This window comes from Elgaria multicarinata, chromosome 3 (genome assembly GCF_023053635.1).
Source record: "Elgaria multicarinata webbii isolate HBS135686 ecotype San Diego chromosome 3, rElgMul1.1.pri, whole genome shotgun sequence".
Taxonomy (NCBI): Eukaryota; Metazoa; Chordata; class Lepidosauria; order Squamata; family Anguidae; genus Elgaria; species Elgaria multicarinata.
The window spans coordinates 37,177,198-37,243,560 of record NC_086173.1 but is presented as its reverse complement, the minus strand read 5'-3'; the positions used below and the strand labels follow the sequence as shown (position 1 = coordinate 37,243,560).

At 45.6% G+C, this 66,363-nt stretch overlaps 2 protein-coding genes across 3 annotated transcripts; both read right to left on the bottom strand.

Moving 5' to 3' along the window:
- Positions 1-6,703: 6,703 nt before the first annotated feature.
- On the bottom strand, positions 6,704-35,603 carry LOC134394463 (tubulin alpha-1B chain). 2 transcript variants are annotated; one of them, XM_063119944.1, is made up of 4 exons: positions 35,524-35,603; positions 12,403-12,625; positions 12,151-12,299; positions 6,704-7,909 (listed from the first exon to the last, which is right to left on the bottom strand). In XM_063119944.1, the coding sequence occupies exons 1-4, from the start codon at positions 35,524-35,526 to the stop codon at positions 6,929-6,931; spliced, it is 1,356 nt and encodes a 451-aa protein (XP_062976014.1). In that variant the 5' UTR covers positions 35,527-35,603; the 3' UTR covers positions 6,704-6,928. The 2 variants fall into 2 exon arrangements, with proteins under 2 accessions (XP_062976014.1, XP_062976013.1); XM_063119943.1 differs by lacking the exon at positions 35,524-35,603 and adding an exon at positions 17,227-17,384.
- TUBA1A (tubulin alpha 1a) lies at positions 29,990-35,594 on the bottom strand. The gene is made up of 4 exons (XM_063119942.1): positions 35,524-35,594; positions 32,288-32,510; positions 31,658-31,806; positions 29,990-31,188 (listed from the first exon to the last, which is right to left on the bottom strand). Exons 1-4 carry the CDS (start codon positions 35,524-35,526, stop codon positions 30,208-30,210), a joined length of 1,356 nt encoding a protein of 451 aa, XP_062976012.1. The 5' UTR covers positions 35,527-35,594; the 3' UTR covers positions 29,990-30,207.
- Positions 35,604-66,363: the final 30,760 nt, after the last annotated feature.

Here is a 66,363-nt window from a genome sequence, read left to right as displayed (position 1 = left end):
TTATGTATTTTATCATTTATTGTTGTTCCGCGCCTCGATCAGAATGGAGAGGTGGGCAAGAAATAAATTTATTTTTTAAAAAAACCACTTCAGAATATTTGATGCTATCTTGGGGGAGGGGGGAGAGTAAACAAACACCGCTGAATTCATCCTATAATAAAGCCCTCACGATTCAGTTCTCGGTTCAATTCTTTCTGTGTGACACTAGAATAACACAAGTTGTTATCTGTTGACAAAATAGGAAAGGACTCACAGAGTAGTAGTCCTACTTCGAGTAGACCCATTGAAATGAATGGGACCTAGCTTAGTCATAAACCTAAGTCCCAGTCATTTCAATGGGTCTACTCAAAGTAGGACTAAAATTGGATACTACTCATAGTCCAAGGGTGCCAAGGATTGTGGACAAGGATCTGTCAACCCATCAAGAGTACATTCGTTTGCTTGCTTGCTTGCTTGCTTGCTTGCTTGCATACATACGCACACTAACACCTAAGGGGCTTACTTTAGGCATCTTCCAAAGGTTTGACAAGTCCGCATGCCAAGCCGGATTAGATTACTCAGTCTTGAATGAATGCTGGTACCAGCCAAGAGGACACCATTGTTCCTCAATGTAGGCAAGCTATCTAAACTAGATAAGACTGCATACTCCTGTTTATTTGCTATGAGATAGCTTCCTTGCTCAAAAGCACCCAAGAGGACATGTAACATTAAAACATAGTTTCAGTTAAATTAGAATACTAAAATTCACATAAAAATCTAATCAGTAAGCAATAGCACAGGCTTCTCTACTGGCATTGCCCTAAGGAACGAAGAGATATCACTTTCGTTCAGGGGCCTCGGCAAGGAGGCCTCCACCAACTTCGGCAGTCTGGACGGCACTTTTCTCGGCTGATAAATTGGCCATGGTTTCGCTGGAAATAGACTGGTTTTGCAGTACGACCACTCATCACGCCGTGGCCTTGGCAGAGGTGTTTCTCCCATGGTCATTCCTCTCTCCTGAGGGATCCGGGGCAGTCTAAAATCCTCTCTGGATTCTGCTGGGAAGAAGACACATCAGTTTATGCAAGCGTTCTGTGTGTAATTCATCCTACACTATATATACAATCTATAGCCGGTGCCAGACTACTTTGCGCCCTAGGCAAGGTGAGCTACTTGCACTCCCCCCCCCCAAATGGCCAACTTTGATTTTTAAGAACAGATGTTTTGTAGAAAAAATAAAAAGCACAAAACTTGAACTTATTCTGTTTTTTCTTAAAACAGCTAATTTGTATAAAACAGTGACCTTTAAAGGGCAGTACGGCGCCCCTCTGAGGTCTGTGCCCTAGGCGGCTGCCTAGTGGGCCTAATGGTAGCACTAGCACCGGCCCTGCTTATCCCAATACGTTGACCATTTCTTGCACGCCTTTGTGGCTCAAATGCCTTCATATTTAAAGGAGACCTCTGATTTCATCTATAAAATAGAGGGTAAATATATTCCGCCCGATGCCATTATGGCAATTTTGGACGTCAATTCCCTCGATACTATCCCCCATATTGAGGCACGCAATGCTGTTGAATGGTATCTCAATAAACGGGATAATCTTTCTCCACCTACCTATGTCCTATTAGAACTTACTGAGATCATATTAGAAAAAAACTATTTTAGGTTTGATGAAAAAAAAATCCTACAGATTCGAGGCGTTGCCATGGGAAGCCCTTTTGCCCCTAGTGTGGCCAATTTAATCATGGCATGGCTGGAAGAGGATTTTATCTCTCATCCAGCTCAAAACCCCTTCTATAAGGAAATACTATTCTATAAACGATACATAGACAATATTTTTTTAATTTTTGCAAATCCACATTGATTCATTGACTTTTTAACCTGGATCAATACTATAGCAACATCAAATTTTCCTCTCATCAAGATGGTTTTAATTTTTGTGAACCGCCCAGAGAGCTCTGGCTATTGGGCGGTATAGAAATGTAATAAATAAATAAATAAATAAATAAATAGAAATGAGACTGCATTTTTGGATATGTGGGTTTACTGCCATTATGATCACTTATATCTAAAAAAGTTTATAAAACCAACAGACAGAAATTCTTTCTTACATTATTCCTCATTCCATCTTCCACATCTAAGAAAAAAATTCTTACCTGCCATGATGCTGAAAAGGCCACAACTCTGGAAATTTTCCAAATGCTGGAGAGTCACGCAGCTGCAGTCCTTACCGTCCCAAAGTCCGGTAAGGAATAGGCCACACACTTGCAATGATGTAAAACTGTTTATTGCTGTTCCCATGGTAACCTGGGATTTGTGAGGTGGGCTCAAGGAAAATATTCAAAGTGGGATATGGTGATGAAAGACGGTGTCATAGCAGAAGGTAGGTGACCATATGGAAAGGAGGCCAGGGCTCCTGTATCTTCAACAGTTTTAGAGAAAAGGGAATTTCCCTTTTTATCTCAACAGTGAAAGCTGCAGGAGCTATACTAGAGTGACCAGATACAAAAGAGGGCAGAGCTCCTGCAGGTTGAACTTTTTGATGACAAGGGAATTCCATCAGGTACTCCATGCATACAAATGACACCTGCTGAAATTCCTTTTCCTCTACAATTTTTACAGAAGCCCTGTCCTTCCTTTTCATATAGTCACCCTACAGAAGGCAGAAGAGCAGACCAAGGGCTAAGAATTCAGCTAGGCAGGGAAGAGAGTTAGTGGTTCACAGACTCCCTGTATCTGTCTGTCGAAGAGTCAGTGATCTCCATCTTGACCTCTAGAGAGCAAGGCCTAGTCTGAGATGGCTGAGATATTTCAAACAGAATCACTTGAAACCCCTTTTGTTTGAATGGAAGACTAACATGTTATGCCTTCAGGTTTCCAGAGTGCCATAGTAGTGAAGGGTCCTTTTAGTTACCCTGGCACTATTTCCTACCTAGCCCAGGCCTATTACCAGCTTTGCCTGGCCCTGCCAATTCTTACTACAGCAGGATTTATCTGGACTAATGTTGGAGCATGGATCACGGTTTATGATGTCCTTGACTGTTCATTTTCACTTCAGTTGTGATATTGCAGCCTTTTTCTGAAGCCTGCTGTTGTTCTTTTTTCTTGCAGGATTGTGCATATGTTTCATGATTATATAGAGAGGTCTTGCATAACATTTGTTAGAGCAAAGAAATAATTTGCTTGAATTTTCATGCATTTGAAGACTTGGGTAGAATAAGTGATTCTTGTTTTTACCTGCCCTTTGTAAGATTCAAGGCCTGTTCTCTTCCTCACTCCCAGAAAAAAATATGTGTACAGTGCCATCTAGAGGCCTTGCATGAAATAGGGGGGGGCACACACCAGAGGATTCTTGGCTGACAGAAGGCATAACGTTTGTCAGGAAGCTCACATCCCCTCAAAAGACTTTTGGTTTCTACAGCTTAGAGTTTAAATTTGAGTGCTCAGCTTCAGAAGTTGTTTTGAATTCAAAGGGTCAACCTTAAAACTGGTTTGAGCAGATTATTTCCTTCAACCCTGAATAATTACAGCTGGCTACCACAAATTGGAGGGTCATTATAGATCAGGGGAGAATGGCTTTCCAGTATACTTGATCCCTGGGCATCTCTTCTTTCAGAAACTAACCACTGGCTTTAATTTAAAGTATCAATTTAGCTCAAGCTGAACACCCAAAATGACCTGGGCTGGCTGGAGAATACTGGAGTACATGGAGTCCAATGCGACTGAATGCAACATCCTCCCTTTTTTCTTCTATTGAATGACATTTTATGGACAGGGTTCAGCTGGCTTGGGCATGTACATGGCTACTGATCCTCATTCTGTTATCTTTACTTAGCATATATATTATCTTTTTCTACAACAAAATGTACTGTCAATTTAATTCCTGTCATCCTGATGGATATCATGATTTGTGAGTTTAAGATGTGGAACAGTACATGAGTATTTCTTTAAAATTACTTTTTATCATCAATGTTTGCTTGCTTGCTATAAGATATTAGGAATGTAGAAGCAGTTGTTAAGCATGGAATGGCACTGGGGGGGGGGAGAGAAGATACATGTTAATTATGTGCTTTGAAACTGGAGATGCCACATGGCCATCTAAAGGGTTGTTGTTGTTGTTAGACCATTAAATCCAGGGTCTAAAATTCCCTATCTGCACCATGGAGCTCAAGCCTGCACAATGTGTGATGCACCAAGCAGAACACAACCAATGTGCTGTGGCTAGCTGGGAACTTGATCCTAACCTGTCTCAACACACACACACACACACACACCACCTAAATTCTGTGTAAACTAGTTAAAAATCTCTCTGCTTGAATATACCACATCTATGCTATGAAGGAATGACTAAATGAGAATTCAAAAAGCAATTCTTTCTATATCATTGTATTTTAAATGTAATTTTTAAAAAAATATTTTAGGGATTTTATTACATTTAGTGGTATACAACTATCACAAATAAATATCCAGTCAGAGATTATGCTAAAAATAAACATGCCTAGGGAACTACTGTAGTTTCCGGGTAGGTGAATTTCTTTTGTGAATGAAGATCACAAATACTTCTTTGCTTGAGGTTGTAATCCTATATGCACTTAGCTGGAGTGCGGAGGCTGTGGCAGTAGACCAAGGGTACCAGGTGCTGACACCGTGCTTGAGCACAATGCACAGGCAAATGTGTGTAATCTCCAACAACATGCATACAGTGAGCACATCACTAAAAGCATGCACTTTAGTGGTATAATGTTATATTGTTGTAGATTGTAACACATGTAGATTTTTTTTTTACAATGGAGAGCCAGTGTGGTGTAGTGGCTAAGGTGTCTGGGAGTCAGGAGATCTGGGTTCTAGTCCCCACTCGGCCAAAGAAACCCACTGGGTAACTTTGGGCCAGTCACAGACTCTCAGCCCAACCTACCTCACAGGGTTGTTGTTGTGAGGATAACATGGAGAGGATTATGTACGCTGCCTTGCATTCCTTGGAGGAAAAAAGGTGGGATATAGATGTAATAAATAATAATAAAAAAAGATTTGCACCACTACGCATGGCATGGTAGAAGGCAACCTCATAAGCACAGGTAAACCCACGGTGCTGGGAGAGTTAAGTAAATACACAAATCCATCCTAACTTAGTTTAAAAAGGCAAGGTTTAAGGCAAGGTTTTTCAATCATTGTCACAAGCCTTTCTAAGGAGGAATACACAAATGAAAACTGAGCCTGGCCATGGGGCAGGTCTCATGCACATTACAGCTGGACACTCAATGAAATAGCGATTCGATAGCTCTGCCAGGTGGCCAGATTATTTTTTTAACCATTGCATATACAATGAAGCTTTGTCACACTACCACCTCCAGTAACGTGCACAGAATTCACCATGTAGTCAGGGCCAATTCTGTTGTCCAAGTCAGCTCCAAAGCAGGCATACCAGCCCCCATTTGCCCACTGTATCATCAGCATTTATACCGTACATGGATACTTGCAGACCACTGCTTGGAAAAGAGTTGGGTCATGTGGATCCACGTTGTGCTTTGAAACATCCCCACACGACCAAGGCTAATCAGAAAGAGGTGTCCTAATTGGTCACTAGTACCATGAAATCCTTGCAAAGAAAAGGGGAGGATGTGGGGACATACTACTGGTACTGCTTTCAGTTAGGGGCTGTACCTGTACAAACCCAATTGTAATTTCATTTGGGAATTTACCAGCCTCAGGCAAATGATCCACTTTAGTAAACCATTGGGACAGATTAAAAATACACACCAAGTTCTTGCCAAGTTTACCTCTATAATTCTATCAATGGATGATTACAAATCCAGTTTAATTTGAATAATAAACTTGAGTCTTTTAAAGTGCCATCACACTCATTTCACCTTCCTACAGCAAGGAATCAATGAACAAATCATTCTGGTTTCTTTTTTAATAAACAAATAATTAAGATTTCTTTTTTATTCAGTGATGCAAAAATAACTTTTGTCCCAGGAGTTAGAATTGTCCCACTGCTTCCAAGACATGCCAGCAAGTGGACCATGTACTTTAAACACAAACTCAGGGGCAAGTGTGCAGTTTTAGACTTGTACCTCTCAGCCTCAACCCCAATCCCAATCTGCACTACAGGGAAAACTCTGGCCTAACTTTGAGGGTTATGTTAAGAAGCACAAGTAATGTAAAGTGCTATATCTTGTTTTATAAATTCGAGAGGAGTAGCTCTGTTAGTCTGTTATAGGTAAATTGTGGGATGTTACAGTAAATTATGGGCTGTTACAGTAGAGATGAAGTAAGAAATGTTATGCTAAGCACTTCCATAGTTCCTTTGAAAATGATACCAGGTTTCCAAAAGTGATGTTAACATATGGCCCATTAGCTTAAAAGCCTGAGTTCAGACATCAAATCCAAAGAAAACAGTAAATGAACTAAGTAAAACTTTTAAGGGTGCAATCCTATGCATCTTTAGACATAAAAAAGTCCTACAGCTCCCAGAATTCCCCAGGCAGCCATACTGGAAGTTGTAGGACTTTTTTCTGTTTAAACATGCATAGGATTGTGCCTTAAGTAAACTCTTTCACAGGTTCAAAGAATTAGATAAGAGGTTCTCTCTCCTGGCACTACTGAATACATCCAGAAAGCAACGTCAGCATCAGTGTAGCTGGCAAGAACTAGCATTTTGGTGCCTTGGGCAAAGACATTGCAGAACGACCCTCCATGTTAAAAGAATATTTTGAGTGACACATACGCAGGATGTAGTTTTTAGAGCCTTTTATTTCACAGACATGATACGTTTACAAAGACATGGAAAATTGACATGATCACATAGTAGAATGGCAAGACATCCTAGTAAAGGCTGCTGCACTCCTTCATAGTAACACTGCCCCAGTTAACAAGTAAGCTAAGTGTGTCAAGCTGAAAAAAACCATGGAGATGCGCCATGCAGCAAAGAAATGCAGGGAAGCAGGTTTAATATTCCTCTCCTTCCTCCTCCCCTTCTCCTTCAACAGAATCCACACCCACTTCTTCATAATCCTTCTCTAGAGCAGCCATGTCCTCCCGGGCCTCTGAGAACTCGCCTTCCTCCATCCCCTCCCCAACGTACCAGTGGACAAAGGCACGCTTGGCATACATCAGGTCAAACTTGTGGTCCAGGCGAGCCCAGGCCTCAGCAATGGCGGTGGTGTTGCTCAGCATGCAGACGGCCCGCTGCACTTTGGCCAGGTCACCCCCAGGGACCACGGTGGGGGGCTGGTAGTTGATACCAACCTTGAAACCAGTGGGGCACCAGTCCACAAACTGGATGCTACGCTTGGTCTTGATGGTGGCAATAGCAGCATTGACATCTTTGGGAACGACGTCACCACGGTACAACAGGCAGCAGGCCATGTATTTACCGTGACGAGGGTCGCATTTCACCATCTGGTTGGCTGGCTCAAAGCAAGCATTGGTGATCTCTGCTACAGAAAGCTGTTCATGGTAAGCTTTCTCAGCAGAGATGACAGGGGCATAGGTGGCCAGAGGGAAATGGATACGGGGATAGGGCACCAAGTTGGTCTGGAATTCTGTCAGATCTACATTCAGGGCACCATCAAAACGTAGGGAGGCTGTGATGGAGGACACAATCTGGCTGATCAGGCGGTTGAGGTTGGTGTAGGTGGGGCGCTCGATGTCCAGGTTCCTGCGGCAAATGTCATAGATGGCTTCATTGTCTACCATGAAAGCGCAGTCGGAGTGCTCCAGGGTGGTGTGGGTGGTGAGGATGGAGTTGTAGGGCTCGACTACAGCGGTGGAGACTTGGGGAGCTGGGTAGATGGAGAACTCCAGCTTGGACTTCTTGCCATAGTCAACAGACAGGCGCTCCATCAGCAAGGAAGTAAAACCAGAACCGGTGCCACCACCAAAGCTGTGGAAGACCAGAAAGCCCTGGAGACCTGTGCACTGGTCGGCCTGTTGAAAAGAGGGACAGGTGTTTAGTGCAGACTGGAAAAAGATTCTGAAACTCTCATCTCATGAACAGGTTTTGCATGTTTTTTTGAAAATCTTTTATCACTATTAACAGAGGACATGCATTTAACCAATGAAATGACAAATGGCCCTAGGATACTGGTGTCTTTTCAACAAGGTTGGTAAAACTCTTTCTGCCCATGGGCCAAATTCCTAAGCCTTAGGAGAGGAATTTCAATTTTTCAAAAAGGGGGAAAACTTCACAAAAACTGGGAAACTACTAAATTATTGATCAAAAGGGGATGGGGCCAGGGGAATGGGGATGGCATCTGGGGAACCCCAGAGGGCCAGAATGGGACCCAAAGAAGGCCAAATTTCAGTTTTCAAGGAGGACTCTAGATCCTAGTGCTTAAGTAAGGCCCTGTTCAGAAGGCACCTTAAATCACAGCTTTAACCATGGTGAATTCAACGTGGTTAAAGCTGTGGCTTAAGGTGTCCTCTGAACAGGGCCTAAGACTCCAATTTCTTTAGTGTCTCCAGGCACATTATGCCATTGCAGGTAACACCAGTATTGATAAGATACTGATTTTTTAAAAAATGATTAAAACTAAGAATGCAATCCTATGATGTCTAGATAGAAAAAAGTCCCACAACTCCTAACGTGTCCCATGGGACATACTGGGAGTTGTAGGACGTTTCTGTCTAAACATGTATAGGATTGTGCCTGTTTTAAACAAAAAACTAAAAATATTCAAATCTCAATCAAGGACTTGTTTACATAAAGGCTGTTTTATTGGAAAACTGCATAATTATTTGTGTGTGTAGCTACCAAAGGGTTCCTGCTACATTTGCAAGGGGTCTAACTGCTTATCAAATTGTTAATATTTACATTGAGTTTTTGTTTTTAATTTCTCTAAAGACAAATACAGCCCTAACAAAAAGTGGAATCAAAGCAGAACAAAAAGGAGTGTGTGTGTGCGCGCACGCGCATGTGTAACATGGCGGGGGTCAGCACTCATAGGTGCTGACCCCCACCATACTGGGAGCTTTCAGTTTATGGAGGGTTCTGCTATTTTTCCTGGCAAGACTTCCAAAACTGATTCAAGCCATTTGCACTCTGGTCTGGGGATTTTACTTGACTTTTCCTTTATTTCATTCACACCTGCCCTGAACTGGGAAAAGGGGTCTTCTTTGCCTATAGATGGCTATTACTTCGCAGAGGTCATAGTTTATTAAGGTGCTGGATTGAAGGGAGCATGTGGTGCCCCAGAAAAGGAGTGGTGAATGGTCCCAGGTACAAAGCTATTAGTCTTCTACAAATGAATTTGTCTCTGTCTACAAGTGAATTTGTCTTCTGTTTTTGCTAACATGGAATCTGCATGTCAAAGCTGTTGATGATGTCTCTCTGCCCTGCTGTTCCTCCCCATTCATCCAAACAACAAACTGGGGAGGACTCTGGACTGCTGCTACTTCTGATGATTGCAAACTACTGAGCTCAACACTACAAGCATCCTACTGTGTCCAGCCATAAGATGGGAAGGAGAATACAGCTTGCCCAGCCCATGACTTGATTAGGTAAAGGTCACCAGAGCTCAACAAGTTTTGACTGCTTTTGCCAACTAAGAATGTAGTTATTGCTAGGACCCCACCCCCAAGGGTCAGAGTTTTGTCGGTGACCTTGTGCTGTACCTCTGAAACACAACTTGCTCTTTTTTCAGCTCAAAGCTTGGAAGGGGGATTATGCCCAATGTGAGAACAACCTACCCTCACCTGCCCAACAACTCAGAGCTGGGCTGGAAGGAGAAAAGAAGCTTGCTTGGCTGTGCACTTGCCAGGCATCCAGAGTACCTATCAGACACAGATGCAGTTTGTATGACCACAGCCCACACCGAAATATGTGCGGGGCATGTGTGCAGCTGCCATTTTGCACATCCAACTCCACTTGGGGTTCCTTGTGTCCTGCAAACCTGGCAAGTGGGAGTTATGCAACATGTCAGTGGGTTTGCATGACACAACAACCCCCTTGGGGAAACTGAATCAAGAAATTGCCACCCGCAGGCTCCGTGAGTCTTGTGGCTTTGCTGCACAATGTCATGCAAACCAGGTCACAGACAGACCCACGTTCCCCCTACACAACTCAAATTTGGAGACGGAAAGTGGGGGGCTTGTTATAGCTCTGCACCTACACCTAGCCAAGTGCAGATCCAAAGCAAATCAGCCTTCAAACACTGGGGAGGGGGCAGCGCTCATCTCCTCTCCCTTGTAGCTCTGGAGTTCAGATTAAGCCTGGCTGATCTCTCACCAACGTGAAGGGGTTGAGCAGGATTGTCAAACCCTGAGGGTAACACATATGGGTCTGTGTCTGAATATTCTATGCAAACACTGAGGGAAATGGCAGCAATGACATCTGAACTGGGTGCTTTGAAAGTGTGCTGCAAATGCTTTCCTCCCCATATACGTTAACTCATCTCTACATGGCATTTGTTACCTGCAAAGTAAACCAAAGAGTGTTAGCCCTACAGAGAAAGGGGACATGTTATGACTAACATTGGAAGGGGAAGAAGGGGATTAAGGAAGGCCATGAAAGAATGAGAGCAGAGGTGGAGAGAAGGAAAGTGACAGAAGTGATAGCATTAATGCCCAGTGCTTCACCAATGACAGGTTATGAACATCAGAACAAATCTGGTCAAGTATCAGAACAGGGATGTTGACATTGGCCCTATCTACACCTAAGGATTATCCCAGGAAAATGGAGGGATCATCCCTGCCTGATCCCAGGATCCCCTTTGTGTCATTTGCATGCACAGGGATGATCCCGGGATGATCCCTGGAAAAAAGGCAGGTGTAGAAATGGCCATTGTTTCTCATGCAATTATCCTTTGTGAAGCCCGGGGCCCAAAAGGATCCTGGCAAATTCTGAAGGTTTTCTTATGTAAACACAGTAAGGTAGCACCACATCAGCTCTTCTGATGCTGAACTCAGTGGCCCTGTGCCAATTGCTTTTTAAAGCAAAATAAGGCTATGCACATACAAGAGGGAGGTTCCAGCATAGTGGGGAGACCTTGAGGTATGCATGTAAAATAAGAGCTTGAACCCACCCACCACCCACAAAAGGGTGCAAAAATATTCCCCAAATGTTAGAGAACAGCACATGTATGACTTGCCCCACTAACATGGTTTCTTGTCTTCTGAATAGAGCACACAACAGGCTTTCAGAGCCAAGGTTCTGGCTCTTGACTGTGGGTGTATGCAGGGAGGATTAGGAAGTGGGCAGTGGAAGCAGGGAAGTGAGTGAGACATGGAGGAGGGACAGAAGGGGAGTGAGGGGGCAGGGCATGAAAGAATGAGAGCAGGGGCAGAGAGAAGGAAAGTGGCAGAACTGACAGCCCACAGAAGGAAAGGAGAGAGTAAGAAAATGGAGGATTCAACAGGATGCGAAGAATTAGGAGCAAGAAGAGGGGTTGTGTGGGGCATGCTGGAGACAGTGCAGCATTTGTTGGAGGTCCCAGTTGCACATTTTTATTAGCACTGTTAAATTTTATGCAGTCTCAGTTCCTCCACTACTCCCCACACATTACTCTCCCTTTCAGCCATTTTAAGCACTAGGCTTTGCTCTGTCCTGCCTGTTTGAGGCCCAATTTTAATCTATGCATCACACAGACCTGTTGAAATAGCCTCTGTGCAATGACTTGCTTCCAGTTTGGGTGCAACATTATAGTGCTGGTAATCACTCTGACCTGGTTTATATGATCAAAATAAGCCACCATGGCATGTTTAAATCACAACCCATGGGTTATTGGAGGGTTGTTTCCCCCTCTAACAAGCCATGCCACCTGGGTTCAGATGACACACACCATGCCTGGAAGATTATGGAAATTGCAACCTGCACACAATGTAATTAAAAAGCCACAGTGGCTTATTTTGATTGTGCGAACTGGATCACTGTGTCCCTGTCCATGCCAGCCCCCATATTTCTGAGGACAACTGTTGAGGAGCATCTCCACATTATGCAGAACTATCTAGGATAAGTCTTCATGGGGAGGCTGTTTTAACCATTTGCTGCATGGTAGCCAATGTTTAAGACAAATCCTCAGTTAAAAGGAAAGCCCTGAAGCCAATTTATAGCAATTTACCAGTGGAGTTTGGTTAATTTTGAGAAAACTCACTGTGTTAGTGCCCTCAAATACTTTCTCCTACCAAAGTCACCCCAAATCTTCAATCAAACCCAGCTGAAAATTATTTACCAGCTTCCTGATCCTGTCGAGGACCAAGTCAATGATCTCTTTCCCAATGGTGTAGTGGCCCCTGGCGTAGTTGTTGGCGGCATCTTCCTTGCCAGTGATGAGTTGCTCAGGGTGGAAGAGCTGGCGGTAGGTTCCTGTGCGCACTTCATCTATGTAGAAAAGAGATTCCAAGTATTAAGACTTCTGTGTCCTTCATGTATACATACATATTACATAAGCTAAAAAGCTAGTTGAAGTGGGTTCTTTGCTCACCAATTACTGTTGGCTCCAGATCTACAAAGACCGCCCTGGGGACATGCTTGCCAGCTCCTGTTTCACTGAAGAATGTGTTGAAGGAGTCGTCTCCTCCGCCGATGGTCTTGTCACTGGGCATCTGCCCATCGGGCTGGATACCGTGCTCAAGGCAGTACAGCTCCCAGCAGGCATTGCCAATCTGGACACCGGCTTGGCCAACGTGGATGGAGATACACTCACGCTGCACCAAATAGAGAAACAATTAAGAAACAAATGCAATGGCTTTGTATTGCTAAGGCCAAACTACAAGTAGTTCTGTGGCTGTTATTAACAAAATGCATCAGGAAGAAAAGAATCTGCAGGTTGTTTCAGGGCTAAATAGTGAATTAGCCAACTATTCATTTACTCCCTCTTGCTACTTTGTCCTTCACAGAAGCCCCTAAGTCTTCGTTAGATGCCTTTAAACAATTAGATAAATTCATGGAGAAATCTATCAATGCCTGCTAGTCTTGATACCCACAAGGAAACTCCTGACAGCATGCTACTGAGTATCAGTTGCTGGAGACAATGAGAGAGGCTATTTCCATCATGATGTTTGTGGGCTTTCCAGAATTATCTGGCTGGCCATTGAGGGAAATGGAACGTTAGGAGAAAGAGACCTTTGGTTTAATCCAGCAGGGATCTTGTTTACCTATGTCTTCTTTGGGAATAAATGGTGTGTGCTACGATGTATTTAAATTAATTGACACGGAAACAAAGTTGTGGGCAGTTACCATTCCCTTCCCGCCCTATGTATCCATATAGGAATTATTATGCCACTTCCCTCCTGTTGGCAAGGCTAAGATTCTGTCCTACTAGGGCAGTGGTTCTCAACCTGGGGCGCTCCAGATGTGTTGGACTGCATCTCCCAGAATGCCCCAGCCAGCAGAGCTGGCTGGGGCATTCTGGGAGTTGTAGTCCAACACATCTGGAGCGCCCCAGGTTGAGAAAGGCTGTACTAGGGCTTATTGAAACTGAAGTACTTTGGCCACATAATGAGAAGACAGGATACCCTGGAGAAGAGGCTGATGCTAGGGAAAGTGGAAGGCAAAAGGAAGAGGGGCCGACCAAGGGCAAGATGGATGGATGATATTCTGGAGGTGACAGACTTGACCTTGAGGGAGCTAGGGATGGCGACAGCCGACAGAAAGCTCTGGCGTGGGCTGGTCCATGAAGTCACGAAGAGTCGGAAATGACTGAACGAATAAACAAAGGGCCTATTGAAACTAATGGAAAGTCAATGACACTCCGTAGATGTGGAGCAGTTAGGGTTGGACCTTGGGAACCGAAGACTCCGGGACCCCCAAAGAGTGGCAGATGGAAGCCGTGGCAAATAGGAACAGCATCAACTCTTGTCCACATTCATGTTTTCTTCCTTTTTTAAAATAGTTAGTGGGTGAGCAGGCATGTGAATGCTTAGCTGCTTGTTTTATTTTTAAAAACTTTTAAAATACATCCTTTTTCTAAAACAAAATGGTGCTTATTCCCAAGTAAATATGTTCAGCATCAAAGCTGCGGAAGAATCTCAATCTTACTGCTATACTCATGATGGTGCTATGATTTAACTGGGTTAAAAATGCAAGAGTGCAGACACTCACAGTGACCTGATTCTCACGACACAGCGCTGTTTCTGGTAGGTTATGTAACCCACGATGAACCATAGGCACCACTTTGCATATCCAACTGAGGGGTTGTCATGCTGTGTGAACTTGATGAGCATGGGTTATGTGGCATATTCTAGTGCAATTAACATCTGAGGGAGCACACTGACTGGCAGTGTTTGTCTCTGTAGTTCTCATCTACTAGCTAGTCCCTAATAGAAATAGCGAATGTTGTGATGACCTCCCCTGAACAGGGTGGGTGGGGGAGAATGACACCTGCACAACATATATGGGTTCAAACACATTTGGAGGATTATTTTTTATCAAGCAAAATGAGATAAAACTTAGGTGGGCTCTAGCAGAAAAGACGTTTAATTTTTTTAAAAGTTTGGGACATTTCCCTTGATAAAAGTGTTTCCTTAAAGTGCTTTGGGAACCATATGTATTGCGAAGCTGTCGCGTGTGTGTGCGCGCATGCTTGGATTTTGCTACAGCTCTTACGGATCCAATCTTTGTGTTAAATGTTACATGCTCCCGCAAACTTATATGAAGAAAGCCCTACGCTCAATGTACTGGGCCAAAAATAAACTGAGCCTGAAAACAGAATTACGAATTGCAAGTAATAAGACAAGACATGATGCTCCAGCAGATTGCTAGCGAGGCACAGTTCTAGATCAGTTTGCAGCCCTCGATTGGATGAAAGAGAACACTTTTAATATTAGCTTTCACTTGCAGGCCTGATGAAGTTCCAGCACTAAAGAAGACTTTGTCACAGAGGGGAATTCTGTGGTCTATAAAAACAGCATGAATAAGCTATTCAGTACAAAGCAGCAAGTGTGCTCTCTGCAGCCAACATCCTGAATGGCTTAACAGCAGTCACACCACTTGCAAATCATCAGCTGACTCCGAAGGCAAAGGGGATGCAGTCAGCCTCTCACCCATGCCTGCGAAGTGGAGAAAGGCGGCCAGGCAAATGGTGGCTCCTTACCAGCATCAGTTTACTCTCTGCGGGACATCTGCTTGCAGCCTGTTGCTAGGATTATCTGAGGCCTAGATCTAGATTCCTTTCAAATGCCTTCCCTCCTGCGCACCCCCCACCTCTCACACAATCCACTTGTGTTCATCACGCACAGCCCTCACCCCTCCTGCGGACTGCCACCTGCTTCCACACATTCCTTTCAGTCCTCTGTAAGAATTTCCTCCTCAACAGATGGCACTAGGATGTCACAAGCTACTGAGCCTTTTAGATATTAGTTGACCTAACTAAGCAGTTTCTGAGCACACTGGAAGAGCCCCACATTTAACCATTATTAAGCTCCTTCCACAGCAACCACAAGGCTTGTAATAGTCCCTTGTTTTAGCCATCTGCTTTAACCAGGTTCTCATCGTTTGGCAGGGTCCATCAGTAGCATTTTGCAGAGCTGGATGAACACACTTTGTCCAGTGGAGCTGTACCAATCCTGAGAAAAAGCTGCATTTCATCCCCTTAGTTGTGTACTGCTTTTTTTTTTTTTAAGTGCTTCCTTTCCAGCTTGCCTGCACTGCTCAAAGCAGCTGATAACCAGCTCTTGCTTTGTTTTGTACATTAAGTTCCAAAATCATGCTAAAAGCCCACATGTAAAACATAGCAAGAGTGGGTTTTTGTAAAGGTCAGAACTACCATGAGTCCCAATGGGCAGCGCCTTGCGATGTTTTCAAGAGGTTCTGTAGATGATGGGGTGGGGGTGGGGAACAGAAAAGCAAGCAATGAAGAAAAACGTTTAGCCCAGGAGTATCCTTTGGGCCAGAACATAGCAACAATGGCGCGTAGCATAGTGTGTGTGTGGTGAGGGGGAATATACAGATACTCTATCCTCCCTGTGAGCAGAAAGAACTGAACACCTACAGCCCACTGACCCACCCTGCCTCTTCTGCTGCTGCTGCTGCTGCTGCAGCGGAAGTACGTAGAACCCGCTGTGCGCGCCGGCTGGAGCCCCATTCCCGCCATCAGCTCCAGCGCGGGAAAGTGTAATGGGCGGCGCGGAGGAGGAGCCACGAGGAACTCCCTGCATCTTTTCCCCTCCTCCATGAAGGGATGGGTGGCGGTGGTCCTTACTGTGCTCCCACCCTGATTATCTACACCTTCCCATCTCACCCCCTTCCCAATATGGTTACAACCCTATCATAATTCAGGGAGGAGGAGTGTTTGGGTCCTGGACATGGGCTGGGGAGAACAGGGTTCGCCCATGAAACGCACTGAGTGACCTTGGCCCAGACACCACCTCTCAGCCTAACCCACCTCACAAGGTTGTTGTAATAACAGAATGGGGTAGGGAAAAGAGAGCAGAACAGGCTCTTTAAGAGACAGGTAGAGCACCTAATAAGCAAAGCGCGCCTGTTCGTACTTCAGTCCTGTCTCCCTCTTCCAAGCCTGCCTTTGAAACCCCACCTTCTAGAACCTTCTCCCTAAATTCCCGCCCCACCCACTGCTCTCTAGTGCCACTGACGTTCTCTCCCCCGCCTCCCGTTACCTCCCCTGAAAACTGGGCTGACCCGGTTCCCGCGGTCCAATTTCAAACTACCTCGAGTGAACTTTAAATGCAAACCTCCCTTTCTTCTCCTATCGACACGTCTTCCTTTGTGCCCCTTTAAAAAGGCCCCTTCCAGTCTTCCCTCTAAGGACTCCAACTCGCCTCTCCTTCTGTAACATCACATCTTTTTTTCTAAGATCCACAATTGGACAATACTTTGATTAGGACCAACCAAAATTCCACAAAAGTGTGCAAGCTTTCGTGTTCTCCAGAACGCTTCAGCAGGCTAGGTGGTACCTTGGATTGATTTTCTCATGGACCAGCAAGGCTGTCTTTGTTTTCTGTATCTTCTTTCTAATTATCCTTGAGAGCTACAATTCTAAAGTTACCTCCCCCTCTTAAAATTACCAATTCTCTCTAGCCAAGAGCTTTCCACCCCCAATAACAATAATAATAATAATCCGTCCTCTCTCGGTCTTAGAGCCAATCATCTCCATGCTTGCTCTTCTAGCCCTGGTAGAAGAATCCTATTCAACCTCCACGTTCTCTTCCCCCACCCCAACACGCACACAGCACGTTCCATCCGCCACACACAGTTCTAGCCACAAAAGCATCGCCCCCTTTGAGCTACTTTTGCACTACTACCCACCCCTCCACACACACTTTTTTCTCCTTCACCTTGTCTCACTCACCATGATGCTGGCGAAAAGGATTGCAGGAAACAGGAGAAGGAAAGGGGGGAAATTAGGAAACCTTTGATGTTACTTCTCCCGACAAGCTAAGAGTCGATGTAAGTAACAGAATGGGAAAGGAGAGGGCCGCCCCGCTCTTTTTATATCACATCTCCTTCTCAAGGCAGGGTGGGGAAGCTGTCCGTACATGAATTTAGGATAATGAACTTACTGCGCGGTTGTTATTGGGCAGGCTGGTACGTCTATCTGTGAGCTCACAATCAGTGATTGGCTGAGAACAATGACCCCCTTTTTGCTACGAGAGACAAGGATTTTTGGTGGGAGGGATGAAATGTGACACGGGGGGGTGGAATCACCTCTTCCTCTCTAACGAAGAATCAGCAGGACAAATCCTTCTTAGGTGGAAAGGGCTTTTATGTATCAGCCATCTGAATTCCTTGCATCACACAGAGTAACATACTAAAAAACGTATCGACATGTGTTTAATATTAAACAGTTTAATATATAATTATAAAAACAGTTATCTTTTTTCTAGGGAGACAGAAAGCTGTTCCTTCAAAGAAGCGATTGTATTGTCCAAATCAGAAGGATGCAACCTTTGCTTTCGAGGGGGTGAAGGGATCATTTCTGCAGGAGGAAATGCAGGGACATACATCACAAGAAGGGCGCCCCTGTCGCAATTCTTCAGATCATATTATCCCCCGTAAGAGATAATGGCGCATTCGGATACTTTGTCTAGAACGCCTGCCTCGAAGACAAAAGCAGATCTCTAGTGCAGTTTTGTCGGCACACACAGAGTGTAGAAATGCATACATTCATAACACAACCTTTTCATCATCATCATCATCATCATCACATCATCATCATTCAAACCACGTTGAAAATCAGGGCAAATACATTTTGCCCTGTCACTGCGTTGTTTTAAATAGCATTTAATTACATGATACGAAATAGATTGTTCGTGGTATTACAAGAGGTTGGAGGACAGACTTAGGAATGCTCCGAGTCCTGCTGGAATTGGGTGGGTGAGGAAGACAAATGGCCAACAGCTGCAAAGGCTTCTGCCTATTTGATGTTCAAATAACTGGCATGCTTTGCTTTCTAGCTGAGAGCCAGCTTTACGTTTCTTCTCCTATGTCTCTGAATTTGCGGAGGGATTGGTAAGACAAGTGTACAATCGAGGGAAGAGAGAAAGGCTACACAGTTGCATTTGGAAGAAGTTATAGAAGCGTCATAGGCCAATATAAACCTCATCTAAACAAACAAGACACAGAAAGACTCAGCCTTAGCCTTTCTCCTGGAGATTGGAAATATAGGATGTAAAAATGCCACCACCCGCAATTGCATAGTCATATCATATGGGAAAGAAGTAAAAGGGCTCCAAAAGAGGAGGACGTGGAGACAAATCCAGAGCAGGCGCGACGAATGTCCCGGATGCCATGAATAATAGAAAGAGCTACAGAGCCGGGGCGGAGCGAGGCCAGGCGATGTGACTGCAGCGCCATCCTGCAGAGGAAAACTGCGGCAGCAGCAGTGACGCGAATAGTCTCTCTGGAGCTGCAGTCTGCAAGGCACGGAGACTCAGACTTAGTATTTAACGTCACGTTCTCGTCCATGGACAGAACAAGGAGGAGGAAGGATGCGGAGAAATCCGCGCGCCTACCAAGCAGAGACTCCTCGATTGACCCATCCGTATAAGGCGGCGGGAGGAGTGGGGGGACGTGGAACAGAACAAAGTGAAGGGTCGGGGACTTGGCTCCCTTTGACTTCAATAGCATTAAGGCGGATTTACATTCGTGTAAAGCGTGGGGTGGGGTGGAGTGGGGTGGGCGAGGCAGGGAGGGAGGGAGGCTGGGAAGAAAGCAACAGCGCCTCTGGAACGCCATCTTCCGCCCTGCACGTGCTCATTTTGCAGACAGGCACCACTTTTCGCCGGTCTGTATGCGCAGCGGAATAGATTCGGCCTCGCCAGCACCCACGTGGCATCTCCGCCCCCCTCCCCCCTGTGCTCTCGATCACGTACAAACCGGACGCCTTTCTGTTCTGCTTCCCTGAAACGTCTCCCTTAACCACTAGGACTGAGCACAGTATTTAACCGAGATCTCCTTTAATCTTCTTTTCTCTCCCGATTCCTGCTTCCCACGTGCCCGGCCCTTCTGTGCGTGCTTGTCTTTAACAGGATTCTCAACTCTTAAAAGAATGTGGGTTTGGGCCAAATCTCCCTTCCATCACGGCGGGGGGGCGGGGCGGGGGGATGTCCTCAAAGCCAGCTGCAATAGGATTATGCATTCTAGTTTGCCTGTGTTCAGTCTCCACTGGACATGGCAGCCCCGGGAGGAAACGCTGACCCCATTTCGCCGTGCGTATTATGCAAACAGCAGGCAGAAAGGGAGGGGCGGCGATCCCTCGTTCTTTTCCTGCTGTTTGCGCCCTTCTCCCAAATTTCTCCTATGCTTATTGCATACATGCTGCCTGTTGGAGCTGTTACTTCCCCTTTAGATAGGAAAAACCCCAAGAGGGAAGGAAGTGCAGGGCTTGATCTCCTTGACGTGTAACACCAAAACTGTGGCCTAAGGCAGGACGACAGCTGTGCTTGGGGTTGGAGGGGCTGCCTTTCTCCTCTCCAGCCTTTCTTAGCTTAATCAGATGTCAAGGGAATAGTGGCATAATCGCATGTTATTGACGATATGGTGGACACAAATGTGATCCCCCCCATTTTTTTCAGAGTACCTAAGCAGGATCTACACGACTGCTGTATAACGGTTTATAACAATTTTGACAACTGTTCGGGCCCAGGACACACTCCATAGACAGTTTTCAAACCGTTTTCAAAGTGTTATCTCTTGCTTAGTGTAGGAAAGCTCAGTTAGAGCAGTATAAATTAGAGGCTAGTTCTATACATTGCACTGAATTGAAATGCGAGACAGAGGTAGAATTCCTGCCTCTACCACTTTGGATAGTAGGTGGGATGTCCTGTTTTATCATTCTTCCTCCTACCCTATCCCTCCCGTGGCACTGTAGAAAGCTACCTGATATAGTAAATTAACACCTAGGAAGGGCAATACTATCTCTAATGTGCTTGCTGTATAAAAATATACAGGTTATTATTTTTTTAAATGATCCATCCTCAACTGCAGACTGAAGTAGTACAGTCCAGAATTCTATCGACTTACTCTGTATTATGGGTAGATTGGCTCTCAGTGTGGTTTGATATGAGTGAAAGATAATAATAATCATAATAATAATAATAATAACCACCACCACCACCAAAAATCTGTTCCTCAAAGTGAGGGAACAGGAACACTTTGGAGTTGGATGATGATTGCTTCTAGAGCTGCAACATATTCCTATGAATAGAATGACAAACAATGAACAGCTTCATGTGTGGTCTGTATATTCACTGTGGCAAAGGAAGATTAATTTAGATTTAAATTGGCTAAATAAATAATCTCAATCTGTCAATATACTATACAAATAATCTCAACCTATTAACTTTTAGTTCTTTTTATGAGGAAGCAGAGTTCTAAATACTCCCAATGTGTTTCCCATTGCATTTTGCTTCTCTGGAGCCTTGATGGGCATACTTCCCCCCCCCCGCCCCCCATTATGTTGTCTTTCCTTCTCCTGAGATAATTGCTAGAGATGTTGAGTTGTACCTACTGCAACTGTAGGTCACAAAGATGGTATCTTTAGCAGACGCACTATTACAGTTTCTGTGTATGCAAACAAACACAGTGCCTAATTCAAATTGCAAATAACATTTTATTTTCCAACCTTTTAGAGCTATCTATTAAGAACATGAGGTTATGCATGTTTACTGGTAAGCAACTTCCACTGAATTCAATAGGTCTTACTCTCATATAAGTGTGCATAGGAGTGCAGTCTTAGATATCCTAGAAACTTTTTTACAACTGCTTGTATTACTAGCTTACTAAAAATTGAAATGAATAGCATTTCTTTCTCTTCTCCTGTATGTGAATCCAGAGAGGACTTGTCCCCTTAACATAATTAATTAATCATAATTGAATAGGTTGAATTCCCTTTAACATAATTAATTAATTAATCAATCATAATTGAATAGGTTGTATTCCCTTTTGAAATGAAATGTAGCACTTTCCTATACTATTGCAATTGACAATAAAACATAATTAGAAGTTGTAAAACATAAATCATAGGATGCATAGCAAAGCTTTGTTGTGTGACACTAAAATTATGCCAAACTTTTCCACTTCCCAATACCAGGCTGCAAATAAATAGCTGTCCAGATTTAATTTTCCCATCTGAATATAATTTTAAGGCTGCTAAAGGCTTTAGTAAGTTGGGTTTCTCCCCCCACAAAGAAAAAAGAATGTAACTCATACTTCCCTCATTCTCATCATCACCACCATCTTATTATTATTATTATTATTTATTTATATAGCACCATCAATGTACATGGTGCTGTCTGATATGAAGTTTCTTCACATTGTAAGTGCTTAATAACTGGATTTCCTGATTTATTTTAATGTTTTTATGTAACAGTGGCTGCTTTCTGGAGATCTTGAAAAGCTTTCACATTTTTTTGTGTTCTTTGAATTGGCCTAACAAAGAAATTACAGTGTCATGCCTTTATTCTATATGGATTTTGGATATTTTGTTATGGCCAATTTGGTTGCCTTTGGTTTTTTGTTTATACAATTGTAACACTTGTAACATTAATGACACACTTATGGTTTTCAGATTCTGATAACATGGCCTGCTGTGGATTATTATTATTATTATTGTTATTATTATTTATATAGCGCCATCAATGTACATGGTGCTGTACAGAGTAAAACAAGCCCGTCCCATCCACTAATGTGTCTAAACTCTTACTAAAAGGATCTTATTGATGGGTGCAGTCCAGATAAATAAATAAATAAATAAATAAATAAATGGTTCTGAACAGAACCTCCATCATCAGCTCAGCTTTGGTTGCCATACTATCTTGCATTTTTCTTCTGTGCAGTAGTTCATCTATAATTCTCTGAAGGCCAGTTCTTGCAAACATGTAAAATAATAGAAGCAGATTAGCAATAAATACACTGTGGATTAATTTATCTTTCTGTCTTTGGTTGTATTTGGCATTTTTGAATCACATACATGCAGCATCCACTTTGCTGATGGGTTATGGAACATGTGATAATGACAATGTGAAATACAGTCACCTCCCGGTGACTTCCCCATTAAACCCCAATATAAATCCTCAGAAGAGTTTCAATACCCATGAAAGTTTAGCAAGTAATCTACAGTCTTCTGCTATGGCAAACTGGGATTTTCTTTTCTTTTCTTCCAGCAACTTTCCTCCTTCCCAGTTGTATAGTTACCTGACTTCCCTTGCTACAGAAATGTGGCATTACTGGACAATATTTTAACATAAAGCATTTTGTGTTAAAACAATTTTTCCTCTTTATGAAGTGCTTTCTTCTTCATTTTTATATGAGGCCTGTTGGTTTATGATAAATATTCCTTCTTTGGGCATTTTCTACTGCAAATGTGATATTGTCCTCTCAGGGCATGCTCAATCTTCTCACCTTTCCCATCTCAAATTTCACCCAGCTCCTTACTTCATTTTCATTATTTATTTAAAATATGTACTCCCTCCTTTGTCTGGAACGCAGGAGAAACATACAGCACAAACATGTCTACTCAGAAGTAGGCCCTACTGAGTTTGATAGGATTTACTCCCAAATACATATATATAACTTAGTGTTTTTTTGGTGTTTGCATCACTCAGGGCGATAAGCTTTATTGTTTTTACTGCTGTTTTTATCGTTTCTTATTGTTTTATTTCATTTTTAATGTCATACCAGTTTTGTCTTTGCTGAATGCCACCTTGGTAGGGCTTCTGCCATAAAAGGCAGCCAAGCAATATTTAAAATAAATAAAAAATGAAATAAATGAGCTTTCCACTCCAAGTGTGGTCAGGACAGGCAGCTATCTGATGCTGCAGGATCAGGTCCAGCCTGTAGGATGCCCTCATGCTGCAGCCCTGCCAAGTAGCCTCATTGGCTGCAAGGTTTCACTGGACCCCTGTCTGCCAGCCTAGGCTACCCCAGAGGAGGTCCCTCAACTTGATGCAGTAACCGCCTAGATCATCAGTGGGCTGGATGCGATGCACCCTTGCTTGGTCCAAGATAGCAAACTGTGGAATAGAGGAGGAGCATCAGGGCTGGCAGGCATTCTCTGTCCTTTGCGGCCCAGCCTTAGCCATACCATGAGCCAGTGTAGTGTAGTGGCTAAGGTGTTGGACTGGGAATTGGGAGATCTGGGTTCTAGTCCCTGCTCGGCCATGGAAACCCACTGGGTGACTTTGGGCCAGTCACAAACTCTCAGCCCAACCTCAGCTGATCAAATTTGCAGATGTCACAAAATTGGGTGGGATAGCTAATACCCTGGAAGACAGAAACAAACTTCAAAGTGATCTTGATAGGCTGGAGTGCTGGGCTGAAAACAACAGAATGAAATTTAATAGGGATAAATGCCAAGTTCTACATTTAGGGAATAGAAACCAAATGCACAGTTACAAGATGGGGGATACTTGGCTCAGCAATACTACAAACGAGAAAGATCTTGGAATTGTTGTAGATCGCAAGCTGAATATGAGCCAACAGTGCGATATGGCTGCAAGAAAGGCAAATGCTATTTTGGGCTGCATTAATAGAAGTATAGCTTCCAAATCACGTGAGGTACTGGTTCCTCTCTATTCGGCCCTGGTTAGGCCTCATCCAGAGTATTGTGTACAGTTCTGGGCTCCACAATTCAAGAAGGATGCAGACAAGCTGGAGCGTGTTCAGAGGAGGGCAACCAGGATGATCAGGGGTCTAGAAACAAAGTCCTATGAAGAGAGACTGAAAGAACTGGGCATGTTTAGCCTGGAGAAGAGAAGATTGAGGGGAGACATGATAGCAGTCTTCAAATACTTAAAAGGTTGTCACACAGAGGAGGGCCAGGATCTCTTCTCGATCCTCCCAGAGTGCAGGACACGGAATAACGGGCTCAAGTTAAAGGAAGCCAGATTCCGGCTGGACATCAGGAAAAACTTCCTGACTGATAGAGCAGTACGACGGTGGAATCAGTTACCTAGGGAGGTTGTAGGCTCTCCTACACTAGAGGCATTCAAGAGGCAGCTGGACAACCATCTGTCAGGGATGCTTTAGGGTGGATTCCTGCATTGAGCAGGGGGTTGGACTCGATGGCCTTGTAGGCCCCTTCCGACTCTGCTATACTATGATTCTACCTCACAGGGTTGTTGTGAGGATAAAATGGAATACCACCATGAGATCTGGGCAGGGCTAGCCGAAGGCAAACAAACCAGCTGGCCAGGGCCACACACACACACCATTCTCCTAGTGAGGAGATGACAGTCAGGGCACTTCCTTCATCCAGTAAGCACCACATACTTCCCACTTGAGCCCTGCTTGTAAGAAGCTGCCTCTTCCCCAGCCTTTGTTCCCCAGCAGAGAGAAGGAAAGGTGTCATCTTGCCTGCAAGCTAATCTACACCAGGAGGTGGCAGCAGCAAAGTGCTGCACATGGCTTCTGCTACAGCTAAGCATGGGGGAAAGTAAGCCTCCTTCCTGCAGCCCCCCCCCCCACAATCCCCCGCACATGCCATGAGATTCAGGGAAGGGACAGCCAGTGGCAGAAGTGGAGGGGCAAAGCCCTCCCCACATGCTAAGGATAGACAAAACCAGTTAGGTCAGTGTGTCTGTGGCAAGGAGCCACAGAGGCACATGGAGTCAAACAGAGCAGTCTTTGAGGGGGATGCAGAAGGAGTGGGGAGTTTTGGGCCTCGAAAGCTGGGAAGGGAATGCGAGGGGCTGGCCTCCATCCAGGGACCCAAAGTGGGGCAGTGGGACTGGCTTCCGGGGGAAGGGGGCTGGTTCTCTGCTCCTGCCCACCCTCCACTTGCAGGCTAGCAGGACAAGGCTGGGCCACATGATCTCACATGACATCCAGACCCTTGCAACACAATCCAGATCCCGGTGAGTGTTGGATCCTTGTATCTCCCACCCTATCCCGGAATTGGATACAGCTCCCATCAGCAGACATCACCCAGGGAGGTGCTGCTGCATGACTGACATCACTGCTGCAGCTAGTGGCAGCAACTGCTGCTGTGCAATTGTCAGCATCATTTCTCCTCCTCCATGCTGCTCCCATCCAGCTCTGGTATTGATGCTAAGGAAGGGGCCCATTGTGTCAAGAACTCTGGGTTGCTGCTGATCCCCTATGGCCAGGGTGGGGAACTCAGGACCCATGGGCTGGATTAGGCCCCCAAGGCCTCCCCACCTGGCCCACAGAGGCCTGCACCATGTCAAAGAGGGAGCTGTTCTGTCTGTTTCATGAACACCATGAGTGTATGAATGCATGTGTGTATATCCGTGGTGTGTGTGTTGGTGTGAATGGAGTGTGTGTACATGTGAGTGGGAGGGAGAGTGGGCGTGGCCATTCCTCCAACCACTTTGGCATGCAGCCCCCAGCATCGCTCCCAGTGGGGAAGAGGTCATTGTTGAAGGGGAGGCACTCATCATGACAGTCCCCATAGCCACGCCCCCAAGGAGAGTCCAAACATCCAGGCAGTTGTGTTGATCCATGCTAGTAAACCAGTCTAGGAGTTTTCCTAGCTGCAGGTCTTTTGTAAAGGCTCTTAACTGCCCATGCAGGACTAAGCCACCCCAATACTTGGCATGGTAAGAGAGAACAATATATTGCTTCCCCCTAGCTACTGTGAGAATTACAGCTAATCTCAGAAGCAACAAGGGAGCCTGGATGGCAGATGATGTCAGCATCCCTGCTAATCAAACAGTGCTGGTGCTGCATTCCTCAAACCCTGGATCCCCCCTTGGTGTGACTGTATTCCTTAGGCCAAAATAGGCAGATGATGGGGGAGGTACCAAGTTTCCCTAATTGGCAGTGCTGCCCTTCTGGTGTGGCGCTGGGGATCTGTGTGGTTGCAGCAGTCACGGCAGTTGTGTGGGTAGGGAGAGAAAGGCATTAGCAGGTGCTCAGTCACAGCACAGCTGCAGAGCTCACCCCACCCATGACATGCCCCTCTGCGCCAGGGCAATTGCCCTGGCAACTCCTGCCATGGAAGATGGGCTTCCGCACTGCTCCAATACCTGGACCATGGATTGTGGAAGGCTGGCAGATTGTGGGCGGGTGTCCTCTGATGGGTGCTCCTGGTACCCATGCTCCTCGATTTCTACTGGAAGAGGGAGCCGAGCCACTGTGCAGCTGTGGATCTTCTGGGCCATCCTGCTCTTTATTCCCTCCTAGCCAGACCACAGTGTTGGAAGCTGTGGAGCGCCCCTCAAGGATTGGTAGGTGTGGACTGTAGCTCATGGCCATGATGAGGGACTTAATGAGCAGGCAATGACCTCCCACTGCAGCCATTGTCATGGACATTCTGGGACCATTTAGTGGCTGTCATCATGTTGGGGCTGTGCCCTTCCGGGGTGTTGCTGAGCAATGGGAACAGGGAGCCCCACCCCCAAATTTATTTCTGAGTGCCTGTTCCATTTCAGGCTATGGGTTCAGATAATGCCCTGTTAGGTTGCAGGATTCTGCTAAGGATCAGATCTTAAGCAGGGAGCAGGTTGGGGCAGGTTCCTCAGGAAACAAGGTGGAAAGCAATCAGCACCATGGAAAGCTCTAAGCTAGAAGCCAGACAGGGTTGTCTGTATGTAGATCAGAGCATGATTGAAGCTTAAATAGGAAGTTGTTGTCCTTTAGGTTGGTTAACTCCAGCTCTACCTCTATCTTTGATCCTTAAAGAGGCCTGCTCTGTTTTAGGAGCTCCAGGTTACAACAACATGGGAGTCGTTGTGGAATGCTAGTGTCTTCATGACCCAAGTGGTCAGAATCAGAGTCTGAGGACAGTGATGGAGCCTCCTCTGCATGCAGGGTGATGTGTGTGTGTGTTTCAGTATCCTTTGAGGATGATGGTTCAGGGTACTGGACCATGACAATGCCCTGAATCAATTCCCTTTGTGTTGTCTGGGCTATGAAAGTGGTGTGTGGCCTTTGTCCTTTGTCCAGGGGCCCACTGTGAAATGTAGTTTCTTTTTTGCTCTACCTGGGGGTGTCACATAGCATGAATGTCACATGTATCATTCATAAGAATTCATTCTATTTCATAGGATTGCTACTCCTAACAATCTGTGTAAGCTAACTGCAAATGATTAGTAACAGATGCTATTATCACAGATAAGTGTGAGTGCTGGAATATATTCTTGGAAATAAGAGAGAACATTCTTGGAAATGGAGCAAGATTGCCACAAGTGGTTTAGTTAGGTATTAGAATGAGAAACGTGCTTAGCTTAGCAGGGATACCCTCATCTAGGGGCAGGTGACTACTGGTGTCAAAGGCAAACCTGGTTACATTGAGAGAAACAGGAGTAGTGGTATGACTAGGTCTGAAATTTAGGATGAGGTCATCCACATAAGAGTTATAAAAGCAAATGTTTGATCTGATTGCCCAGAGAGATCCTGGGAGAATGAGAACCCCACCAGACATGATTACCTAAACTCTGCCAACCATGCTTGCGAGATAGTTAACTATAAGATCTTAATGATGACTGCCTTGTTGGTTGAGAGGAATAGAAATTTAATTTTGCTAAGAAATAAACTAGCCATGATTTCTATTATGCTTCTAATCTTCCTAATTGCATTGTACGTAGTAAAGTATTTTGCTTATTTAGTTTTGTTATTATCTAATACTGTTTGAACAATAAACGTATATTTTGTGGTATCGTTTTGTGTAATTTGGTATAAGTATGAACCCAACATGCCCAACGTTCTGCTGAGTCCTAGGACATCTAAAGGAAGAGGGTGTTTTTTTATGATGAAGAGATCTGGAATTCTAGAAAGCTTGCACATTTTTTGTGATCTTTTGGTTGGCCTAATAAAGGTATTGCACTAATATGGATTTTGGAATTATTTTTTAAAGCAGCGCTCAGCTAGCAGTATAGCAGAAGCCTGTGTGTGTGTGTGTGTGTGTGTGTGTGTGTGTGTGTGTGTGTGTGTCCCCCTGCCCGAAATTCAGGCTGCAGAAGAATTAAAATGATCTGCTCACAAAAAGTTTCCAGTAAAAGAGGACCTTGCTGAAGGGGGTGGAATCAAGGGTTCTGCTTTGCTCCTGTCCCCTTCTGCATGCAGCAACTTCCAACCTTGCAGCTAAAGGGAGAAGGAAGCTCAACTATTCAACCACCGCTTAAGAAAGACAATACACCCACAAATCTAAGCGGTTTCCCTCAATGTTCTGCCAGCGAATGTGTCAGCTTGAGGTAAGATTTTTGATTTTTAAATGGCCCTGCCAGGTTCCTTCTGTTTCAACTGCTCTCCAGACCCCTGCCGCAATCATCCCCCTGCCTGCCAGTGTATAAATATATTGACTGGATTTTACTGGATACTCAATAACAAGGGGCAAAGTTGGCACTCAGCATTGAAATTCTAGGCCAGATGATGTGGGCAGCCTGCTAGGGCCGCATGTGGTTCTCAGCCTAAATTCAAAAGCCCTCTGCAAGTGATCAGATGTTTGGCAAGATTAATCTGATTCTCCCCAGGTAGCTAGTTGGGCAGAGAGAAAGGGGGAGAGAGGTGGTGATGACGAGAGAGAGAGAGAGAGAGAGAGAGAGAGAGAGAGAGAGAGAGAGAGAGAGAGAGAGAGAGAGAGAGAGAGAAAGGGAGTGGTAGAAAGAGAGAGAAGGATGGTGGTGGCTTCACCCACTTTTGGTTCTGCGTCTGCCCACTATTGGCTTTGCCACTGACAGATTACCTCCAAGGGTATGCAGTCCTCAACAGAAGAAGAAAAGAGTCCCCCATCCTCATTGTAGGTTACCATCAACGGTTTCTCATTAAATTGCATCTACTTCAGTTTACTCCCAATTTGGAAAGTGAGCATACCCAGAGTTCTTGACTTTAGATTTACTAATGAACATCACATCTATCATGGCAGAGTTTCGTAACATAGGAAGCTTCTGGATTAGAACTGGTTTCTAGTTCCCTCTTAAAGAATTAGACATCTTGCTTTTTTGGTATAGCTTGATTTAATTAGGTACACCCTCTTCTTTTCCGCCTTCTGCCTTTCCCCCGTCTTGCTTCTGGTCTTTCTCCTTCTCTTCATTTTCCTTTCTTCCCCACCACCACCTTAACCAGACTGGGGTGTGACAGAGAGGGGCACAGATATGCAGAACAATCCTATGTAGATCTACTCAGAAATAAGTTCCATTGCTTTCCCATGTAGATATGCACAGGACTGCAGCCTTAGAAAGGGAGAACTGGGGTGGGGCTAGAAGGCGACAGGAAACACCTCTGGTGCATGTTTGTACCTGCTTTGGCAGAGAACACCAGTGGGCTTCCTTGACTGTTTGCTGGGTATCTTGCTTGTTGGGGGCATGGTGTCATAACTGATATGCCTCTGGGTTGGCCTCCTTCTGCAGCTCTGTGGCGTATGGAAGACGTCACTAACACTGTCCCCAGTTGGTGCGCTGACTTTCCAGAGATGCTGTGGGCAGGTCTGCCATTTCCCCACCATTTTTGTATTTTCTATTTGTGTGTTTTCCCCTCTCTCTCTCCTGGGCTGAGTACATGTTGCATATGAATACACCAGTGTAATAATGTTGTGTCCTTGTTCCCGAAATAATGTGAAAATAGGATTGCTCGGTTAACTCCCTGTCAAAGCGCGGAAATACTCTGAATATTATTAGAAGTGCTTCGAATAAAGACACAAGACACTAATCCTCTAGGACAGGGAATGCCTTTTATTCACAAATCCATAACATTATTGGATGGCTTGGGTCTGTAAAATGTTCACGTTTTATAGAACAGATCAGTTATTGTAGGGCAAACAATGGTATCTGACTTTACACTGCTACATAAATTAACTGATCAGACCAAAACTTGAATGTTGTTAAATAGCTTAAAATTCCCTGTAAGAGCAGCACCATTGTGACATTTTACTTTAGTATTCCTCTCCTTCCTCCTCCCCTTCTCCTTCAACAGAATCCACACCCACTTCTTCATAATCCTTCTCTAGGGCAGCCATGTCCTCCCGGGCCTCTGAGAACTCGCCTTCCTCCATCCCCTCCCCAACGTACCAGTGGACAAAGGCACGCTTGGCATACATCAGGTCAAACTTGTGGTCCAGGCGAGCCCAGGCCTCAGCAATGGCGGTGGTGTTGCTCAGCATGCAGACGGCCCGCTGCACTTTGGCCAGGTCACCCCCAGGGACCACGGTGGGGGGCTGGTAGTTGATACCAACCTTGAAACCAGTGGGGCACCAGTCCACAAACTGGATGGTACGTTTGGTCTTGATGGTAGCAATAGCAGCATTGACATCTTTGGGAACAACGTCACCACGGTACAACAGGCAGCAGGCCATGTATTTACCGTGACGAGGGTCGCATTTCACCATCTGGTTGGCTGGCTCAAAGCAAGCATTGGTGATCTCTGCTACAGAAAGCTGTTCATGGTAAGCTTTCTCAGCAGATATGACAGGGGCATAGGTGGCCAGAGGGAAATGGATACGGGGATAGGGCACCAAGTTGGTCTGGAATTCTGTCAGATCTACATTCAGGGCACCATCAAATCGCAGGGAGGCTGTGATGGAGGACACAATCTGACCGATCAACCTGTTCAGATTGGTGTAAGTGGGGCGCTCAATGTCAAGGTTCCTGCGGCAAATGTCATAGATGGCTTCATTGTCTACCATGAAAGCGCAGTCGGAGTGCTCCAGGGTGGTGTGGGTGGTCAGGATGGAGTTGTAGGGCTCGACTACAGCGGTGGAGACTTGGGGAGCTGGGTAGATGGAGAACTCCAGCTTGGACTTCTTGCCATAGTCAACAGACAGGCGCTCCATCAGCAAGGAAGTAAAACCAGAACCAGTGCCACCACCAAAGCTGTGGAAGACCAGAAAGCCCTGGAGACCTGTGCACTGGTCGGCCTGTTGGAATAAATTAATATCAGAGTAAATAATTCCATTAATAGCCATCTAGACAGCATGGGGGGGGGGGGAATGACCTCGCTATCTTACTTTGGTTGTCTTCCTTTTTTTAGAGATACAACATATGTATACCAACCAACAATCCATTACACATTATGTGGGGCCCTCTCATGTTGTGAACCATCCCAAAAGTTTTGGCTATTGAATGGTATAAAAATACAATAAGTAAATTTGTAATCACCAATATCAGAAGAAGGCCTACAGTACATGCATGCTTTGTGTATATCTGCATTTGTCGCTACTAATGTGGTAGCTGTTATCAACGGATATTTTCTTTGATTGTAAAACTTTGCAATATGGTAACACTGTGTGATTTATGAAGGATCAAAAAACAAGCAACAGTAATCTGTTGCTATATTGCTTGTTTTTTGGTCCTCCACAGATCACCCTTCAGACATGATATGCTCACCAGCTTCCTGATCCTGTCGAGGACCAAGTCAATGATCTCTTTGCCAATGGTGTAGTGGCCCCTGGCGTAGTTGTTGGCAGCATCTTCCTTGCCAGTGATGAGTTGCTCAGGGTGGAAGAGCTGGCGGTAGGTTCCTGTGCGCACTTCGTCTGTGGAGAGAGGAAGATAAATGCATTTTAATTATCTTCCTGCAAAAGCCTGCAGAGTAGCCATTTCTCTTAGGCTTTATCTGACAAAATGCATTATCATCTGTTTTGCCATCATTGGCTGGTAAGTATAAAACCAAAAACACCAGTAATTCTGTTAGGTACTCATGTTCAAGATGTTAAGTGGAGATTTTGCAAAGAAAAAAGTTAAATGGAACATATTTTTGAGATGTTTCATGGTTTATTAGAGGGTTTATTATAACAGGAGAGTTCCACTCCATGTTTAGAAAATAACAACCTGTAGTCTGTCAGTCTTTAGACCAGCCTTCCCAACTGATGCCATTGAGATGTGTTGGACTACAATTCCCACCATCCTCATGCAGTATGATGGGAGTTGTATTCTAACAGATCAGGAGGGCACCAGGAAGGCTACTTTGGACTTTTGGAGAAAGTTCATGCTCAGCAATGTAGAGTTTATGCTCACCAATTACTGTTGGCTCCAGATCTACAAAAACGGCCCTAGGAACATGCTTGCCCGCTCCTGTTTCACTGAAGAATGTGTTGAAGGAGTCGTCTCCTCCGCCGATGGTCTTGTCACTGGGCATCTGCCCATCGGGCTGGATACCGTGCTCAAGGCAGTACAGCTCCCAGCAGGCATTGCCAATCTGGACACCGGCTTGGCCAACATGTATGGAGATGCACTCACGCTAAAGGTGAAGAAATGGCAGAGATGCAGTTTATTAATTAGGTTTCAATTAGATTGGGGTGCTATTTTAATAATCCTGGTATTTGTGATGGAATAAAAACACAAGAGAGCTACATTTGCAACTTTTTAAAATTTTGTTACTGAAATAAGAATTCAGGGATCCTAAGCTTTGTAGTAGATTCCCATGAAATGAAAAGCACAGGTCGATATGACAAAGACAAAAAAAGTGTAATTGGTTTATTGTTCAAAAAAACATTCTGTTCAAATGGGGATTAGAAAGCTAAAATAAATGTGTTGAAAACCCTCAACTGCAGAGTAAGCAAGCCAAGGTAAAGGGAGGGATCTAGTCCCACCGTGTCTTTGAGGGAGTAGTTGGCTGTCACACCCACCCCATTGTTCCTTGAATTCTATGAAGGACGTGTTCAGTCAGCTCCCTGCCCAAATGTCCCTTTGTATTGGTGTTTATGAAGAATTGGAGACGAAGTAATATCCATCAATATCCAACTTAACAAGATACAGCAGAGACCAGATTTTCTAAAGAACCAAGCCCTGTGAACTCTTAGCCTCATGCTTAGCCCTTTGCTCCCCACTTCGCAAGCAGGGTGTGCTCAGCCCTCGGTACTCCCACATTATATGGATGCCCATTATCCTGAGGAACATTTTGTCATCTGACATGTCTAAGCCGTAAAGATGCCTTCAAGGGATGCCACACCCTGTCCAGGAACAATGGGTAGACTCTGCAGTAGGAACGTACACCCCATGCCATTATTTTGCTGTCTACGCCTACACTGACCGTAGTGACTGCAATCTGTAATGGATTAACACAGCCAGGTCTATTTCCAGCATGATCTCATTAGGCTGTTTTGCCAATTTTCCCTCCTCTGACCTCAGCTGAGCTGAGAACATGCTTGGGAATGAAATAAATCAATGGGGTGGCTGGATCAAAAGACAAATCTTCTCTGTCACATGCTAAGGAAGCATGATTGTAGGTGGTGCATGTTCTTGGCAGAGACAGTGAGCAATGTCTGTTCTTTCTATGAATTTAGCAAAAATAATTTTTTTTACATACAATAATGTTTGGTCCCCACCCACTTTTAATGTATTGGGAATGTTGTGTGCGCAGTTAAAAGTAGAAGCTTTTGCATTATGGAGAATGTATAAATGAAAGTTAAGTGTAACGGATGTAGAGAGCACTTGTTGAAAAGAGAAACCAATACAGTTACACTGCAGCATTGTCTGTTGATAATTATTCTGGTCACATCTGCCGGAGGAGCCACCCTCTTTGTCTGCTCTGTCAGCCATCACCTTCTGCCTTCTATTCATTGACAGACCAATCTGCTTCAGGGCATTTGGGCTGGAACGGGGAGGGAACTGCCATTTCAACCCTAAGCAATACCCCGGCTGTCCTCCACCCACCCCGCCCCATCTCTGCCCAGATTCTTTTGACAATGCTGTTCTTTATGCAGAATCTTGGAGCGATGCAGGGGCGTGGCTTCCTCTGCAAAGATGACGCCCTCTACTACTCATAAGGAGCTGAAAACTCATGGCTGCAGTTGCCCAGACACTGTAACCCTAAAAATGTCTACTCAGAAGTAAGCCCCACTGCCTTCAGTGAAGCTTAGTTTACTCCCAGGATTGCAGCCCAAGACATTCCCCCCCCCCCAATTAAATGTAAGGCTTTTCCACGCCTGCTGCCCTGTGCCTAGTGCCCATCACCACAGTTAGTCCCTGCTAACTTTTGTCATGCTCCCTTTTCTTCCGATGGCTAGTGACACAAATCACTTAATATTTTTAATAGCATTCCTGCCCAAGGGCTCCCGTGGTTTCAAATTCATTTATTCAAAAGGGGCAAGAAAGAAAAAACAAAGATATAGAAGCTTCAACTGAAGCATAAAATTAATGTGTGTGTTTTTAAACCAGGAGGCTTTAATATATATATTCATGGAGGCATAACCCTGTTAGTTTGCTGCAGGGTCCTGTAACACTTTAAAGACTAACAAATTTATGAGCTTCCATAGATGATTTCCCTTTCATCAGGTGCATCTGATGAAGCGGACAGTGTCTACAAAAGCGGATGCCAGAATGAAATTGTTAGGGTTTGTATCCCGAAGTCGTCACACGTAGAGTAGACCCATTGAAATCAATGGGACGCAAGTTAGCCATGACTAAGGCTGCCTTCCGAAGCACCTTTATTCAGGACTAGCGGAAGTCCCAGTGATTTGAACGGCTCGACTCGAAATTTGGATCGAACCCTTCGTTTTTTAGGCTGCCACAAGACGCTTTGCGTTTATTGTTCATTTTAACGTCACTGGCAGCCCGGACCTGGTCACGTTGGCTCGGAAGTAAAACCCTTTGGTTTCAACGAGTCTTTTCTTCGAAAAAATAATGTGCTGAGGGAGGCAGCCTGAATCGCAGAGCCCCCATCCCCCCCCCCCGCCGCCACCGGCCCCTCCTTGTGTCGGGATTAAAGCAGAGCCTTTGGCTGGTCCTCCTGCTTCCTGCTGACATCGCCTCCCTCCTCCGTCCACCCGCAGCTGGGAAGGTTTGGCGATAGAGACGCAGGCAGGCAAGCCGCGCAACCCAGGCAGGGAGCCGCCCTCGCCTTTTCCCAGCCAGAAGCCACTGCGTCAGGCTGCGCAGATGGACTGCCGCCGTCTGTGGGAAGGAATCGCCCACCCTTTGCCGGTCGGGAAGGACGATGCGAGTGCCGAAGAGCCTGCGGAGAGAGCTCTCTGCGGCATTTCTACAGCTCGCCACGCTGCGTGAGCTGAGCGGGAGGAGAGGGCCGCCATAGAGGCGCAGAAACGAAGCTTGGAGGGCGAGGAGGAGAGATGGGGAAGAAGAAAGACAGGCAGGGGGTCGGTCCACAGAGGAGGGGAGGGAATAGCGCCTGCCCCGCCGCTTGCCACCAGGCTCCTCGCTGCTGCGCACAGCTCTGCTTTGCTCGCGCCTCCCCCCCCCCTCCTCCTCCTCTCCGAAACCCACCGCCGCGAAGAGGCGCGGCGGAGCCTTACCATAGCTGCTGCTTGGTCGCCGAGCTTCGAGAAATCGAACCCGAGAGAGGAGGAGGAGGCGAAGGGTGCTTCCTTACAGCGCGACTCTTAGGCGGTCGATGTAAGAGAACCTGTAGCACATCGTCCAACGCGGCTCCCCTATATACAATCCCGTCACCATGGGGACGGGCGAAGGCTTTTTGCGGTTGGTCGAAATACCCCCAATCTGCCCGGAGAAGCCACGGGAGGAGAAAAGCGATTGGCTCAGGGCGCATAGGATGAGGTAATCTGCCCCCCCTCCCCGGCACACACCCCTCCTCTCCTCAGCATCCAAAGTCTGTTTGCATCCTCCAGACAAAGAAGACCAAACAGAACAGTTACCCATCCATCATATTGGGCGCGCGAGCGGGGCGGGGTGCTGGTGGTGCTAAGGAGAGGAGAAACGGATTTTGCAGGGTTTTAAGCCACCTTAAACATCACACCTGGCCTTCTCCCTTCAGATCAAATGCCAAAGAATATGTCAATCCCGCACATACACACACCCCGCAAGGAACTAAGCGAAATTAAAATGCCCCCATCATAAAATGACTCAAGATTCGCGTTTTAGCAGAATCAAGGCGGGCAAGAACGGCCTGAGAAACTGGTGATGGGTTTCATGTGTTGAGCGCGGAAGATTTAACACAGGATTTAAAACAAAAGCCAAACCCAACTTTTGCTAGCCACAGGGAAGCAGAAAGGGGGAAAAATGCAGGGTTTATTGATGCCACCGTGGTTTTGATTAGCAGGTAAATCTCCCATATCAGTGGAACTATGTATTCATGTAAAATGCCGCAGAGTGGCTCTGCTCGATGAGTTCACGGCAAACACCTGCCGCACCTTGTGCGTCTTGGGCAAACGACATGCGCAGCGGACTGGGGAGAGGGGCAGCGCCCACGCCTGCCGAGTTCCTGGGACCGCCGGCCGGGCGTCTTCAAGGCGCAACGTGACCATAAGGCTGCAAGTGGGTCTCGGTCCCTCCCCTTCCCCCACTATGAGAAAGGGAGACATCCCTAATGAGGGGGAAGCGTCGCCGCGACTTCCTGCGGATTTTCCTCCTTCCTGCGTTGTGTGGGCTACGCAGAGGAAGGTTTCACGCCACAAAGCTTTTGAAAGAAGGGGGATGTTGAGGCCTGGGGGGGGGGGGGCGAGGCGAAGGAAAGGCACGCAGCGGGCAAGCTCTGCCTCTGGGGGAAGCGGGGGTGGGGGTAGAGAGAGAGAGAGAGAGACCCATGGCCGAGGAGGGGAATCGAGCCTCGACGTGCAGCAAGAGCCACGCCGCGTCTCCAGCCAAACGCAGGAAGGATGCGCCCTTCCGCCCATCGTCTGGGCTATTGCTTCCTGTAAAGAGGTCGCGGCTTCCTTTCCACGGGTGGGCGCCGCGCGCTTGGCGCTGAGAACGGCCAGGCGCAGCTCTTCTCCAGGGGGTGGGGAGCGTGCTTAAGGGAAGGGCATCCCCCGATTTCTTCTAAAAGCCCACTGGGTGCGGGAACACACGAGTGGCTTGTTGTATGGGGAGGAATTACGCGGCTTAACATAAGCCGTTCCCTGCAGAGCGGTGTGATTGATTTCCTCCTGCAGACGCTCACAGCTTTTCCCGGTTCTTCACGCGCACTTTTTTTTTTTTGCTTTGCTTGCAGGTCTGGCAAGATAGACGAGGAGTGGAGCGGGGGGGGGAGGGCGGCAGCTGCTTGCTCGCTTGCAGGTGGAGTCATGAGCTTGGCTGCTTCTTTTTCTCAGAGCTCCAGATGCTTCCATCCCTCTCACCACTTCAAGATTCGACATCTTTGATACATGTCTATGTTATGTACAATAATGGGAGGGGCCATAGCTCAGTGTGATAGAACACCTGCTTTGCATGGGAAAAGGCCCCAGGTTCAATCCCAGGGCTGGAAAGGAATCCTGCGTGGAACTCCGGAGAGCTCTTGCGAGTCATTGCAGTTCATCTGCGGGACTAGATGGACTCGTGGCCTGATTCAGTGTAACTTGGGCCACAGCTAGACCTAAGGTTTATCCTGGGATCATCCAGAGTTCACCCCGGCCTGAGCACTGGATCCCCTGTGTGTCATGTAGGTGAACAGGTTTGACCCCTGGATGATCCAGGGATAAACCTTAGGTCTAGCTATGGCCATAGTTTCCCATGTTCTCTAAATAACTCTATAGCCTGGTTGGGGGACCCTACAATCCTGTGGTAAAAATGTCAAATGCTGGAACACTGGATATTGGAACCCTCCCTCCTGTACTTGGCTTAGGTTTTATTATTATTATTATTACATTTATATCCCATCTTTTTACCTCCAAGGAACCCAAGGTGGCATACATAATCTTCCTCTTCATTTCTATCCTCACAACAACCCTGTGAGGTAGGTTGGGCTGAGAGTCTGTGACTGGCCCAAAGTCACCCAGTGGGTTTACATGATCGAGTGGGGACTAGAACCCAGATCTCCTGATTCCCAGTCCAACACTTTGGCCACTACACATAATTAATAATATAAAATGGGCACAAATTTTGGACTTATGAAACATTGAAATGGCAATAGTATAGTAAAAAGGTAGGGAAATATTTAGGTAGAAGTCCACCCTGACCATGGGAAGTATGGTAGAAGCCTAAACCCTGTATAGCACAGGCTACGCCAGAGACTCTGATTTAGAGGTGGTGCACCACTTTCACCCTAAAGGCTGAATTCAATTTTACAGGAGCTCTCCGGGATTAGATTCCAGTGGTGAGTAGGGCTGAAGGCAAAGGCAGTGAGGCCAAAAGTAAAATGGGTGGGGACAAGATGAAATAACATACAAATCATACCAGCATAGTGTAGATTAAAGCCAGTAACAGGCCCTTTCTACACCTGAGGATTGTCCCAGGTAAATGGAGGGATTGTCTCTGCCTGCTCCCGGGATCCCCTGTGTGTCATTTGGATGATCCCAGGAAAAAAGGCAGGTGTAGAAACAGCCAGAGTCTTGGGAGAAGCATTTTATCCTTCTAGAATGGGGGCAGGGGGACTGTACAAAGCCAGGAAATTGTTCAATGATCCATGGTTATGGGGGGAAAGGGGTCGGGCTGTCTGGGGAACACCAGAGGGCCAGATTTGGCTCCCAGGCCTGAGGTTCCCCACCCTTTATTTAGATCTTTCTTTGCCACCATGAGAGCAGCAAACACTCTGCAAATGTTTAGGAAGACACTGTCTATCTCCCAGAGGAAAGGAGTTAATTCATTTGCAATTCAGATAAGTCCATAGGAGAAAGGTTGCCAGGGATGGGTAACATTTTTTTCTATTGAGGGCTGCATTCCCTTGGGAAGAGTCTGTCAGGGAGTGCCTGATGGCAGTGGGCGGGGCTTCATTTACATAGGTGGGCTGTCAGCTGGTGTCAAGTGAGCATCAATACTTCACTGCAGTCAACACGCCCCAGCTAAGACCTTGCAACGAATAGATGAAATAGGCTAAATCAGTGATCATGTATCTGTACAGTAGTTGATTGGGGCGGGTGGGTTTGCATCTAGGAAATCACTCAAATGGGTACATTTAAATGTTGGGGAGTAAGGGGGGGGAAATAAATTGGATGAGGAAACAAATACATTTTTCACTACAGTGAGAGAGATTCCTAGCTTGGTTCCAAGCCACTGCAAAATGCTACATTTGCTTTCCGTGGTGGTTCACTGATACGTATTGCTCATTCGCAATACTGGATATCTCTTCCTGCATGATGATCGGTGCTTCCTGAGCAGGGCTCTTACATGCTTATTTCCCAGCATATGGGGGAGGGGATGTCAGGATATTCAATTCTCAATAGACTGGTCTAGTTCTCAGGGTCTGGTTTCTACACTGGCTTTTCAGTGCATTTCTGACAATATAAACATGATTTGAAATTAGATCTGGTTGAATGTAAGCCAAAAATGAAATGTTGAGTACAGGAGATTTTTTTTTGCTTTATTGTGGTTTTCTTACTGATCTGCTTATGGACTGGTGGTTTTACTCTATACGCTTTGGGATACACTTTAAATTTTATCCTTAAATTTTATAGTAATTGCTATGGCTATACTAACAAGACTGTCCAAGTGCTTGCAAATTATGAGTTAATACCTCCTCACACTAATTGTTTTGGCTCATCATGAATCAAATTTGGAAGGCCCAGTCTGAGGCCATAGCTGCATTTGCAGAGATGTTTCAAAATACATGACAAATATGATATTTGTCTCTAATAATGTTGCAGACATTCTGGGTTTTAAAAATCTGCCTCATAGGCAAACATTTTGTGAGTGAAGCCTTTTAATTCATATCTTTTATTTCTTTATTTTTAAATCATCCCGCTTTTCTGACTCAATGGCCCTTCCAAGGCAGCTAACAGTAATTTAAAAGCAGCACATTTTAAATAGCAAAAAAGCAAAATACAATGAACACAACAGTAAAATACGCCATATACCTCCTGCGGTCTTGGGACGATCCCGAGACCGCGGGAAGAATTGGGTTTTCCCAGGGATTGTTTATCCCTGGGAAAACCCATGCCCTTCCCCCACTGCCCCCAGGAGTCCCTGTGCATCATTTGGACACACAAGGACTCAGCCGTGACCAGCCCAGACTATCAGGCTGGTGTAGAAATGGCCTAAGAGTGTACACAAAAGGGTTATTGCTCAGTGGTGGAACACATGCTTTGCATACAAAACATCCCAGGTATCTTCAAATAAGTCTTGGAAAGTCTTATGTCTGAGACCCTGGAGAACTGCTGGGAGACTCCGTGTAAATGTTACTAGCCGAGATGAGTCTGGTTCAGTAAAAGGCAGTTTGTACCATGATCTCTCTATATTTAGTTTCTCTCTCTCTACCTCAACCTCCAGATTTTCTTAAACAAAGGAAGGCTGGCTTTGGGATTAGGACATGGCTGCTTAGAATACATTGCATGTAAGGGTCCTTCTGTTCCTTCATGTTCTTTGGAATCAGTCATCACGTGGTAGCAAAAGCCAAGTCTGGATAGATGGGGGCTCTAGTCAGATGGCAATGTCAATTGCTACATTATATAAATGCCTTCCCTAAATCTTAGTTATTGGCAGTAAGAGTTTAGGGTGCAATCCTGTGCTTGTTTAGACAGGGACTTGTAGGACTTTTTTTTGTATCAAGTCCCCACAACTCAGCCCATTGGTTTGTTGGTTGGTTTCTTGAGCCAGCCTGTCAAACTTTGCCTGTGTATGAGAATCATAGCCAAGGAGAAGCAACAAAACAGCATCATACAGACGAATAGATAGGAATCCTATATGTCAGATCCCATTTCCAGTACAGCTGAGACCCAAATGCAAGTGAAAAGGCAGAATAAAGCCTGGAAACTCACCTCTCTCTTTCTGGGAGCTTTTCTGTCCTGTTCATTCAGACGGTGCCTTTTCCTTCTTTTGGCTCACAAGACAGATCCTTCCACTGAAATCAGCTAATAAATCCCGCCCATACATTTTGTGGGTTGGTTTTTAGGCCTCGTTGGTGCCAGGACCCAAAGCCAGGTAGCTAACCCTCCCGGTTCTTCTGTGGCAGCTGCTGCCCCCACCATGAAGTCCAAATATCTCAACCATATGGTCGAATATGAGCTTGAGCAGCTCATCCCTTCTTAGGATCAACACAGGTCAGAGCAATACTACCGGAAATAGAAGCTGAAAGAGGGTCAGTCCAAGGTCCTGCTAGCTTTTTATTCTATTTTCTAACTGTGCAGGGCCCTCTAGCTGACTTCAGGTCCATTAAAAATCCAGTTGGCCAACAGCTATTGTATAGTTTGCCATGTGTTTTGTGGATTTACCTGTATAGTTGGGGCATGTATTTCCTTCTGAATTTTGAAATGCACAGATTTTCCAGATATTACATATATAAAGATTTGGAAATGACTGAAGTGCAAAGGTATTGATATAAGGTTTTCACCAACTACTGGCCTAGACAGTAAAATGCAGGTGAAAATCCAGCCTCAAAACTGCAAATTAATATAGATTAAGAAAATACCTTGAAGTCATCAGACACCATCTAGAGAGCCACAGGATTTTTCATTTTCTGGGAACCAAGTTAGAGCCAGGGCTCTGACCTCGGTTCCCAGAAATGGCTTGCTCCTTTGTAGCCAGTGAGCCACACAGGTTATGTGTCTGCTCGCAAATGGAGAGGGCAAAGAGAGGGCGGTCTTCTCCCTCAGGCAAGGGAGAAGACCGGGGAAGCAGCTTTATGCTGCTTCCTATGCACTGTGCAGCCTCCCCCTCCCCTCGCTCTGAAGCTAGACAGGCAGAATCGCCTCTCTAGCCAAAAATGCAAGGTGGTTGAAGCATGGAGGCAAGGATTATCTTTGTGCTCCATCTGCCCTGCATTGGATAGTCTTCAGCCTCCAAGTTCGGAGGCTGACTACTAACTCCACAGGATTGCACCCTAAATCATTGTTTAAAAACCAAGCCTGAGGTCTGCCCACCCTTGACCTATAGTAGCAACAGCAATTGATCATTTGGGAAGTGCAGGATGTGTGCAAGAAAAGCTCTCACTTCCATGCCATTCATTATACTGTTGTTTTATACTTTGAATGTTTTTAATTTTTGTGAACCGCCCAGAGAGCTCCGGCTATTGGGCAGTATAGAAATGTAATAAATTAAATAAACCAAAGCCTCTGCTTTTGTAGCAAGTGTGAGTTCAGGTCAGCCTCACTTCCCAAGGGTGTGGGTGTAATGGCAGAGGTGGAACACATTCAGCCCATGGGCTTCACACCCACACACCCCATTCAGCCATTTCCCCCCTTCTTTTTATGAAACAAGATGGCATCCGCAGAATTATGACTCTCCAAACGGGTCAAATTTAGCTTGTTTGCAAGCTAAATGTGACTCTTTTACTGCTCCATAGCACTTCAGACAGCATTTCATTTTTTTTTTTAAAAAAATACTGTTTAAAAAGCAATTTCACACCTGCATGGAGGGGGATCCGTGGGGGGCAAAAATGGCTCCCAGACCTCCCACAGTTGCTTACCTCTGGTGTATGGGGTAGGTAATGAGTGGGGTTGGGGAAGGCTTGGAAACCTCTTTCCCGCCACACTCCTATCGAACTTAACAAACCTGGAACTAGTAATAAATACAGCTGAAGAACTTAGCTGAGTAAGAGGGCAGAGGGTTGTCACTAATATTAGAATAAAAGGCTCTTCCAGTGCAGCAGAAAGATCAATAGGCTACTCCCAGGAGCAGGCCTTGCCTCCTTTAGAATAAAATCAATGCCTTTGCATCCCCAGGCATAAAATCCTCTGAGATGCTCGCAGCCTAATTAAGTATGTAAGATGCCGATGTGCTGCTAGGCAACAAGCTGGTCCGTTGCTAAGAGACGGAACAGGAACCCTGGTGGCATTTGGCATTCGTTTTTCACCTTGCAAGTCATAGAACTGTGCCTTTGGGATGGCTGTGCCACCTTGAAAGTGTGCAGCAGCAGTGACTGGGAGACAGATAAAGGAAACAAGAGAAAAGAGAGCTGTTTTGCCCACATTTTGATTGCTAGTAATCTCCTCCCTACCCCCCTCGTCCGACAGCCGGGCTTTGTAGATATGCTGCACATTATTTTGAAGGCTAGACCCAGCAATGGGAGCCTTATTCTTGAGATCGACCCCCCCCCCCCCGCCTCTAAGAAGGAGGGTGGAAAACAGCAGTCACAAAAATGCTGATGTTGCATTCTGTTATTCAGTCTGGCATTTCAAGTACGAAGAAGAGGTCTGGGATAGAAAGGAAGAGATGAAGCTTACTCTTAAGAATGAGGGTGATGTCAACCAGAAAGAAGAGGCTGTAGACAAATGACCAAATTTATACAATAGTTTTTCAAGCTTACCAGAATACAGAGGAGTCATAGCTTAGTGAAAGAGCAACTGCTTTGCATTCAGATGGTCCCAGGTTCAATCCTCAGCATTTCCAGGTTGGGTTGGGAAAATTCCTACCTGAAACCTGGAGAGCCACTTCCAATCAGTGTTGGCAATACTAAGCTACATGGGCCAATGCTCTTAGTATAATGCAGCTTCCTATGTTCGTACCTAGGGTGAATTCAAATTTGGCCTCATTTGGCAGTGGTGGCCATTTTAGAAAATGACAGCTTAGGGAATGGATGGATTTCAGAGTTGGTCTGGGAATGGCTAAAGTGGAAGGGAGAAAAAAAAGTGAATACTCCTAATGCAATGTCACCCTTAAAATGGGTATTAAGATGAAGAATATTACATATGTATCTTTTGGGGTTGTCATTGTTACTTGATTGCAATACATACTGCATGAAACTGCCCACCCATTGAGATCTTCTGCAGGCACCCTGTACTGTATCCTGCTAAAATAAGGAGCATGGTTGGTGGTAACATGTGACAGAACCTTGTTCATAGTGGCACCAAGGCTTTGGGGGGAAAACCCTCCCAAACAGAAAATTTATGTGACCCTCACCTTACAGACATTTTGATACTCAATTAAAACTATCTTGTTTCATTGGGTTTTTGGTCTGGAATAGTTTTTATTTTCTCTGGGTTTACTCTTCATTTATTATTTGGTTTTTTGGATTTTTCTTCTCTATGTTTATTCATATTGTATATATTGGTTGTTATTTTAGTATTTCTGCCTATTTTATTGAGGGTTTGTTTTATGTTTCATGTGACTTTGAAGGTCTTTGAAAGAAAAGTAGCCTAGAAAGTAAAGTATAAATAAATACCGCCACAATTTCATCAGCAACAATGACACTTTTATGAACACAGAAACATGGATTGCACCTCATTTTTTTGACAGGGAGTTTCTAGTAAGTACAGACAGACTGCCTTACAGCCACAGTGAATCAATTCACTGGCAAGAATCCTGAAAAATGTATCTTTTCCTTCAAAAAACAATGCACACTTCAATATTTCAGAGTTTAGTCTAGACAGAAGTTCTCCAAATGATGAAATCAGCCCTCGCCAGCATGGCAAATGGTGAAGGCTGATGGGAGTTGAGACCAGAACATCTGGAGTAGAGTGACCCTATGGAAAGGAGAACAGGGCACCTGTATCTTTAACAGTTGTATAGAAAAGGGAATTTCAGCAGGTGAAATTCCCTCCTCATCACAACAGTTAAAGGTGCAGGAGCCCTGCCCTGTTTTGTATCTGGTCACTCTAGTATAGCTCCTGCAGCTTTAATTGTTGTGATTAAGAGGGGATTTCAGCATGCATACAAACAACACCTGCTGAAATTCCCTTTTCTATACAACTGTTAAAGATACAGGAGCTCTGTCCTCCTTTTCATATGGTCACCCTAATCTGGAGGGCCAGAAGTTGCCCATCCTTGCAATAAAGCAAGGCAGGGTGGGCATCTCTATGTGAAACTGGACTAATGTTTGATGGTTGCTTTAGCACCAGGTCACTCCAGATGAGCCTTAAATAGAGCTGAATTGTGAAAAGTGGGGAAATATTCACTTTGCAGCAGAAGCATGACATTTGAGGGTCAAATCTAGTTTGGCATGCTGATCAAAACAGGGTACAAGGCCAATTAAAATTTGGCCCTGTTTGGCAATGGTAACCATTTTTCCACAATGGCCACTCAGGTGATGTGTAAATTTTGAATGAGGTAGTATGCAACTTGTTTAGTTATATTGTAAACCCATACATGAGATAGCCACTAGGGGTGCTGTTTCCAAAAAAACCACATGTAAATTGACTGCTGCAAATGTAATGCTTCCAACTTTTGTGGGGAAGTTGATCACATTACGTGGCTGGCATTTCATGCTGTGCAGAATCAGACTGTTCTTTGTCCTCTATCTGAACTTGGGTCTTCTACCAGTATTCAGTTCTGTCTCAACGATTTTGCATGCAAAGAATGTTGTTAAATGGAGCAAATGAATCCAGGAGAGATGTGAGTTATTCCTAATGTAAAGTCAACCAAAACATGCTTGCCATTGTGAAGGCATTTCAGTGGCCAATGCCAGTTATGCATGATGTAAGCCACTTTGTTATATGTTTGCTGGACTTCACACAGAAATAGCAGTTTATGAAGTTCTAGATGAGTGGCTATTGGGAAATCATTGGACAAATGTTTTAGTCAATGCAGAGGTGGCCAGTGCTGGTGTAGTTCAGCCTTCTCCAACCTGGTGCCTCCAGATGGGTTGGGACTACAACTCCCATAATTCCTAGCTAGCATGCCCATTATGCTAGCACCAGGTTGGAGAAGACTGGTAGAGTTGATTGCTGCTTCCTTGCCTCTCACATAATGAGAAATCCCCTCTTATTGGAAGCTGCTGCTTTAGCCCATTTTGATGAAGTAAACATATGTATCACGTGATAAGCCACCAGGAAGCAATATAGCATTTCCTGAAGAATACTGCAGACCGTCCTTGTGAGATAAACCTACAAATTGCTTTCTGGTATCAGGAATGCAGACCTAACGTTTTTAAAAAACGTGATTCCAGGTTTTATTCTGGCTAAACTCAAGGGATTCTTGTGAAGTGCCCAGAGAGCTTCGGCTATTTGGCGGTATAAAAATTCAATAAATAAATAAATAAATTCTCAAAAATTCACCCCGTGGAGTGAAAGGCAAAAGGGGCATTGCCAGGATACCAAAAATACTGGCATATCGTGCCTCAAAGATCTTACATTGTATTATGGCATTTATATCCCACCTTTTTTCCTCCAAGGGACCCAAGGCAGCACACATAATCCTCCTCCTCTCCAATTTAACCTCACAACAACAACCCTGTGAGGTGGGCTGGGCTGAGAGTCACCCAGTGGGTTTCCATGGCTGAGTGGGACTAGAACCTGGATCTCCCGACTCCTAGTCCAACACTTTAGCCACTACACCACACTGGCTCACATTACTGCCAGAAAGGAAGCCTTCAGAGAGATATTTCAACCTCCTGGAATGAGGGGGGGGGACTGCATTCAAGCCAGGGGGTCCAGAAAATGATTGATGTTCAAGGATGCCCAGAGGACCAGATTTGCCCCTTCCTCCAGGACTGAGGTTCTGCATGCTTGACCTATGGGATATTGAGCTGCTTAGGTGGAATCCTGCTGATCTAGGAGCCCCTTCGCATATTACATAGATGCAAACCTGGTTTCACCATCAAGTATCTACCTTCAAGCAGTGAGGAACAATCCGTTTGTTCTTGGGTTCTGAATTATTTGGTTGTTTTAATCGATGGTTGTGAATTAGTTTAATTTCTGGTTAGTAGTTTATCTAATGTTTATTTATTGATTTTTGTTAATATTGTTGTGTTTTGTATGTTTAGGTTAATTTGAATGTGTTCTGGTATATAATGCAATATAAATTTGTATCATCATCACATTGGGTCCCTGATTAGTGTACTGGTTCAATACATATGTGTGCAGATATGTGTGTCACATTCACAGTTTATATTTTAGATGTACAGCTAAAAAAATGCAATGTATGAAACAGCCCTGAGGGTGAATAGGGCCTGTGGGCATTTTATCTTGGTCTCTCAAACAGAAGAAACACCCTGGTTTGTTGACCTCAGATCCCCCCACATTGCCAAGGACAGCAACTTCCCTTTGCCTGTCTTTTGTTTACTGTTAATAGCAACTATGCAGCTTCCTAGCAACTGTCGCCATGGCCCTCCCTTGATGCTCTTCCAGGCAGCCTGGGCAAGTTGTAAAAACACAAAGAGATAAAAATCACTTGAGGAAAGTAGGCAGGACCGTTAGGAGCTACTTATTCCCCAACAGTCATGCAGTAAACAAACAAGGTAGGTGGGTCAAACAAAGCTACTTTTGAAGTTGCATAGGAACCCACCACTTAATCTGTGCTTGGGTAATAGACCATGATGAAAAGTGCAGAGTGCTACTCTGGGTGGTGTTTCCAGATAGACTTGGCTCCGCCATTCTTTTTGTTGGAAAATGAACCACTGATTGTATGGCTCCTGGTACATATTAGCTGGGCATGACAGTGGGACCTGAACTGTAAAATATTTAAATTTATTTTTATTATTATTCTGTAGTGGTTATGTTTTTATTCTAATGTATCCTACTACTGTTTTAATCCATTGTAATTGAGCCTGTAAGACGCCTTGAGTACCATTTTTTGGTAGAAAAGCAGGGTACAAATCAATTGAATAAAATACAGTAGAACAGAAATGCTAGTTTTGTGCAGTGACAATCAACAGTGATTGAACTGCCCTCCATTTTTGTGTTTTGTTGATTGAAGGATATTATGGGGTTAAATCTTTCTTTGTAACAATTTCCAGAGGGTAGTTGTATTAGTCTTTGAGTCCATGAAGGCTTATGCCAGAATAAATTTGTTAGTCTTTAAGGTTCAGCCAAAACATTAATAGTTTATTGGTCAAATGTTTAGCTAGACTATAGACGTTAAGAAGTTGCTCAGGAAGTCAGGAGAAGAGCAACCAAAAAACTTGGAACTCAGCAAATAGAAACATAGTTTGCAGAAATTAACAAGAACCTGAGATCCAGAGAGTTTTAAGGATTCCCACTGGTGGCAGCAGGAAAGGCCATAGGGGAATGGAATGACAAAAAGGAGTGTGGGCATACTATCTAGCCTGTTTTCTCTTCCATGCACAGAACAGGGCTATGTTGGTCTGTGACTGCAAGTAAGAACAGATTGTGTTCGTGTTCCCAGGGAGTGCTTATCCCTGGGAAAACCCATTCTCGTCCCTATTTCGTCCCGGGAGTCCCTGTGCGTCATTTTCGGGCTGGTGTAGAAACGGCCACAGAGAGAGAGAGAGAGAGAGAGAGAGAGAGAGGGGGGTTCTCTTGGCCATCTGATAAACTTACCACAGAAGTGAGATTTGAACTACCAGGGAATTGCTGATTTGTTGCTCAGCCTTTCAGCAACTATGCTACAGTTCACTTTATAGCTAGTTTTGAGTTGGCTAACAAGACCATTTCATAAAAAACATTTCCCTCTTCCTCAAAACAGAAATATGAATGGCAGTGTTGTGAGGGTTGCTTTGGTCCAGAAAACTGATACATGCAGCAGCTGGGGGCTGCAACACATCTTTCAAAACTCCAACACAGTATGAACAGATTGGCCATGTGTAGATCATTCCAAATGCACATCTGTTCCTGCCAGAAGAGCACCCCCACGCCTCCACCCCCAAATGGCTTCACAGGACTCTAAAATAGCATTTCCTTCTCACTAAGCCAACCATCGCCAACCTGGTGCCCTCCAGATATTTTGGGACTATAGCTCCCAACAGCATGATCAATAGCCTGGAATGAAGGGAGCTGTAGTCCAAAACATCTGTAGGGTGCTATGTAGGGAAGTTTACATTTAAGCTGTCAAGGGGCAGGCATTCTATGTAAACCAGTGGAGGGAGAAGCTGAAATGCTTTTTTTTCTTTTTAAACCACCAAGCTGCACCTGCTCTTCGACATTAACATTCATCACCATAATAGCTTTTAGGAGAAAGAACTCAGATGGCCAAATAAGCCCTTTCAGTAAGACCCAGTTGAGGTCTTTAAAATGCTTTGCTTCCCCTTCCTCATTTTCCGGAAAGAGTTACTGCTTCTTGTTTCCCGATCCCTAGAGCAGCTTTCCCCAACCTAGTACTCTCCAGATGTTTAAGAGTTCCGTTCCCATCAGCCCTAGCCAGTACAGTTAATGGTCAGGAATGCTGTGAATTGTAGTCCAAAACATCTGGAGGACACCAGGTTGAGGAAGACTGCTTTAGAAGACCGACCCTGGTTGAGCAAAATGAAAGCAAGTAGACATTTAGGAGTATTTGAGGAGAGAGAGAGCTCACACTTTTCCATCTTACAGAGCCCAGATTTCCAGATGAGCTCAGCCCCACAACCCCCCACAATAATGATACTAGAATCATAGAATGGTGGAGTTGGAAGGGGCCTATAAGGCCAATGAGTCCAACCCCCTGCTCAATGCAGGAATCCACCTTAATGCATGCCTGACAGATAGTTGTCCAGCTGCCTCTTCCTGTAGTGTGGGAGAGCCCACAACCTCCCTAGGTAACTGGTTCCATTGTCGTACTGCTCTAACAGTCAGGCAGTTTTTCCTGATGTCCAGCTGGAATCTGGCTTCCTGTAACTTGAGCCCATTAGTCTGTGTCCTGCATTCTGGGGTGATCCAGAAGAGAATGGAGACCCTTCCCATCCCTTACTGGGAACCACGGATCCAATCTCTGCCCCTGCCATATAAGACCATGGCTGTTGCTCTGGAATAAATACCACAAGAGGCATGCCCCCTCCTTTGCGGAGCGCTCAGCTCCTGAAAATCTACCCACCAAAGTGACCCTTTCTTCCTATTATCTTGTAGCCCAAAAGAAACAGGAATAAGGTGTGAATGGTGCCCAAACTCCAGGGACCATCATTGGAACAACAAACAGAAAGCAACAATGAGAAGATGGGCAGAACTTAGCAAGCTGCCTCTTGTGACTTTGAAAGGGCGGGACAGCTCTTATTTCCTACAAATTAACACACACACAGGTTACCTTTCCTCTCTGAGCTCTCACATAGCAGGAAGGAAATTATTCTATCCTGAATTTGGCAGCTTAAGCAGCAATTCAGGCTCTCCCTGGTGAAGGGACCCCCTGAGGCTTTCTTTGCCAGCAGGACATATGGAGGTGAATTAACTTACAAAGTAGGTGAGATGGCCCAGCATCACTAATGTTCTAGAATACAAGGGGGAAGCGGTATATTGAAGTACCCTCAGGTTTTGAGATTCCATGTTGCCTGCCCATCTCCATCAACAGCATCATCATGCAGTGACAGCTGCCTTCCTTTACATTCCTTACAGCAGCATTTCCTCTGCCTTGGTTTTCTCATGTCCAGATGTAGACTTCCAAGAGCTATCAGATTTTCCAGCTGTTAGCTCCGGGATGCTGAAGTCCCACTCTCCCCATGCACAGATTCCAAACAGATGCGTACAGCTTGAATCACAGCCCAAAACTCAAATGTGGTGATTCTCAGCGCAGAAAGCAGGGGCATTGCTAGGCCTCGGCCCATGGCGCTCTGCCTGTCCAGGTGTTCTGCTGGCCCCAAGTCTATTTCCCAGGGATCTGGAACTAATCCACAGATCCCTGAGAGCCCATTGGTGCTAATAAAAGAGGTGTTTTCCTCGCTTAACTGCCATGCAGGGGGCAATTTTCAAGGAAAACTGCAGTTTGGGAGGGAAGGGTTGGTTCTCCCTAAATCCACATGCTGCAGTACCCTTCCCTAAATCTTCCCCTGTGTGGCAACAAAGCTTGGGTGGGTGGGAATCCCATTGGTTTGGGTCAAGTATTTATTTTATTTGAGATTATTTGCCTCCTGTAAAATTTAAATAAATCCTAGTCATTATTTCTAAATTTGCATATATAGATGTCAATTAGTATATGCAGATCTGTGTCCTACGGGCCCAAGCCCTGTATCTTTGAAATGCCTTGCAACACCTGTGCCAGAAAGCATTTCTTCAAACCCACCATCAGATTAAAACAAAGGGCAAGCTGGTCAAGGCCTTCTCCAAGATGTTGTTCAGGATCTTAGAAAAAAGAAAAGAAAAGATAGCCACTCAAGTAAGCTTACCCATGTCTCATCTTCTTGTGTTTATAACCAGCTTATTTTATCATCGCACAACCTAGGCCTATACACAGAAGAACAGTAGGCCGAGACCAGTATTTCAACAAAACAGCTGTCCTTGAAGCAAATTGACCTTGGAGCAGTAGGGCTGTACGGCAGCCACTGGTTCAAATCTGTTCTACTTGGAAGGCACCATCTGGTCTCTCATTGCCAATCCAGAGGCAAGAGGGTGTATGGAGGGAGCAGCAGCATACTGTTATGCCAGCAGCCTCCTTCAGGTGGGAACAATGGAGCTCCAACCTGCCCCTGGCATTTACTTCTCCCTCCTCCCCAGCCTGGCCCTCGATTCAACCTATCTGCCGGCCAGGAGAGTGTGAATGCACTGCCTGCCAGAGAAAGGCAAAAGCTGTATGAATACTCTGCTTCGGAGCAAAACATCCCTAAGCAGTTTGTTCAGCAGACACCAGTCCAAACATGAAGCAGGGGATTATTATTATTATTATTATTATTATTATTATTATTATTATTATTTATTTATATAGCACCATCAATGTACATGGTGCTGTACAGATTACACAGTAAATAGCAAGACCCTGCCGCATAGGCTTACAATGTCCTTCCTCTTGCACACTTCCCTAGTTCTCCCCATCTTGTGAAATATATCTATATCTATATCTATATCTATATATATATATATCTTTATATATCTCTCCTGAAGTTGGCCTAACAGAGATATTTGTGTGCCCTGGGGCATGCTAACCCATACCTAAGAGGCCTCCTTAGCAGGAACCTGCTCAGACTTCACAACCTCCAAAGATGATTCCCAAAGCATCCCAGGGCATCTTGCCCCATCTTGTATGTGACAATAGGACTGGGAAGACCCAGATTCAAATTCCCACTCATGAGCAATAATAAAAAAAGCACGTCATAAAATGATACTGAAAAATGTAGGAAACTTTGATAAACCATATATTACCCAGTTTGTTTTGATGGAAACCGTAGTCAGAGGCACAAGAATAATTCAACAATGTGAATTATTGTGCCCCTGCAGAACATTTCCACCAAAATGAGTTGGGTAATTTATGATTTTATTAAAGTTTCCTTCTTTTTAAAGCTGCCTTCTTTTTCTCTCTCAAATTCCCACTCAGCCATGAAGTTCACTGAACGACCTTTGGCCAGTCACTCTCTCTCAGCCTAACCTACACCCCACAGGGTTATTGTGAGGATAAAGCGGTATGTGTGTACGGGAGGGAGCAAGTGAACCATACACACTGCCCTTGAGTTCCTTGAAAAAAAGCTGCTGGTATATAAATGCAATAAATGCAATAAATACATAAATAAATGTTTTTGAGGCATCAATCAAATGTGATCTTCTGCAAAACAAGTCATGGAAAAAAATCCTGGTACTGCAAATTCACATTCCCCTCATTTTACTTAAGGACTTAAACAATTATATAGTGCCTGATAGTCAACACTCTCAAAAGAGCATGCAGAAAAGTGTCAGAACAACAAAAACAATACCATTAATAAAAGAAAACAATACAAATTAAATGAGTTAAACCCCATCGTCTAAAAGAGCACAAAATGGTTATATGAGCTGGGAAAAGCCTGCCTTAGAAAATATGGTGAGCTTGGCAGGCCTCTCAAGAAAGAAGGACTGAGAAAGCCCACGTATTCCGTGCAGCCATTTTGCTTCTTTAGGACATTCTAAGAAAGGCCTCCCTGGCTGATCTTAATGCGTGAGCAGGAGGCTGTATGCATGGGCGAATATAGCAGTAAAGTACTGTTCATCCTCTGCTTTTTGTTCACTTCCAGGTTCACAGGGTTCCAAAGGCATGGAAAGAAGGGGCACAAAAATTTGGAGAAGATTGTATCTGAAGAGAAAGAAAACACGATTTGTGAATGTCTTCTGTGGTTATGACTGGTGGGCGCCATCCCTTCCTGCTTAGCTAATATATTGGTTTTTAAATGAAGCACTTCTTTCAAGCCCAGTCAATTATGCAGGGCTACAAGACCAATAATGAGGATGCGGCCAAGGCCCTGCCATGAGAGGAAGCACGTCTGCAGTGGGGAAAGCCTTCTGGGACCGAAAGAGGCGCCTTTGTGCTGCAGCTGCTTGTTTTGCTGCAGTCGGGGGTGCCTGTGCGCTGACTGATCTTAGCAGAGAGAATCGAGCCTTTTAGATTCTCATGAAATATGCATGCTGTGAGTGACAGCCACAGCAGATGGGTCCGCAGACACGCCGCGGCTCTGCTTGGAAGGTGAGGCTGCACAGGGGACCGAGCATGTGTGTGATGAACTAGAGCAGGGGTGGGGAACTGGTGGCCCTCCAGATGCTGCTGGACTCTAACTCCCATCAACCCCAGCCAGGAGATAATGGCAGTCATAGTACCCAAGGAAGCAGGAAGGGCCAATGCAATAGTTGCCTTTACTCTGTAAAGCACCATCCATGCACAGTGATGGTACTAAATAAATAAATAAATCTCATATTGACCTCTATTCATGTACTCATTGCCCTACTGACACAGTGGCTAGACCTAAGATTTATCCCGGGGTTGTCCCGGGGTCGTCCCTGCCTGCTCCTGGGATATCCTGTGTGTCATTTAGATGAACAGGGATGACCCCGGGACAATCCTGGGATAAACCTTAGGTCTAGCTAAGGCCAGTGGCTTCAAACTGGTTTAGGGAATGAACATTACGGTCATCAGCCAATCCGAACTGGGGGAGAGGGGAGAACTTCCTGAACCTAATTATGGTGATCAGTCCTCTACCACAGCAGTCCCCAACCTTTTTGGCACCAGGGACCGGTTTCATGGAAGACCATTTTTCCACGGGTGGGCGGGTTTGAGGGGATGCCTGCACATAATCAACCCCCTTTAATACCTGGTTTTTGTATTAGAAACAGGAAGTGCAGCTAGACTCTCAATGATAATTGGAAAAAGTGTGTTTTTAAGATGAAAAATATCACAGGAAACATTTTTCATTTTGTTCAAATAAAAGAAAACAAGCAGCCAGGCCGCTGCTTGCTGTTGTTGCGCTCACTGAGATATGGGCGGGAACTACCTCACGGCGGCCGGCCTGGACCTACCCCAGGGTGGAGAAGAGCCGTGGAGAGAGCCACCCCGGGGGGTGGGACCACGGGAGGAGGCTGGGTCCCTGCCTGCAAGCGGCGGCCAGGTTCGCGCCCGCCTGGTCCCCGAGAGGGAGGAGCAGAGCTGCGGCGGCAGTGGCAGCCTCCCTACCCCCGCTGCCGCACCCGGAAGCTGCTCTCCCACAGCGGCTCTAAGAACGCCCACACACACACACGCCAGCGTCTCCTGGCTTCGCTTCAGCTGGGTGAACGCCCAGCCAAAGCAAAGCCAGGACGCTGGAGCAGGCGGGCGGCTTCGGAACAGCGCGCCCAGAAGTGGGTGGGTGAAAGCAGCTCACCTGCGCAGCCTGGTTCCTAACAGGCCACGGACCGGTACCGGTCTGTGGCCCAGGGTTTGGGGACCCCTGCTCTACCATACGACACTGTACAACAGCCCTCTATGATATAATAGGAATATACTGTAACCTTCCCAGAGGTCTTGAGGTAGAAGGGTGGGAATTGCACACAGTACCAGCTCTAGGTTCAGGAGGGCCCTTGGGCAAGGCACCCTCAATGGCCTCCCTCCCTCAGCAAGTCTACTGCCTCACTGCCATTGTCCCCAGCTGCAATGGCTCCTCCGCCTCTCTTTCTCACCATTGCTACCGCTCACTCACTCGCTTGACAGGCAGAAAGCCAGGGAGCAAGCAAGAAGTAGCATCTACTGCTCTTCCTTCTCACCATCACAAGAACCATCACAAGAAGCACTCTTCAAATACTTAAAAGGTTGTCACACAGAGGAGGGCCAGGATCTCTTCTCGATCCTCCCAGAGTGCAGGACACGGAATAACGGGCTCAAGTTAAAGGAAGCCAGATTCCGGCTGGACAGCAGGAAAAACTTCCTGACTGTTAGAGCAGTACAACAATGGAATCAGTTACCTAGGGAGGTTGTGGGCTCTCCCACACTAGAGGCATTCAAGAGGCAGCTGGACAACCATCTGTCAGGGATGCTTTAGGGTAGATTCCTGCATTGAACAGGGGGTTGGACTCGATGGCCTTGTAGGCTCCTTCCAACTCTACTATTCTATGATTCTATGAACAAGCAGGTGCCAGGGGTGAGGAGGTGAAGCCTTGTCAGTGCGCCACTGCTGGAATGTGGAGGCTTGGCAAGTGCCTAGCCTTGCCGCCAGCCTGGACTGCACGCTACCTCTAGGCAACATGTATGTTCCACATAACTTAAGAGACAATCTGAAGCTTCCGAAGATAGTCCTAAGCCTACCTTTAATAGCTTAAAAAACAAGACAACAATGGAGAACAACTGCATCTAAATATCTATATAGAAGTCGAAGTTATTTAACAATGGAATCACCTTAGAAGTGGGGTGCTTCCAGACAAGTTTTTTTAAAAAATTGTGCAATGGTCCTGCCTCATTCATGGAATTTTACAGGGGGTCCAGATAACATCTTCTTCATTTGTAATTGTAAGAAATGAAGGGGTTAATTGAACTCTAAGCTGCCCTTTGTGCTTTCTGTGGACCCTGCAAGAGGAAGTGGCTGACTCACACATTCCAGAGAGATGTGGAATGGCAGGGAAGGGAGATGGGATTAGGTAAAGGTATCCTGTTTAGCCCACTCCTCTCACACAGGTTTTATAATTGTATCCCACTTCTCTCACACAGGTTGTGTAAATGTATTCCACTCCCCTTTTTCTTTGTGCATCCCACCCCCTTCATTCCACTCCCCTTTTTCCATTGTCAGCTGACCCTATGTGAATAAAAGTGGTGTGCAAGCTCCGATCAGGGTCCGACCCGGTTCGAGTCGCACCTCAGTATACTGATACGTGGTGTCCTCTGCAGTGCTTTTTCTACGCTCGTCTTTCGTACCTAAGGTCAGGGACAAGAACCTGCCATATTTCTAACAATTTCTGGTGCCGTGACTCGGATCCGTCCCTGAGTGGGCTGCGGTAGTCCAAAGCTGCGAAGGCACGGTGGAAGAGAAGTCGCGACCGGCTGAGTTCAGCTGTCTCTCCAACGTGGGACCGCGCTTTGGAGCTCCGTAGAACCCACTGGTCGGAAACGGGCTAGGCTCGAGCCACTGCAGACGCGCCTAAAGGGTCGGCCGAGGGAACGGAAGGAGTGCACCGAGACCCGGTGAGTGTGATCTGTGAAACGCCAGACACATAGAGGGAGGGCAGGGTCTGCTTGTGTGGAGTTGATTGAAGGACACTAAGGAGACCTTCCGAGCAGGGTCCGACGGTCCGAGCGAGTGTGGAGCTCTTAGCCGCGGTTCTCTGATTGCAAGCTGAAAGGCAGATCAGGGCCGGCGAGGAGCAAAGCGATTGGCAAGAGTGTTTGGGAGCAGACCCTAGGACCCCATCACGATGGGTGGTGCACAGTCCCGTTCAGGAGGGGAAACGCCTCTAGGATGTTGTTTGAAGAATTTTAAGGCATTTTGTGGTGATTATGGTGTTAAGATGAAGAGGGATAGGTTGCAGCACTTATGTGAAAAAGAATGGCCTGTTCTCTGTCCTTCTTGGCCAAAAGAGGGTTCTTTCTCCCCGGCACTTGTTAGCGCTGTTCATGTTATAGTGACAGACGCAAGGAGACTAGATCAATTTCCCTATATCGATTCCTTGGCAGACTGTGGTCACCTCTAAGCCACCACCCAAATGGGTGTTTGCCTGCAACCCTGTCATGGTGATCCGTAGAATAAAACCTCAAGAAGAATCATTGAAACATTCTGTAAAAAAAAAAAAAAAAAAAAGGAAGTGTTTCAGCAAGAAGATGATGATCTTGTGCCTCCTCCATATACCATGCCCACGGCCCCCATGGCATCCGCGTCAGGAGAGTGAACCTCTCGCTAGTACTCACTGCCCCACATGGCATGACTCCCAAATGCTCCTTAATTCTTGCCTGCCAGAGATTAAGTCCACGATATTGGCAAGAGCAAGAGTGCAGTTTCTGTCCGGGAAGCCTGGGGCCACTGAAAATGAAATTATAGCTGCCCTCCCTACACAGGACCCTGGTTGGGACGTGAATAGTGATGCAGGAAGAGAAAGGCACCAGAGATATTTTTCTCTGCTACTAGAAGGAATGCGAAAGTCAGCCAGGAAAGCCCCGAATCTCAGTAAGGCCCTTGATATCAGGCAGGAGAAGAATGAGACTCCAGCTGCCTTTTTGGAAAGGCTGAAGACAGGGTTCGAGGAATATACGGACCTTGATATGAGCCTACCAGAGAATTTGCATTTAATGACTATGCAATTTATCGGGCAGGCTGCCCAGATATTCAGAAAAGCTCCAAAACAAAAAAAAACTCCGGGAGCTCTGAGATTGCCCCTGCTGGCCTTACTAGAGATAGCAAGGGGGGTGTTTGAGAGAAGAGACGAAGAAGAAGAAAGGGCGAAGGAAAAGAGAACTGTGAAGATGATAGCAGCATTTTAGAAGGAAGGAGAGGGGCAGAAGAAGGGACCAGGTGAATTGTGAAGCCAGACCTTGAGATGTTTGTGGATGGATCCAGCTTTGTTAAAGATGGACAGAGATATACCGGATGTGCTGTAATCATGATTAAACCTGCTCGAAAGTACCTGGAGAAATTGCCCAGTAAATATTCAGCTCAAGCAGATGAGTTAGTGGCATTAATGAGAGCCCTTGAACTTGGAGAGGGGCAAGAAGTGAACATTTATACAGACAGTTTGTATGCATTTGGGGTTTGCCACGCCCATGCTAGACTTTGGTCCACTCGGGGGTCTGTGTCTTCACATGGACAGCCTGTACAACACCAGAGTTTGCTAGAACAACTGCTTTTGGCTGTCAAGCTTCCAGAAAAAGTCTCCATAGTGCATGTGCGGGCACACGAGAAGAGCACTGATCCATACCTTCGAAAAGGAAACCAGCTAGCAGATGAGGCAGCGCAAGAGGCTGCTAGAAAAAGAGCTGACCGTGACGGACCTCCCAGAAAGATGGAAGGGGCTCCCAGATAGAAGAATTTATATCCCAGAGGCCTTAGTACACCCCCTTGCTGTAATGATTCATGCCCAGTTGGGGCACCCAGGAATGACAGCCCTGATTGAATATGTTAAAGAGCAAATGTTTTGCCCAGGGATCACCATGGCAGCGAAGCGGGTCACCCAGAGTTGTCAAGTATGTCAGAAGGCTGGACCTTCTGCAAAATAAGTGCCACCAAGTGGTCGGCCGCTTGCATATTACCCTTTCCAACGAGTGCAAATTGATTTTGCTGAGCTCCCGCCCTCCAAGGGATATAAATATCTTTTGGTTATTGTTTGCCAGCTTACGGGGTGGGTAGAAGCGTTTCCTTGTAGAAACTGTACAGCTTGCATTGTAGTTGTTAAACTGTTACAAGAGATTGTCCCCAGGTATAGAGTATCTGAATGTTTAGAGAGTGACTTAAGGTCTCATTTTACTTCAAAAGTAACACAGGCTTTTGCACAAGCTTTGCAAATTGAGTGGAAGCTACATGCACCCTGGAGGCCTCAGGCCTCAGGGCAGGTTGAGAGAATGAATAGGACTCTGAAGAGCACGTTGCAAAAATTACAAATAGAACTTCAGATGTCTTGAGTAGAGGCGTTACCAATAGCCCTGACAAAAGCTCGAATCATGCCCAGAAAGGGGTTGGGGGTGTCTCCCTTTGAGATGCTTTTTGGATTTCCACCCCACATTCCCCGGCCACATTCATTTGGAGTTACATGAGAGATAAGAGACAGCCAATTACGAGAACACTTAACTGGCTTGCAGTCCTGTCTTTCACAGCTTCGAGAATATGCAGTGACGACCCAGACACTTCCCTTGGACGCCCCCTTGCATCAATACAAGCCAGGAGACCGAGTGTGGCTGAAGAAGTGGAATAAAGTGACTTTGGGGGAGTCTTGGGAAGGGCCATATGTGGTTGGACTGGTGACGCATGCCTGTATAAAATTGCTAGGATCAACTAAGTAGACACATTGTAATAGGTTAAAGCCATACATCCCTGAGGACACCAACGTAGGTCCCTCTGCCACAGTACCGGAAGCTGACAGAGGTCCCACACAAGAAGCCAGCAAAGAAAAGACATACACGTCAAAGCACCTTGAGAAAGCTAAGCTTAAAATCTGTACCTATGAACAGTAGCACACAAGAAAATCTATTGGGGTTTGCAATTGCGAAATCATGAGAATGTGGGCAATTATTGTGTTGTTCTTTGCCACTCCTTCCCAGGTATATGCTCTTGAGTATAAAGAAAAACATCTATGAGAGAAAAATGCATATTTTCAGGATATTAAGCAATTGTCAAAAACCCTAAATGTATCTGATTGTTAGATGTGTCTGCATGTTCCACTGGGAAAGGGGGGAGTAAAAGATTGGTAGTGCTTGCTATCCCCTTTAATTATTCATCATAGGTCACAATCAAAAAAAGGCTTCGTAATCGAAGAGAAGTTAACTCTCCCTTAAGATTTAATTGAGAGACGGAGGTTTCTAGAAGAATAATTCCAAGAGTGGGAGTTGCCTTTAACTATAGAGACTTACACCTATTATCCAATTGGACGGAGAGTTTGTTCAATGATACAATTTCTAGTGTTAAAATGTTGGCCAAGGAACAAAGTGAAATTAGGAATGTGGCCTTACAAAATCGCCAAGCCCTCGATTTTATTTTAGCCGCGAAAGGAGGTGTGTGTGTTTTGATCAAGTCCCATTGTTGTATGTATATTTCTGATTATGCACCAAGTATTGACCGCACTATCCATCATATGGAAACGCTGATTCAAGAAGGCCCTTAGAAGAATGAGGGAAGTGATTCTATCTTTTCTTGGCTATGGTCATAGTTGCCTGATATTAGATGGCTTCGCAGTCTGGTTCCCATAGTGCTCATGGTGTTATTATTGTTTCTTTTATTGCCATGCTGTATTCCCTGCCTTACTGTTTTGATTCGTAATGTGTCTGAGTCAGTCACTCAAAAGCAAATAAGAGTTACCTACATGGCCCTAAGCCAGCAAGATCGAGACTTGAGAAGAAAATACACCGTGATACCCCGTGAGAGTAGAAGAAATAAGTGAGACTTCACATCATTTTAAAGAGGAAGTGAGTCTCAAAGGGGGGATTGTAAGAAATGAAGGGGTTAATTGAACTCTAAGCTGCCCTTTGTGCTTTCTGTGGACCCTGCAAGAGGAAGTGGCTGACTCACACATTCCAGAGAGATGTGGAATGGCAGGGAAGGGAGATGGGATTAGGTAAAGGTATCCTGTTTAGCCCACTCCTCTCACACAGGTTTTATAATTGTATCCCACTTCTCTCACACAGGTTGTGTAAATGTATTCCACTCCCCTTTTTCTTTGTGCATCCCACCCCCTTCATTCCACTCCCCTTTTTCCATTGTCAGCTGACCCTATGTGAATAAAAGTGGTGTGCAAGCTCCGATCAGGGTCCGACCCGGTTCGAGTCGCACCTCAGTATACTGATACGTGGTGTCCTCTGCAGTGCTTTTTCTACGCTCGTCTTTCGTACCTAAGGTCAGGGACAAGAACCTGCCATATTTCTAACAGTAATCCTTCTGTGCTTTCTCACCACTGCTTCCATCTTTTTTCTTAACAAAGAAAACCTGTTAAGGAGGGAAAGATGGAGTAGCTGCACAATGTCTTTTCATTAATGTTGCTATGAACCATCCATCTAGACACACACCAGGGTTAGATACAGGCTTAAAAACACACACACTAGTGTGAACCCATCCTGGAGCAAATTGAAGAGAGAGGAGCATAATCAAGATAATTATATAGAGGAAGTTCAGGGGGGGGGGAGTCTGTCGCAAGAATATTGACATGGGAAATTCTTGCAGTTGGGAGTTTATTTCGTACAAAACCAGACATCGTATATGAAAAAAGGGAAACCCTATGTCCTGCAGGCATTTGGACATCCATTCCCTCCAACACATCTGGGAGAAATATGGCTAGGAAGTCGTGTGTTATTATTCATAGCCAGGAACAGGGCTGGCTCAATACATGTAGCTGCTTCATGGGCAATAGCAAATGCCCCCAGCCCCAATTCAAGGTGTATGTAGAACCCAAAGCTTGACAAGTTATTTTGACAGGAAAATTCCACAAGTACCTCCCTCCATCATTGGTATAAAAACATAATATTAACAAATAAAATAATTACTAGTGCAAACCCATGCATGTTTCAACAGAAAAACTCCTACAACTCCCAGCATTCCCCAGCTTGCACTGCTGGCTAGAACGTGCTGGGAGTTGTACTGCTTTTTGTCTAAACATGCATAGGATTGCAACTTAAGGGTGCAATCCAAGGGGCGGACTTCTACAACTCCCAGCTGGGGCACATCAGGAATTTTGGGGGAATTTTTTCTGTCTAAACATCCATAGGATTGCACCCTTTCATGACACCCAAAATTTGCAGCCGCCTCACTCTGCATAGGGGCAGCCAGGAAATGTTCATATCGCAGTTCAAGAGGCTGCGCCGCAGCCTTTTTAGGAGCGCGCGTTGTTGCGAGGTGGCTTAAGCAGCCAGCAGGGTTGCTCACAACGCATCGTTCCCTAATGCAGAAGATGCAGCATTAGCTTTACCGCCTCGTGCTGATGCTCTCCTGCCTCTGGAAGCCAACCGGCTCAGCGGCGGCGGCGGCGGCGGCGGCTCCCAGCTACAGCCACGCCTAACTCCAAAGCAGCTGCCCGGCGGCTCTTTGTCTCAACCCAGCCTCTGCTCGCGAGCGCCCCCTTCCCGCCGCCCTAGGGGCAGGCAGGGCGTTGGCTTCTCGCCGCAGCCGTGCGATCGGCGACGTCGGCAAGCATGGCCACCAAGGGGGCGTGGCGCCGCGGCCCGTCCCCTGTAGCCCAGTGCGGGCGAGGCGGGTGTGTGTGTGTGTTGTTTTTTGCAGACATCTGCATGGGATCGTGCGACACGGAGGGGGTGGGGATGCGGCGGGGAGACGAGACGGGGACTGCATTGCGGTAAATCCTGGCTGGGATTTTTTAAAAAAACAACACGTGTCGGTGCTAGGATGGAAGGGATGCCGGGGCTGAAGAGAGAGGCGTCGCCAGTGCCACACCCGGGGCTGTCTCGTGAGCGCATGCTCTACGCGGGCGGCGGCGGCACTCGCTCGTTATTCTAGGGAGACAACACCCCGGTTGCTGAACGCCAAGCCTAGCGCCGCGCATTGTTCTCGGCCTCTGCCTTTCAAAAACTCCAGCGGCCCTGCAAGCCGAAGCAAATAGCAGCAGGCTCCTAAGCGCGTTTACTCCGAAATAAGCTTGCGTGAGATTTCCCTGCCTGGTCGGCGTGCTGCTGCTTACAATGGCCTCTTATGTGTGTGTGGAAGTCTCAGCTGCGGGAGAAGGCTGGCCCTCGCCCGCTATGGAAGACCTCCATGATGACACCACATGAACAACGGCAAACCACGTCCGGGCGGGCAGGATTTCCCTCTTCCTTCCTTCTTTTTCGTTTTCCCACGCAAGTCACAGCTGTCGCACCCAAGCAAGCGTGAGGCACATGGGTTGGCTCTAGGGGGAGCTAATACTTGCCCCATTGCAGGCAGTGTGGGTCGTGACTTTTGTTCAAGGTATGGGAAGATATTTCAGGGATAGAGAGTGCTTTCCCATGTGCAAAAAACCCAAAGGAGGAAAGCATTCAATTCAGATCCAAAGAAACACACACACACACACACACACACACACACACACACACACACACACACACAAAGTCGTTTCGGCCTGTGTCCTTTCAAAGGCCTTCTTCAAGGGGCTGTTAGAAGATGTCTGCTGGTTTTTCTCTTCTAACAGCCCCTTGAAGAAGGCCTTTGAAAGGACACAGGCCAGAATGAGTTGGGCTTTGTACAAATATTTTTGTTTTGCATCTCGAGGACCTTCTCTTTTCTTTGGATCCTTCCCATGTGTAACCAATGATTTGTTCATCTGCACTGGTCACTGTGTCTGGCCTTAATAAAATAGTAATAATGATGGTGATGGTGAAGATGATGTTATTGGTGATTATGGGAATGCTCACACTGAGATCCTAATTTTTCTTTTTTTTTCCTTGCAGAGTTGCATCCATGAAAAGTTTTAAACTGGCAAGCCCCAGACTTTATTAACCAACGTGAGATGGTGGTTTATGTTTGCTCAGCACATGTCCTGATGCTGTATGTTGCAGAGGCAAGACATTTTTCAGCCCACTTCAGCTAGTCCACATCTATTGATGATGATAAACGTGTAGTATTTATATACCACAGTGTTTAAAGCAAAATGTCCGTAGTCCTTACAATAACCCAGTGAAATACATCTGTATTATTACCCCCATATTGTAGATGCCAAGGGAGCCTTAACTGAGAAGCAGCCTGTTGGCTAAGACAACCCCATAAGTTCACAACTGAGTAGCGATTTGAACTCAGGTCTTTTCAATTCACAATTCACCCTTTCCTGCGGCTGTTTACCAGCTTTTATATTCTCTTGTTCTACAGTCTCTTCTTTTAGTTACCCGCCCCTTCCTTTTTACTGTTCATCCATACACTTCTCTAGATTATTTTAGCACTTGGTTCACAGTTACTCCAAAGCCGATCAACATATTTCTGTGTCGAAATCCTATGCATCTTTAGACAGAAGAAAGTCCTACAACAACTCCTTTCCTCCAGCCACCAATTGTTGGTGGTTTCCTGTTTTTTTCCCCATTCTAAAAAGGGACAAATGCCTCTTCTAATGCTTAATTATTGGCAGTAAGTGCTTAGGGTGTGATCTTATGCATGTCTGGACTGGTTAAAAAAAAGTCCTTGGAACACTTGGAGTTGTAGGACTCCCCCCCCCCCCCCAGTCAAGACATGCATAGGATTACACCCTAAATCTAGTAAATTGATAGCCAGATATTTCACTAGGCATTGAGAGACTGTCAGTTTCCAAGGTTTGTGTGGGACTGATGCATTCATGCATACACACACAAAAAGATTTAGCTTACTGCTTATTTGATGATACAGAATTATGTGATACTCATCCAGTGATATAACCCACCACACTCTGCACAAAATCCTCCATCAAAAGCCTAGCTGCTGAATTGTCCACATGGGTTGTTGCCTGATTTGGTCTTCTTGGGTAGTTGTAATGCCATTCCACACATAATATGTATAATGATTACATGCATATACTAAGCCATTTTTCCTACAGTCATTTTTCCCACAGTGACCAGACACATTTCTTGCAATATCAGCTCTATTTTTCCCTTATTAAGATAGATAGCATTGCAGTGTTAAAAGGAGAAGGAGGCAATAGCTTGGGGAGCAAGAAAACTCAGCAGAAGATCTTGCTTGGATTATCAGGGCAAAACTACATGTTATTTTGGAGTTCCATGAAATGCAGCCACAGGAGGGACATGCTGGATCCCTTCCAAAATAACAGATTTGTGCAGAGAACCTGAGAACATCTAAACCATCCTCCAACCTGATGCCCCTCCCCTAATGTACAACCCCTGTCATCCCTAGCCAGCACATACTGGCTGGGGATGATGTGAGCTGTGATCCTAACACATCTGGAGAGTGTCATGTTGAGGGAGGCTGTTCTAAATTATGAAAAAGAAAGACCCAAGCTGTTAATCAGAGTCTTACAAGTTCTCATACATCTTTGAATGAGGGTTGTGACTCAATTGAAGAAATTTTAATTAATTGTATACATTTGGTCAATTAATCAACTGATCAAATTTGCTTCAAACTATAGCACTGAAGCACAAGGCACACTTTCTTAGAATGATGATGCACATGCATGACTTGGAGGCCTCAGGCAGCAGATGTGCGAGGGTAACAGCAGCTTCTGGCTGTTCTTCTTGAGCCCCCAGCCATTCTCAACTGTTGGTGAGCAGAACTGCCTACATTGCATGGCCTCTTCTGGGGACCCTAAGCTAGCCTGCTGCATTAGATGTGGTGAGGACACTATCCTGCTAAGTGCCAGTCCAGTTGGCTTCTGTATGAGAATGGGGAGGGGGCACCATCTTGTCCTTCACCTCAGGCAGCAAAATGGCTTGATCCAGTCCTACCTGTGTTGTGGCTTTCACCACTGTGGGAGGCCAGTGCCCAGCAATGCTACTGTAACTGAGCCAACAGCTGAAGGAGGGCTGTAGCCACCAACACCGCTGGGGCTGCTTTGCCCATGCAGCACCTTACCTTTGGGGAAGGCACTGTGCAGGTGAGTGTCCTACCCACCCGCATCCTCTGCTGTTGTCTCTGATCAGAGGTAACAGCAGGGATTCCTCCAGGGGCAAAAATCCAAGAAGGCTCCACAGGCTGGATGGGGAACTACCATGGGCTGGGTTAGGCCCATGAGCTGAACGGTCCCCTCCCTGATGTGTATGTCACAGCACATGATTTTTAAATCACATTTTCATAAGAAAACCCTGTGTTGGTTCATCTGTCCAGTTTCCTGATACCCATGCTGGAAGATCTCCTCCTGCATACCATGCAGCTATCAAGTGGGTGGTGGGGAGAGATGGCAACCTAGAAGCCCCCTCCCCCATCACTACCCATTGTGCTGTTTAGCCTCAACCCTTCCTAAAAGCCAAGTAAAAACATGACTTTTTAACAGAGCCTTTAATGGTTAAATTCACTAAGATGGCACATTGTTTAAACTGCTTTAATTGTTTTTACTGCTTTTAAATTCTATATTGTCTTAAGTTGGTTCATGGTTTAATTTTTTAGCTGTGTATGTTTATTGTTTTATACTGTATGCTTTTATCTGTACGCCGCCCTGAGATCTTAATGACATAGGGCGGGATACAAATGTTTTAAATAAATAAATAAATAAATAACATTAGCTTTCTGGTTCAGCAGCTAGGGTATGCATATGAGACTATGTGATATGCATGTTAAGGAGAACTACTTGTTAATGTTTACTTTGGGTGCACATATATTCCATTAGGCCTAGATTAATCTTTAGGCTCCATGTGCTACAGACAACTGTGGTGAAACTCACAAGTGAGCTCTTTGGTATGGAAAATGAACTCTTTCTATTCTTTCTTCATACCTCATGTCAATACCTTATCACCTGATGGGGAGAAATGTAGGGTGACCATATGAAAAGGAGGACAGGGCTCCTGTATCTTTGATAGATGCATAGAAAAGGGAATTTCAGCAGGTGTCATTTGTATATATGGAGAGGAAAGGAAAGGAAAGGAACCTCTCGTGCAAGCACTTGAGTCATTGCTGACTCCTAGAGGGGCGCCAGCTTTCGCTGATGTTTTCTTGGCAGACTTTGTAGCGGGGTAGTTTGCCATTGCCTTCCCCAGTCGCAGTTACCTTTCCCCCAACTAGCTGGGTACTCATTTTACCGACCTCAGAAGGA

Excerpts from the sequence above, each read along its gene's own strand:
- LOC134394463 (XM_063119944.1), bottom strand. Across the intron at positions 12,300-12,402 it reads TCTGGAGCCAACAGTAATTG|ATGAAGTGCGCACAGGAACC; the intron begins GTGAGCAAAGAA and ends TTTTCTACATAG. Across the intron at positions 7,910-12,150 it reads TCGACAGGATCAGGAAGCTG|GCCGACCAGTGCACAGGTCT; the intron begins GTAAATAATTTT and ends TCTTTTCAACAG.
- TUBA1A (XM_063119942.1), bottom strand. Across the intron at positions 31,807-32,287 it reads TCTGGAGCCAACAGTAATTG|ACGAAGTGCGCACAGGAACC; the intron begins GTGAGCATAAAC and ends CTCTCTCCACAG. Across the intron at positions 31,189-31,657 it reads TCGACAGGATCAGGAAGCTG|GCCGACCAGTGCACAGGTCT; the intron begins GTGAGCATATCA and ends TTATTCCAACAG.